At 40.1% G+C, this 72,089-nt stretch overlaps 2 protein-coding genes across 10 annotated transcripts; one reads left to right on the top strand and one right to left on the bottom strand.

Annotated features, from left to right (window-relative positions):
* Positions 1 to 13,195: 13,195 nt before the first annotated feature.
* Positions 13,196 to 25,600, bottom strand: LOC138962681 (peroxiredoxin-1-like). Its single transcript, XM_070334599.1, has 6 exons — positions 25,383 to 25,600; positions 18,639 to 18,756; positions 17,044 to 17,160; positions 16,057 to 16,179; positions 15,075 to 15,240; positions 13,196 to 13,985 (listed from the first exon to the last, which is right to left on the bottom strand). The coding sequence occupies exons 1-6, from the start codon at positions 25,552 to 25,554 to the stop codon at positions 13,911 to 13,913; spliced, it is 771 nt and encodes a 256-aa protein (XP_070190700.1). The 5' UTR covers positions 25,555 to 25,600; the 3' UTR covers positions 13,196 to 13,910.
* A 369-nt stretch (positions 25,601 to 25,969) lies between these two features.
* LOC138962673 (coiled-coil domain-containing protein 181-like) lies at positions 25,970 to 66,832 on the top strand. 9 transcript variants are annotated; one of them, XM_070334587.1, is made up of 10 exons: positions 25,970 to 26,100; positions 45,686 to 45,876; positions 46,322 to 46,589; positions 49,672 to 50,314; positions 54,889 to 55,063; positions 55,751 to 55,765; positions 56,175 to 56,189; positions 59,268 to 59,333; positions 62,086 to 62,237; positions 63,407 to 66,832. In XM_070334587.1, the coding sequence occupies exons 2-10, from the start codon at positions 45,694 to 45,696 to the stop codon at positions 63,576 to 63,578; spliced, it is 1,689 nt and encodes a 562-aa protein (XP_070190688.1). In that variant the 5' UTR covers positions 25,970 to 26,100; positions 45,686 to 45,693; the 3' UTR covers positions 63,579 to 66,832. The 9 variants fall into 9 exon arrangements, with proteins under 9 accessions (XP_070190688.1, XP_070190684.1, XP_070190686.1 ...); XM_070334583.1 differs by lacking the exon at positions 25,970 to 26,100 and adding an exon at positions 40,781 to 41,003; XM_070334590.1 differs by lacking the exon at positions 25,970 to 26,100 and adding an exon at positions 40,809 to 41,003 and having other exon boundaries at positions 46,322 to 46,508.
* Positions 66,833 to 72,089: the final 5,257 nt, after the last annotated feature.

The raw sequence follows: 72,089 nt of genomic DNA, 5'->3' as shown, positions 1-72,089 counted from the left end.
GACACCCCATCCTAAGTTTCCCTTCACCTACCCGTGAAGTATGCTTTAGGGCTTGACTAGACAACCCGATTGCGCTCACTACACGGTATAAAGAGAGCGCCGTTCAACCCGGCCTTTTTTTTCTCTCTGTATAAAGCTGGATCAACTTTTTTAACCTTTGGTTTTATAAAGTGGATCTGAAATTTGTATCTCTTTAAAAAGCATTCTTTTTCGAAATAAACGTTTTCTTTTAAACAAAAAACAAACCCTACCCCAAAAACGCTTTTGAAGACAATATATACAGAAACGAAGAAACGAACCGAAATCTTTTAATAAACTTTTATCACCACACTTACCCGCTCCGACATCCTCCCTCCCTCGCTCCTTCCCTCCCTCTCCCCCCCTAACACATTACCTATATTCATGTCCCTAATAGATATTAGTATCTGTGAGGACGTAAAGGACCCCCATAGTAGTAGACCGGCCGATTCCTCGGCTGACGTCACGCGTCCAAGGGAAGTAATTTTCGAGCGGGCTGCATTGACTCAGTCAAGAATGCAAACTTTCTTGTAACTTTTAAGTATAGTTTCAGTTACATGAGAACTCATTCCGATGAACAGATTTTGAGAGCCACAACCCAACAGCTGCCCTTTAAAGGTCCTTGTCTACATTTTTATACCGAAATCGCCATTTGACCATTAAAATGCAGAGTCTATTATCTACAATTATCAACAATACACCCCCTTTCGATCAGGAAAGACGAAGCCAGTGTAGCCGTTTGAAAATTCATTGTAGTATTCCAGCGTAGTACTCATAGTAGGATATCCTTATCCCCGAGTACGCTAGTACTTGGGCTCAGCAGACTTTAATTGTGTGTCTGTCTGTCTGTCTGTCTGTCTGTCTGGACTTAACAGCTTATTGCTGGGAAACTACTGGGCGCAGTTCGTTCAAAAGTTGATACACTAACTTGATAATAGGTCCGATTGATCGTATTAAAACTTCATAATGTTACCTGGGACCTAAATGCGAAATAAACCACAAAAACGACTTGGCGTAGGACGAATTCAAACGGAGCAACAGCCAGCCAGGCAGCCTCATAGAACAGCCAGCCAGCGCTCAATAGCCTTAATTTCACTGACAGAAGTGTCAGAGTTGGTGGCTTGGTGGTAAGCACGTCCGCCTATGGCCAGAGTGATCCGGGTTCGATTACCGGCATGGGCGCTCTGTTTTTATATTTAGTCAAGTTTTGACAAAATATTTTAACATCGAGGGGGAATCGAAACGAGGGTCGTGGTGTATGTGCGTGTGTGCGTGCGTGTGTGCGTGCGTGTGTGTGTGTGTGTGTGTAGAGCGATTCAGACTAAACTACTGGACCGATCTTTATGAAATTTGACATGAGAGTTCCTGGGTATGAAATCCCCGAACGTTTTTTTCATTTTTTTGATAAATGTCTTTGATGACGTCATATCCGGCTTTTCGTGAAAGTTGAGGCGGCACTGTCACGCCCTCATTTTTCAACCAAATTGGTTGAAATTTTGGTCAAGTAATCTTCGACGAAGCCCGGACTTCGGTATTGCATTTCAGCTTGGTGGCTTAAAAATTAATTAATGACTTTGGTCATTAAAAATCTGAAAATTGTAAAAAAAAAATAAAAATTTATAAAACGATCCAAATTTACGTTTATCTTATTCTCCATCATTTGCTGATTCCAAAAACATATAAATATGTTATATTCGGATTAAAAACAAGCTCTGAAAATTAAATATATAAAAATTGTTATCAAATTTTTTTCCGAAATCAATTTAAAAACACTTTCATCTTATTCCTTGTCGGTTCCTGATTCCAAAAATATATAGATATGATATGTTTGGATTAAAAACACGCTCAGAAAGTTAAAACGAAGAGAGGTACAGAAAAGCGTGCTATTCTTCTCAGCGCAACGAATACCCCGCTCTTCTTGTCAATTCCACGGGCACTGCCTTTGCCACGGGCGGTGGAGTGACGATGCTACGAGTATACGGTCTTGCTGCGTTGCGTTGCGTTCAGTTTCATTCTGTGAGTTCGACAGCTACTTGACTAAATATTGTATTTTCGCCTTACGCGACTTGTTATATTTAGTCAAGTTTTGACTAAATATATTAACATCGAGGGGGAATCGAAACGAGGGTCGTGGTGTATGTGCGTGTGTGCGTGTGTGTGTGTGTGTGTGTGTGTGTGTGTAGAGCGATTCAGACTAAACTACTGGACCGATCTTTATGAAATTTGACATGAGAGTTCCTGGGTATGAAATCCCCGAACGTTTTTTTCATTTTTTTGATAAATGTCTTTGATGACGTCATATCCGGCTTTTCGTGAAAGTTGAGGCGGCACTGTCACGCCCTCATTTTTTAATCAAATTGGTTGAAATTTTGGTCAAGTAATCTTCGACGAAGCCCGGACTTCGGTATTGCATTTCAGCTTGGTGGCTTAAAAATTAATTAATGACTTTGGTCATTAAAAATCTGAAAATTGTAAAAAAAAATAAAAATTTATAAAACGATCCAAATTTACGTTCATCTTATTCTCCATCATTTGCTGATTCCAAAAACATATAAATATGTTATATTCGGATTAAAAACAAGCTCTGAAAATTAAATATATAAAAATTATTATCAAAATTAAATTGTCCAAATCAATTTAAAAACACTTTCATCTTATTCCTTGTCGGTTCCTGATTCCAAAAACATATAGATATGATATGTTTGGATTAAAAACACGCTCAGAAAGTTAAAACAAAGAGAGGTACAGAAAAGCGTGCTATCCTTCTTAGCGCAACTACTACCCCGCTCTTCTTGTCAATTTCACTGCCTATGCCGTGAGCGGTGGACTATAGTGGGGCTCGTATGTTGCAGACGCACTCATAAATCATTCACATCTTGCAACAAACATCATACTTTGTGATATTGTTCCTTATAATTATTTAAGGGATTTCAGATACAGAGCCACTTCAGAAATCGTTTTTTTTGTCTTTGATAGGGAATAAAAGGCTGCATTTACAGCAGACGAAATTCGTACCAAAAGCGCTCAGCAGTAAATATTCCCAACTCAGCAAATGTAAAATTCAATGGTTTACCATGCACCAGAAGTTGTCTGCTGATAACACATGCATGACATAAATACTCTTATGGGTATTTTTGTGTTCTGGTATTTAATTTGATCGTTTTTAGAATTTTATATATCCGCAGCATGAAAATTCAAGATGGCGGCCTCCGCAACATTGCGTGTTTTGATTTGAGCGAAAACAACGTTTCTGAAGGTAAGTTTTCAAGAATACGCATCCATTCACCAATGTCACATCATTTTACTGTTTAATTCTCCCCTGGGGTCTGTTATTCATCGGGTGAAGCGCTGAAATGCAGAGACTTTGTTTAATCTTGCAATAGCTCATCAGCTGGATTGTGATGCTGATAGATCTAGATCTATCTGTTGATTACAAGTAAGGAAATCATGATCGCCACGCTGGTGATTTTAAACAGATTAAACGAACTTTGAATAAAAGGCGAGGAGAAAGAGATTGTTCATGGTATGATAAATGATTAGTCCTGCCTACGTTAAGGACTTCCATAAGGTGGGGAGGGGTAGAGTCAAAAACTGAGTGAGGGTAGGCCAGATAGTAGGATGACCAGCTGGAGATAAAAACACTCCACTCCCCATGTCTTTACAGTGTTGTGATCAAACTTTCAAAGACGGTAGGTAACAGACAAAAGCATACAGTGTATGCTAATCAAATGAGATAAGTGGTTTTGAAAAATGAAGAGGTACCGCTCTTTGAGTTTTACAATTTTGGTTTGTTGCTTGTTTCTCATCCTTTTGCTTATTTTAAGTTGACCGTGCATTGGTGTGAATTTTATTTTTACAGGATATATACAAGTTACACCACATGCCGGTTCCTGGGAACAAGCGTTCTGCATTTATTCCGGTGCCACAGAAGGGAGCCGATTTCACTAGTAGTAGTACTACTGTATCAAGGTTTGTTACCTAATACATCTTAACAGTAAGATATTTTTATTTTTATTAATTGGAACATGTTTGCACATCATTTGTAAGCGACCTCTGTGAATTTGATGGGTTTAACGTACGAACCCTCACTATGGTCAACATTCTGTTAGCGACTGTTTGAAGCGAATAAATGTAGCGGTCAGAAAGATTCCAGAATCAGTTGGGTCACTGGAAACTGTGTTTGTTTGTTTTTTAACCTGAAACAGTAAGAATTATACGAATTCATGAAATACAATTTTCTTTCATTTTGGTCTGTTGTGTGAAGACTTGCTAACCCGGCTTTGACCGACTCTCTGAGATAGTAAACATTATTCAAATACATTCAAATAAAAATGTCACTTTTCATCTTTTGTGTGAAGGGTACCCCAGGCTGATTTCCTGCACCATGGATGTAGAGGAGGCCAGACAGTCTGCTTCTCATTCCAGCTGTGTTGCGTTTTTTTCTGCTCGTGAAGTGTATCGCCACATTGCCAAAGCCATTGGCCAAGAGAAGTCACCCTGTCTGCCCATTTTGCATAGCCTTACAGGCTGTCACACTATGTCGTTCTTCAATGGTATTGGGGAATCAGAAGGCTTGGGAAGTATGGCAAGCATTTGAAGACGTCACTCAAACTTTCTTCAGGTTGTCTGCTCCTCTTTGTAAGCTGAGTACCACTGACAGGGCAGCACAAGAGCTTTTTGGTGTACATTTGTAGGACAAAACCAGCAACGTACTGGGTGTAAACAGTGCTAGACGGTACCTCTTCAGTAAAAAGAGCTGCCAAATTGACCATAATCCCCTTACAAGTGAGGTGCTGCTGCAGGACATGAGATTGAGAAGAGCCATCTACCTATTAGACTTCCAAACTCTGTGGGCTGGCAGTTCAAGGCTGGAAAGTGGGAGTCATTCTGGACGAGCTTTCAAGAGGTATCCAGCGTGTGCCGAGAACTCATGAGGTGTGCCTGCAAGAAGAGCTGTACAACAAAACGCTGCAAACGCTGCTAAGAAGGACTGCAGAGCACAGCTCTCTGCAAATGTGCTTGCATGCCTGTGAAAACTGTCAGCATCTAAACTGTGCAAAAATATTATTGCACCCATTTTCATACTCCAACTCAAACTTTTATTCCTGTGTCATTTTATTCAAACTGTCTATGCCATTAAAGGCTCGCATCTTCGCTATCTGGCACATTTTTTTTTAACATCATCATTTACGCCGTCAAAATAAGGATACCCTTGACGTGACAAAGAGATGTGACAAAAACTTCGGGTACCTTTTAAAAAGCCGACGACAATTCCTGAGGCACAACTGGGTCACTGTTGTATACGAAGAGAAAGTCAACTTGATTATCCATCCAGAACAGGTTGTTTTATTTCGCCATCTTGCATATTTCTAGTGTTGTGCCATTGTACCTACTGATGTATGTGTCGATCTCACGGATGAGATGTTTATGTGTCAAATTTGAGGGATACCCAAGTCAACTAAAATCCATGTATTTTAGCAATGACCAAGTGGGTTGCGTTGAAACTTTCAGGAATGTGTGTCTACGCACGAGGCGTAGTTCAACCGTTTGAGTACACTTTCAAATCTTCACGAAATAATATTTTAAAAACTGCCACAGGTTTGTTGACTTACATCCCACATATTTTTGACTTCGCATGTATATATGACAGATGGTTGTTTCAAGTACTGCCAAAGTTTCTTTTGAGTATAGACACTTGCCGGAATGTGCTAGTTGTGTAAACACATGAGAACAAACAACGTTTTCGAAATACAGCGATTATGAATTTTAGTCGACTTTTTAGTTGATACATTACATTTTTATCAGTTTTATTTTGGGGGTACCCTTATTTGGGCGGCGGTCAAATAACCCATGTAAAGGCCACCTTTTATCTTAAAAGTGTTCCAGTTAGCCAAGTTGAGTGCCCTCAATAGCATACATTGAATATAACAGCACAGGAATGAATGTTTTCGTTTTGGTATGAAAATTGGTGCAATATATTTATTTTTGCACAGTTTAGGTAATCCACAAATTCTTCAACCCTGCCACCCACACCGTCCAATCATTCTCTGCACCAACAATACATGTATTGTTTGTTTAAAAATGTGTTTGTGTTAGTTTCTATTGCAAGAGAATGTCTTGTAGCATCAAAAATGCCTAAATACCCTTTTATTGGCGGCCATTTTGAAAATTGTAAAAAAACTACTGATTTCTTAATTTTTTCACGGTGGCTCTGTATCAGGTTTTGTTAAGCAAAAGCAAATGTCCATTTACGCCAAATTTGCTGTTAATCACATGAAGTGAAATATGCCTAACATACCCAACCGTTTACACTGGCGGCCATTTTGAAAAATTGTTTAAAAACTACCCATTTTTTTATTTTTCGCGATGGCTCTGTATCAGGTTTTGTTAAGCACATAAAACTCTTCATATTTGCTTAATTTGGTGTTTGTTGCATGATTTGAATGATTTTGCAACATAGGAGCCCCACTATACGAGTATACGGTCTTGCTGCGTTGCATTGCGTTCAGTTTCATTCTGTGAGTTCGACAGCTACTTGACTAAATGTTGTATTTTCGCCTTACGCGACTTGTTTGATAAATGTCTTTGATGACGTCATATCCGGCTTTTCGTGAAAGTTGAGGCGGCACTGTCACGCTCTCATTTTTCAACCAAATTGGTTGAAATTTTGGTCAAGTAATCTTCGACGAAGCCCGGACTTCGGTATTGCATTTCAGCTTGGTGGCTTAAAAATTAATTAATGACTTTGGTCATTAAAAATCTGAAAATTGTAAAAAAAAAAATTAAAAAAAATTATAAAATTTACGTTTATCTTATTCTTCATCATTTTCGGATTCTAAAAACATATAAATATGTTATATTTGGATTAAAAACAAGCTCTGAAAATTAAAAAAAAATTAAATTAGTATCAAAATTAAATTTTGAAATCAATTTAAAAACACTTTCATCTTATTCCTTGTCGGTTCCTGATTCCAAAAACATATAGATATGATATGTTTGGATTAAAAACACGCTCAGAAATTGTTTACCTGTACCAACAGGTGTAGAACTCCCTGTTTCTTTGATATTGTCAATGTTTCGGCTCGTGTTGATCCTGGGATCAACTGAATTTCTTGTGTCTACTTAGATCGGAGTACAACATTCGGATTAAGCAAAGCAAAGCCCACGACCAGCTGAGTGTCTCGCGACTGGGGTGGGCTGTGATTGACCGTTGACCTCACCCCGGCATTGAAACAACAGAAGTGGAGGGGGTTATGACAAAGCAACTCTCCCGCTGAGAGGGACAGTTAGACACCGACACTTGGGTACCTTTTTGTATCAGTGAACGAGCGCGGGCGGCCTCTACTGGAAGCGCTCTGGAGATAATGATAGGGTTTACTCGGTCGAGTCTTCATATCGAACCATTATTCTTGCGTGCTCCGCCGCTGTGTTATGCAATATGTCTAGGTTTCACAAGAATTCCTTGTTTTGGTCACCGACACACTGAACATTTCTGTACGCGAAGAACTGTCACCATTGCATTTATTTTGCTCTTTTTCTCATTTTGTTCATGTTGTTTGAACACCGTGTTAACTATTTACAGGAACTTCGTAACTTGTTACTAAAACTAAAAGTTCCGCAGCAGAATCGTCACTGCATATGACATTTTGTTATTTCTTGCAATGTTTATAATTGTTACTCGTTCTTCTCACTCTCTTCGTGTTGTTTTTACACTTTGCAAATAGTTGTGTTTGTGTGTGCTGTAAGTTCCTCACGAAACACATTTTCCGCCACTCTGCATTTGACATAATTTTAAAAATGTCGGGTCTTCTTTGTTTGAATTCTTCGCACTCTGTTCATATACCTGTTACTCTGTATGTCTTCTTTGCAATAAAATGGGTATCTTTTACTCAAAGTTTCTCAACAGGGAGATCTTGCAGTGCATGTAACATTTCGTACTTTCGTACAGTATTCTTTGTTAGCTCATTTGTGATCTTTTGCTCAAAGTTCTTCAACAGGGAGATCCAGCCCCATTGCATTTGACAATTTTCAATCTTTATTCGTCTGTTTATTTTTTGTTCGACTAATAACTTCATTGTTCTTCATTGCAAAACGTTGGGTGATATTTTACTGCCTGCAGTGATGACCATATCACCAAGAAAATTACATGGTAATTTGCATCAAGATTGCAGTATATTTCAGCCGGCCAATGATTGACAGTGCACTGCATCAGATCTGCTCTCATTGCTTTACTTATCATTGCAAGGCTCAGAACAATTCATGGGAGCAGTGAGCTGTTTTATGCTATGACATAACTGAACCCAAGTGACCTGGATACCATTTTATTTTAAGGAACATCGCTTTGATGGTTTTATGTTATGTGCAGATTGCTCATTGTCATAATACATTAGTTGGGTGGCTGCTTCATCCGAGTCACCTTGTGTTACATGTTACTGTGATTATGTGTGGATTGGTGCTTCCTCCTTTTAGTCACTTTTCTTCCATGATACCGTGATTATAGCTGCATTGCTGCTCCCACCTTTGATTCCCGTTTCAGTCGTTCATTTTTCTGTATATGAGTGGATTGGGGTAATTCAAATGACATAGTATACATTAATCAACATTAGACAATCAATGCCTTCAATACAGCAATTGCAGGCAGGATCAGGACATTTCCCATGGATGAATGCGTTCATATCATTGATTAAATTTGCGCATATTGCGCAAGTGAAACTTTACAACGAAGGGGTTATTTTTTCAGTCATTTGAATTTAACAAATATTTTGATAGCTATTGTGCATGAACTTTAGTTCGTCCACGACCATTCTACAAAGTTTCGAGTCTATAGGTAAAATGGTCGGACATTTACCTTTATCAAATTACACCTCCGAAATTGTCAATGGCGCGGAAGCTTTCCTGAATAGGCATGGCCTTGACTAACCCAGCTCAGTGCTTTCTTCAGGTCACCAATGATCTAGGGGATGAGGCGTGTGTTTGTGCATACTCTAAAAATACGACTATGGCTGCACCATTGGAACCCCTTTCATGACCGTGCCTAAACATGGCAAAATACGGTATAAAGGAGTTAGTTTGATTTTACGTTGGAACGTTCTTTTATGCGGAGTTCCATTCTACGTTTTCAAAGTCGCACACACAACTAATCCCCCCCCCCCCCCCCATGTTCTACAACATGTTTTGGCCCTGTTGATCTCTGATCAACCCTTTTTTCTTGTATCATTTTACATTGCATTCTAAGAAAGAGCAGAATTCTCACTATATGCGCGCGGTACATTTCTAGAATCGCGTAGCGCAAAGTTGGAATTCCTACAATGTCAGACCAAAGCCAAGGTGGCACAAAAACGCTGCTTGCTGAAAGTGACGATTGTATTCTAGTGTTTGACTGAAATGTTTAAAACCAGAACGTATGACGTAATACCAGTGGCAGCAGAAACAGCTTCGGAGGACATGAGACGGGACATGCTTTACCTACGGAGAGGGCAGCAGGTGAACAGGGTCCGCCTCAAGGAAGAAATTGAGCAACTAAACACAGACTTGCATGACTATGTGCGTCTAATACGAACATTCCTCGAGACTGGAGAAAGACCGTGAATGTCTCTGCCTTTGTGTTGATATAAACAGCATCTTTATTTGCGATCGATCACCTTGACATTGGTCTCAGACTAAAGACACTGTCAACTTGGATGTGACAAAGTGGATACAAATGACGGGTTCGGTTTTGCACCCTGTGTATTTTTTGTACCGTTCCTTCGTTGCGCGTGATGTGTAATATCCCCATTGCAAGGGGCCGATGGCCTATAGCAATTAAACCGTTCAAGGTTATATCGCGACGGGGAAAAAAAGGGGGGGGGAGAGATGGGATAGAGCCACTTGTTAATTGTTTCTTGTTCACAAAGGCACTAATCAAAAATTTGCTCCAGGGGCTTGCAACGTAGTACAATATATTACCTTACTGGGAGAATGCAAGTTTCCAGTACAAAGGACTTAAAGGGCAGCTGTCGGGTTGCCTGGTCTCAAAAATGCGCGGAGTCGCGTGCAAAAACGCGTTTAAGAGTTTTCCGAGTTGATTCAACTAAAGACTGTTGATTTGGTCCAGAAGAAGACACTTTCATCATTAGTTTGAAACCATTAAAATGCGTGAAACTTTCTGCTAGTTCTCACAATCCGCAAAAAAACGAAGCAGTTGGCAGGCCGAAACGACTCAAAATCCGCGACCGACAACTCTGTCAGCACAAGAAAGACGCCGCAGCGTTAGCCTTGCTGTGACGTCACTCGAGGAAGCCGATAAGGCCGCTGTGAAGTTTACAATACAATGTAGACTACAGCTGGACATCTGTAATGCTGTACGCGTGATTGATTCTTGCACAAAGTAAAGTATTAGGATGGTAATATCTTCTCAAGACCCACGTTCACATTTTCTCTTCTTTGATCTGACCGACTGCAACCTTTACAAGTCATTTCTAAAGTGGTTCACATGCTGTTGCTACTCCTCCAGTCCACCCGGTTAAACCACAGACCCTCGTGTCCCTTGTCAGCAGACACTGTACACTTATGAAGAAGGTCCGCTTGAGGTGTCACACCAATTACCGTGTACGTGTGAGGTACTGAATTCAAGACAAAAGCCAACTCTGTCGGTGGGAAAATCTAGGAAAGAGATGATGATAATACATCTTCAGTTACTCACTCAAGTAGATAGACGAGATAAGATAAAGATAAAGGGAAGAGAGACGGAGACAAAGATGAAACAGTGGAATGCAAACTTTCTTTCTCCCAAGCGCAAGACAAATTCTTCTTTGAAAATTGAAGCCAATAAAATTTGAGTTGAGTTGAGTTGAGTTGAGTAGTGTGGAAAATGGGGGAGGGGGGTTCGGCCGCAAAAAATCAAAGATGAATTTGTCAAACTGTGTTTGTGATGGTTATCGTGTGTGTGTGTGTGTGTGTGATAACACGTATGTGTGTGTGTGTGTGTCTGTATATGTGTGATAACACGTTTGTGTCTGTGTGTGTCTGTGTGTGAGTGTGTTTGTGTGTGTGTGTGTGTTTGTGTTCCTCGACGCGTGACAATATCTGCCAATAAGTTGAACAAAAACAGGGTTCAAGTGGAACAAAAGCAGGAGGGGGACAGAAGACATGTTATGAACTCCGTTTTTTACTGCGAAATTTTGGCCTGGGAGAAGTCACCCCATCTTAAGTGTCTCTTCACCTACCCGTGAAGTATGCTTGAGGGCTTGACTAGACAACCCGATTGCGCCCATTACACGGCATAAAGAGAGCACCGCTCAACCCGGCCGATTCCGCGGCTGACGTCACGCATCCAAGGGAAGTAATTTTCGAGCGGGCTGCATTGACTCGGCCAAGAATGCAAACTTTCTTCGATTAAAGACATTGTAGCATGTCTAAAGTCTTCGGACTTGTGTTATCAAGCTGTCAAAATCACCAAGTAACTTTTAAGTATAGTTTCAGTTACATGATAACTCATTCTAAGGAACAGATTTTGAGAGCCACAACCCGACAGCTGCCCTTTAACATTTCTTACATACTGCTTGACTAAAATCTTTACAAACATTGACTATATTCTATACAAGAAACACTGAACAAGGGTAAAAAGAGAAACAGAATCCGTTAGTCGCCTCTTACGACATGCTGGGGAGCATCGGGTAAATTCTTCCCCCTAACCCGCGGGGGGTATCGACTCCCTAAGCTGCTGGTTTTATTATGAAAGTCATGCAAGTTAGTTGTAAGACAGCGCTAACAAAATGATATAACTTAATTTAATAAGAGCTGAGACACATAATTGCAGATAAGGGAGTGGATAACTGTATTTTTGTTGGGTTGGTGCATGCTCACTCCTGACAAAAGAAGACATTCACACACACACACACACACACACCACACACACACACTCACACCCTTCTTCAGGCAGTATTGAAAAAAAAAGACATTTGATATATGTTTATTTTTTTCTTTTACTCAATAACACTTTCCTTTGCACAATCCATGTCCGTAACCATCCCCCCCCTTAAAAAGCAACAACAACAACAAATCTCATAAACAGTGTCTTTACAATTCTGAAATCTTTCAGAAACAGAAAATAACCCCAGAATTGTAACCAATAAGACCCTTGTTTCCTTCTAACTAACTGCAACTGAAATAACCATTTAAAAATTAACATGAAACAATGATCTAAGTTCTCCAACCAAGTAACTGAACTCTATGATGTTGACAAATGAAAGAGTGACTGAACACTAACACTGAGAAAAAGTGACTTCAACACTCAAACACTGAGAAATAGAGTGTGATGAACACTCAAACACTAAGAAAAAGAGTAATGAACACCCAAACACTAAGAAATAGAACAGTAACAAAACACACTGTAAATCCATGGTGTTAGCTTGATGAAAAAAAAAAAAGTTGACTCCATCGATTGTGCAGATAATCAGACATTTGCACCAACTTTCCAGCTACATATTTGAACCAAACACAACAAACAGGCAGCAATTTAGCAAAACAATTTCACAACACTCAGGCAGCAAAATAGTCTTTCATACACATCACTTCGACCACCACCAAGACTTAGTGCATACATTTACTCTGGGTAGATATATGTATTTGCGTAGGAAAAGGGGGTCTGGAACATTATTACTCAAAGGAGAAGCACAAAATAACGCCCCCCCCCCCCCCCCCCCCTTCCATAAATAAAAGAAAAAAAGGAAAAGACAATCAAACTGGAAAACTTGTTACGGGTACTTCCAAAAACAACTGAAACAATACGGTGAATGGTGTACAGAATGAATGCAAAAGGAAGAAAAATCAATAGACATAAATGAATAACCAACCTTTCAACAGCTAAACAAAAGGATTGTCTTTTGGCATCTGAGAAAAAGAAAGCAAGCAAAACAACAAGAAACAAAGCTGGGGAAAAGACTGATGTTTGTTACTTTGGAGGCCTCCCATGGCAAGGTTAAAAAAGAAAGAAAAAAGAATCCAAATGACGTCAAAAAAAAAAAAAAAAAAAAAATACAGTAAAACAAATTTTCTGTAACTGTTGAGACTCTGACAAAAAAAATGTTTTACAATTTTTTTGGTATCAGTTATGGTTTGAAAGCAGTTGCTCACACAACATCAAAACCCTGTGTTCCCTTTCATTAGTATTTTTTATTTTCATTAGTATTTTTTACCCCCCCCCCCCCCCCCCCCCTCAGTAACCTCAACAATGACCTTAATGCCATTTTTCAGTCAGCTTTACCTTACAGAGAAATGAAATGGCACCTGTGAATTAATAGTTTTAACCAAAGAGGAGAGCATAACCCATAAGAGTGAGAAACAGAACAACAAAAACCAGTAATTAAAAACACATGTAAAGACAGAGAGAACAAAATAAGAATAAATGTTCACCTAACTCAAATCGTACTGCTGTGACCCAAAAAATCTTATTCATAACAAATAACTCGAGCACAGCAAAATTAGACAGTGCATTACCAGGCTATTTATTACCTGAACCAGCTGTAGATTATTCACAACACAAACACAGCAGAAGTTATTCATGGGACTAATGATTCACACACTGTTTCAAAAACACAAAAACAAAGCATCTGCCATACAATGTAAAATACATTAATGCTAACATCCCATGTATTGATGCTTTTAATGTTTTGCTTTGTTTTTTTATAAAAATTTTTTTAAAGAAAATATTGTGTCCGATTCAGCTTCAGAATAACATTCTGTTTTTCTATGCATGTATGACCATCATGAAACTAGACTGAAAAAGAAAACTTGCGTCCATTTAAAAAATGCTGAAAATCTGCAAACACAATAAATGACAGGCCATATCTCGCTCAAAGCTAGCAAAGGAAACGTATAAAAATAATGACAAGAATGACTGATGACTGTGGATTTTACAGTTCCTCCTTGTTCTCGGGCTCCTTTTGTTTCTTGAAGTATTGTTTCGACTGTTTAGGATCAGGAATGATCTGCAAAGGAAAAAACAACACATACCATGAGTTACGTTTGTGTATCTCTGCAAACTAAGCTCACCATTCTACTGACCTCACAGATCCGTTTTCCTTTTTCTGTTTCAAATTTTAACTGCGACTTTCTTCAGTGCACTCGGAACAAACTGCTTATGACAACATCACTGAGTTATATCAAACACCTATTATCAACAACAAAACAAAAACAAACACACACACAAAAACAAGAAACACCTGAAGAAATACCACCTGTTTTATTCCTTTGCAAATTTATAAAAAACCTTACAAGATTGTGTTTGTTTGTAAATTGGTTCTTCTTTGAAAAAAAATTACATTCTGTTTGCACAGGGAAACAAGAAGTGCACAAACACAGTGGCAGGGTTTCATTTACTAGTGCGTCCTGCGCCATTGGCGCATTAAATCTGAAAATGTCCCATCACAATTCCCTTCAGTGCGTCAAAGGGCGCATTGAGATTACATACCAGTGCGCCACCAAATGTACACTTTACATCGGATTACACACACACACACACACATATATATAACACGATATAGCGGCTTATTCTCAGATGGCACCATATTGCACCATTTTGCATCTTTGGTCAAAACGCGTTCAGGCCTCTTTTGCGCTTCTTCCCTTCAACTATGTCCCATCGGAATTTGATTGAGGGGGACAAATGTCCCATTGCCTTTTTCTCCCAGGCTAAAACGTAAAACACTCAGTCCTGCACACATACTGTCTGTTCCATGTGGGAAATGAACGTGCTAACTCAGGTAAAGCAGAGATAACTCACTCAGTGTTAATACCGTTCTTGTAGTGTGTACCCCTCTTTGGCATTTTATTACTTTAATACTTTTTTCCCATCAATTTCAGCACCTCCCTTTAGTTCCAGAAAACTCTAAACCCCCAGAAATCTAAAACTTATTCCAAGCTTGTACTGAGAACAATACTAGAAATCCAAAATTTATTCCAAGCTTACATTGAGAACAATATTATTCTATCATTACTCACCCACACAACATTCTCATCACACACTCTAGCATGCCATGGCTCACTCTTAAGAAAGCATCATGGCAAAATAGTATTACCGTATCACTGCCAGGCTTCCATCCAACTGGGCAGACTTCACCGTGAGAATCTGTGTACTGGAAGGCCTGAACCAATCGCAACGTCTCCTCCACAGAGCGTCCCACAGGCAAGTCGTTCATGGTGATCTGCCGCAAGATTCCCTTGGGGTCAATGATGAACAAGCCTCTGCAAAAACAAGGAGATAGGGGTTTTGGATTATTTTGAATAAAAGATGTGTGCATCAGAGGTTATGATTTTGTAAGAAGGACTGTAGTTTGAAACCAGATATGCATAGTTTTGACTAACCCGAGATGTGTAAACCATTGCACTTTACCTATCTGTCTGGTAGTTTCGCTCAATCTGATACGACCCTCTTCCCCCCTTATGGCAGAATTTCCAGATTTTTTGTTCACCACATCTTCTTCTTCTTCTTCTGCGTTCGTGGGGTGAAACTCCCAAGTACACTCGTGTTTTTTGCACGAGTGGAATTTTACGTGTATGACCGTTTTTTACCCCGCCATTTAGGCAGCCATACGCCGTTTTCGGAGGAAGCATGCTGGGTATTTTCGTGTTTCTATAACCCATCGAACTCTGACATGGATAACAGGATCTTTTTCGTGCGCACTTGGTCTTGTGCTTACGTGTACACACGGGGGTGTTCGGACACCGAGGAGAGTCTGCACACAAAGTTGACTCTGAGAAATAAATCTCTCGCCGAACGTGGGGACGAACGAACTCACGCTGACAGCGGCCAACTGGATACAAATCCAGCGCGCTACCGACTGAGCTACATCCCCGCCCTGATCACCACATCTGAAAATGTACCTCCATTTTCAAGACTCCCTTCTTTTATCAGATTTTTGGAGGTCCCAAAAGGGGGTTCCACTGTATATCTCATGGTTTTTAACGACTTCTTCCATCCATCATTAGACCAATGTTTTTTGGACGATGCACTAAAAATTACACAGATGCTCAACAACACACAACGGAGATCATATCTACCTGAGACTGTGACCGAGGTCCTGCAGGTAAACACCGTAGGCCTTGGCGATGTCATGGGTGATGTCTGACAGCAGGGGGATCTTCAGCGGTCCCAGACCTCCCTGATTGCGAGGAGTGTTGATCCTAATTTGTCACAGAAAACACAAACATGTATATATACACATACATGCCATGAAATTATCGACTCTTTCCCCTGTGTTTGTAAGTTGATCCTAATTTGTCACAGAAAACACACATATTCATGCCATGAAAAGATCGACTCTTTCCCCTGTGTTTGTAAGTTGATCTTAATTTGTCACAGAAAACACACATATATATATTCATGCCATGAAAAGATTGACTTTTTCCATTGTCCTTGTTTTATCCTGTTTTCCTGATTGTTAGTTTAGTTTGTTGTTGTTGTTCTTTATTTTTCTGACCTAAACGCAGTTAAAAAGAAAAGCATCAGTGCTGCTCTCACAGCCTTTGAAAAAAAAAAAGATTACTTAGGATAAGCAATCACAAAAATACAAACATATTAACGCAAAATTGAATACTGCACTTGACACAATTGTCATAACCGGGACAAAAGTTTGTATGAGTATGAGTCTTTTGAATGCCAGACAAAGCGTCATCTCCACTGGAGACAGACTAATTACACAAGCATCACACCCATTTGACGCCACAAGGCCACCATTTTCTTCAGGGATGGCCAAATCGTCCGCCCGATTGCCATGGGTGAGTCAACAATCTGCCGGGCTAGTAGAAACCGCCTGGCTGGCCAGTGAACATTCTGTTCAAATGCAACACTTCTGGTTGTGCTATCTAGTTTCAAAACGTTATAAACACTGCAGATGCAGCAACTGTGGTGTGTACTGGGCCAGTGAAATTTCTGACGTGCTAATGACTTTTTGTAAGTTACTCGCCCAGCTGGCGAGTTTAAATTTTGAGATTTGACCATCCCTGTTCTCCATATTTTTCCTCATTCTAGTGGACATTACAACTCACCAAGCAAGATGGGTGAACTGGGAATCCACGGAGCAGGCCACAACCTCAGTGTTGATCTTCTTGAATTTGTCTGCACTGTCGCTGAAGGCTACAATCTCTGTGGGACATACAAATGTGCTGCAACCAGAGCACAAGAATGGATTAGATACACTGTGTTCTAGTGACTCCTGCCCCATAACCAAGTTTGCTGACGACACTGGACTGACCGGACTGCTGACTGTTGACGACGACTCTGACTACAGGCAGGAGGTAGATAGGTTTGTGGGGTGGTGTGAAAACAACTATTTAGAGCTTAATGTGGGGAAGACAAAGGAAATGATAATGGACAACAGGAGGGGGGAACATGTACACAGGGAGATAGTGATCAAGGGGGAGGTCGTAGAGAAGGTAGAGCAGTATAAGTATTTGGGGGTGATTATAGACAATAAGTTGACATGGAAACCAAACTCTGATGCCCTTGTGAAGAAACTCCACTCTCGCCTGTACTTTTTGAGAAAACTCAGGTCTTTTAACATCAGACAAGAAATCCTTCAGATGTTTTACACTTCAACGTGCAATAGTGTGTTGTACTTTGGCTCCGTGTGTTGGGGTGGCAACATCAACAAGCAAGACAGGGATAGATTAGATAAATTCATCAGGAAAGCAAGTGGGGTGGTTGGGAGGAAGCAGGACAATTTCACATCAACACATGAACGACGACTGACTGACAAGGTACAGAAGATTTTGGCTGACGACTCGCACCCACTCAGACCGGAATTTGACAGTAGACGGACAGACAGGAGCAACAGATTCAGACAACCAACCGCAAGATCCACACGCTACAGAAATTCGTTCATTCCATCTGCAATTCAGATCTTCAATTCTCAGGTGGGGCGGTAGATGCTGGTGTTGTCGCTCTGATGCACGGGGTCAGTGTTCTGTATTGTTTCAGTATTGTTGATTTTGTTTTGCATTCTACTCTCTTAATCTTAGACAATATGTGATAACCGGCAAGGTGCTGACTTTCTTTTGTGCATTGTTGATGGTGAATGCATGTTAATTTATTTTTAATATACTTTCTTATGTGATAACCAATGTGCTATATTTTCTCAGGACAAAGAACAAATGTTTATTTTGAATGTTTTATGTATGTTATTATTACGGACACAAACACTCAGCAATGTAATTTCTCTTTTAGAGATTAATAAAGTTATTGTATTGTATTGTATTGTAAAAGTGATAAAAATGTCCACATTGGAACAAGAATTGTTCTGACACATCCTTGTCGAGAATTAACCAACAGATAAACCTGACAGTGGAAGTGACACATTACAAAAAAGTATGGAAGGATACTGCTATTTATACTAAACAGCGCAAAGTCAACATAGTGTGTAAAATGGACTTATATTCATTTCAACTAAGGTAATCCAACAAACACTTTTCATGCAAGCTGTGAAAAAAACACCTAACTGCCACACTTAAGTGAAGGGATAATACAATACTTTTAATCAGGTTACTGTAGGCATTAAAGTCTCCAATTTTCTCTTGTCTTTTTTTGCTATACATGTATCCCTTAAAAAAAATCCTGCATCAAATACAATGAAATGCCCACTCACAAATCCAAGGGGTAGAAGAAGAAAACAAGGTATTTGCCGCGGTAGTCTGACAGCTTGATGTCTTTGAATTCACCATTCACCACAGCAGTGCCGTTCCAGTCTGGGGCTGGCTTGGAAACTGTAAGAAATCAATGGCATAGCTTGAGTAACTGAAAGCAGAAAGTGTATTTATTGATCAGCTTTGCACTTTCTACTTTTGGCGCACTTACTTTGACTTAACAAGTAACAGTGTTTTAATTTCATATATTACAATCTGGAGCAGGTTTAGAGATTAAATATCAACCAATAACAACATTAAAAAAAGTAATAATAATCTTATTTCATGGTGATAACTTGACTGCCATGTTATTTAACACGAAAGCTGGTCTTTAAAAAACCTGTAATGTGTAAACCATTTATCCAAGTCACCTGTTTGCTGCCAGGAAATATCAATTTGTATCCAAAGCTTGACCTGTTATTGCAGTATTTACCTAAAATTGACAACCTACAGTGTGCCTTTGATATGTAGTTAAATATATACTATATACTGTGTGTTTGTGTGGTATTATATATTTAACTATATACCACACAAACACACATTGTTTGTTTGTTGTTTTTGGCTCACGTAAGTGTAGCCTATGCGATGATAAACTTTGTCTGTCTGTGTGTGTGTGTGTGTGTGTGTGCGTGCGTGCGTGTGTGTGTGTGTGTGTGTGTGATAGAAACTTTAACATTTCAGAGTCTATGGATAAAGCTCGCATAAGAAGATTACGTCTCGGTCAAAAGTGTTTGACGTGTGTGATAGAAACTATTTGAAGACGTCACATTATGACGTAAGAGGGTTAGACGTCACGCAAAGGAATTACTGAAAGTCTCGATCATTGTTATTGTGAGCGGGCCGAGACTAGTTGGCAGATCCAGGGTCTCGCTTTCTTGCACAGTTTCACCTATGCTTACTGTGTGTGTGTGTGTGTGTGTGTATGTGTGACGGAGTGATTGAGTTTGTGTTACTGTTTGTCGATTTCTTACGTGAGCCTTGAAGGCTTCGCCTCTTGTTCTTTTTCTGTTGTTATTTTGGTCTTCAAGGGGAACACATTTCCATATCATCAGTTGTGAAAACACAACGACAACATCAAATTAACTTAGATGCTATCTTGCAAGAGAAGAGATCCCAACAGAAAGGGATAATTACAAGCCCCATTGACTGTGTATCCTGCAGCATATTGTCATTATTGATTTCCTCACTGTGCCATGCAGAGATAAGGCCAACAAAAAAAAATTGTCTGTTTCTGGTCACCCGACCGACCCTAAATTTCGGCGCCGACCCTAAACTTTTTTTTTCCAAACTCCAAAATTTTGGTTTTTTTGGTGGTGGTAAAGGACAGGGTGAGAAAATGAACAACAAAAACGTGTGAAAACGAAAGTCCGCTGACAATTTGTAAATGTGTTGAGTGTCTTGTCTCTATGTATAGTGAATCCAGTCTCTTTGCGCGATTTTTAAAGTTAGTTTTATTGGTCTACATTTGGGGTTAAAAAATAAAAAAATAAAAAAAAATAAAAAAAAAATCCCGACCTACCGACCCTATTTTTTTTAGCCATGTTACCAGAAACAGACAATTTTTTTTTTTTGGCCTAAGCCTCAGACATGACACACAACGATACGCACAACATCCGTGTGAACAGATGGTGCAGGGAAATTAAATGATGTGTGTAACAAACGTTACACGGGATACTTTTGTTGAAGAATACAGTTACAGCTGGCAAGCTGTTGGTGAGTCTGGTGATACAAGGGAGACAATCTAATGACGTGTGTGTGTGATCGAATGTGCCCTTGTGTAAATTGTTCGTGTGTGTGTGTGTTGAACAAAACAGCACTATCAGCCTCTGATATATATATAACATTTTTTCTTCTTCCAGTTACAGTGGAACCCCCCCTTTTACGACCTTCAAAATTCTAATAAAATCGGCCTGGTCTTAAAACTAAACCGAGGGAGTCTTAAAACGGGGGTAATTTAACAGAGGTTATGAACAGAAAACGTGAAAAAACAAAGTCTTAAAGCTAAAAGGGAGGAAGTCTTAAATTGGGGGTCTTAAAAAGGGGGTTCCACTGCAGTAGCCAAAGTCCTAAGGTATTATTATTGCCACTTAGAGGTGAAGCGAGGTCAAAAAAGCACCAACAACAAACAAAAAGCGAGTTGCTTATTTTAAGGTATCATTTTAGGTATCATTTAGAATGGCAAGTCCTTCAATTTGTCAGATTTTAAAATGGCGCTCTGGCTCATTTGAAAAAGATTGTCATGTTGTGTTGAACAGCCAATTTTGAGCAAATCCAAAAACAAAGAGACTGCCAACGTTCCAAAATTCAGAAGATAATTTCATGAAGATAAGTTTCACTTTCAATCAATCAATCAATATGAGGCTTATATCGCGCGTATTCCGTGAGTACAGTTCTAAGCGCAGGGATATTTTAATTTTTTTTTTTTTAAATTTTATGCAATTTATATCGCGCACATATTCAAGGCGCAGGAATTTATGTATGCCGTGTGAGATGGAATTTTTTTACACAATACATCACGCATTCACATCGGCCAGCAGATCGCAGCCATTTCGGCGCATATCCTACTTTTCACGGCCTATTATTCCAAGTCACACGGGTATTTCAGGGTGAAATTTCATGAAGATAATTTCAGGATGAATTTCATGAAGATAATTTCTGGATAAAAGTCGCTTGTTCATTTCAATGCTTGTTGTTCTCTCAGGTGCCAGGAGAACGGCGTACACCTCTCCCTCTGACCGGCACGGTTGGCCTAGTGGTAAGGCGTCCGCCCCGTGATCGGGAGGTCGTGGGTTCGAACCCCGGCCGGGTCATACTTAAAGACTTTAAAATTGGCAATCTAGTGGCTGCTCCGCCTGGCGTCTAGCATTATGGGGTTAGTGCTAGGACTGGTTGGTCCGGTGTCAGAATAATGTGACTGGGTGAGACATGAAGCCTGTGCTGCGACTAATCTGTCTTGTGTGTGGCGCACGTTATATGTCAAAGCAGCACCGCCCTGATATGGCCCTTCGTGGTCGGCTGGGGGTTAAGCAAACAAACAAACAAAAACCTCTCCCTCTGACCCTCGAACACGGGGAGCTGGCCGGCTGCACCAGGAGTACGCCCTCCACCCAGCCCTTTCAAACTCATTTTCCCCCCGCACAATCTCCGAATGGAATAAGTTGCCAACACTGGTATCGTCGGCCCCCTCCCTGGAGTCGTTTCGCTCCTGTCTTGGCGGCAGTCTCCTGCAGTCGGGCATGAGAGCCCCTTGAACGCACTCTCCCCTGTACATAGTTTTAAACCTCCCCACCTTTTTAATCTCCCTGTTTGCCGGAGCTAGCCACTCTCGGTAACAGTGACTCGACCGCAGGACTCTGAGACGTTCGCAAGAACCCAGTCCTCTACGAAAGAAGAAGAAAAGAAAGGTTCCGTTAAACTCTCGCTTACTCTATTACACATGCCGTATGCATAATGAGCGATTAGTTCCCTTTGGTTATTGTATAAGTTTTATTTTTAATCATCAAATATGCACTAATCATTGGCATTGCCTCACTTGGGTCTTCCCAGCAGCAATTTTATCAGCTAAGTTCATTATCTGTATCATAAGTGATTGTCTATCCACTTAAAATGACACCAGGTCAAAATACAGTGAATGTAATGTACGTTTTGTTCTGTCATGAAATTTGGAGTTGCCTGCACTGTTGCCGCTTAGGATAATTCCTTCTTCGACGCATGTAAACAAAATGCATTCCAAGCGTTCATACAGTTCATTCCGTGACTCCAAAGGGTTCTAAAATGACGTGTTATGCTTAGAAGTGCAGGTTCTACAGGCTCTGAATTCTGAGCTATGAATTTAACACACTAAAGTTCAAGATTACCCATGCAAGCGAACTTGCAGTTACACACATTTACTGCCACTCTCAGAGACATGTACAGGGGCGGAGCAGTTAAGCCCAAAGGGAGGGGTTACAGCCTGGAATCCAGGGGCAATCAATCAATCAATCAATGAGTCTTATATCGCGCATATTCCGTGGGTACAGTTCTAGGCGCTCTGCAGTGATGCCGTGTGAGATGAAATTTTATACGGCCAGTAGATTGCAGCCATTTCGGCGCATATTTACCTTTCACGGCCTATTATTCCAAGTCACACGGGTATAGGTAGACAATTATTAACTGTGCCTAAGGCCAAGAAAAAAAAATTGTCTGTTTCTGGTCACCCGACCGACCCTAAATTTCGGCGCCGACCCTAAACTTTTTTTTCCAAACTCAAAATTTTTTTGATTTTTTTTGGTGGTAAAGGACAGGGTGAGAAAATGAACAACAAAAACGTGTGAAAACGAAAGTCCGCTGACGATTTGTAAATGTGTTGAGTGTCTTGTCTCTATGTATAGTGAATCCAGTCTCTTTGCGCGATTTTTAAAGTTAGTTTTATTGGTCTACATTTGGGGTAAAAAATAAAAATAAAAAAAAATAAAAATAAAAATCCCGACCTACCGACCCTATTTTTTTTAGCCATGTTACCAGAAACAGACAATTTTTGGGGGGGCCTAAGCAATTTTGCCAGGAAAGACCCTTTTGTCAATCGTGGGATCTTTAACGTGCACACCCAATGTAGTGTACACGGGGGGAGGTTCGGACACCGAAGAGAGTCTGCACACAAAGTTGACTCTGTGAAATAAATTTCCGCCGAACCTGGGATCGAACTCACGCTGACAGCGGCCAATTGAATACAAATCCAGCGCGCTACCAACTGAGCTATATCCCCGCAATGCCTTGTTGGGAGGTCTGGGGGGGCTGAAGCTGAAGAATTTTAGCTATTTTATAAACAATATGTGGCTTATCCTTGACCTTGATTTTAAACAACATCAACTACTGGTGTCAGCAGCCACTCATTATTTTTTTAAAGTTTAATTTAAAGTTAGTATTAAACAAGAAGAGCAAACGCTCGATCGAGTCACTTTCGCAGTTCTGAATATTATATGAGGCATCAGATGGACAGGAAGAAATTGCTATTCACAACACAATACAGATGTAAATAATTTGATGTAAAGAATAATCCTATAAAGTTTGAATCAAATCCGATGAATAGTTTCAGAGATATGATATTTCAATTTTTTTCCTTCAAGACATACCTGTGACCTTGAAAAAGGTCAAAGGTCACCAAAGCAGACGTCAAAGTGTAGAGGTCACTGGGAGTCACGTTCACATAAAATTTGAGCCCGGTCACTTTTATAGTTTCCGAGAAAAGCCCAACGTTAAGTTGTGTGTTGCCGAACAGAAAAGGCTAGTTATCTCCCTTGTTTTTCTGATAACGTTCGTAAAAGGCTACAGATGTAAATACTTTGATGTAAAGAATAATCCTACAAAGTTTCAATCACATCCGATGAACTTTGTCAAAGATATAAAATGTCTAATTTTTCCTTTGACGCTGACCTGTGACCTTGAAAAAGGTCAAAGGTCAACGAAACCATCGTTAAAGTGTAGAGGTCATTGGAGGTCATGACTAAACAAAATATGAGCCGGATCGCTTTGATAGTTTCCGAGAAAAGTCCAACGTTAAGGTGGTGTCTACGGACGGCCGGCCGGCCGGCCGGACGGCCGGCCGGCCGGACGGCCGGCCGGACGGCCGGCCGGACAGACTAACACTGACCGATTACATAGAGTCACTTTTTCTCAAGTGACTCAAAAATGGCAATTTATCTTCACTGATAGATCTGCTCCCGACATCATATAGTATGGTTAGAAGGAAGACATGTTGCATAGGATTGGCAGTTAAAACTGTACAAAAATGATACTGATTAAACAATTACCTATTCCCCCGGCTTTACAGCCAGAAACAAGAACAAAATTCACAGACAGAATTTTTATTTCATTTTATTTATTTTTTTACAGCCGAAGGAGGGGAGGGGTTCCGGTACCCCTGAAACCACCCCCCTAATCCGCCTCTGATGTATATGTGAGTTTTACACTTGCATGACACAAATTCACTGTGGGGTAGATTAATGAAGAATATAACTTATAAGATATAAATACATATATATACACTTGCAAGTTTTTAAATTATACTTGTATCACTATCAGTGTGAACACAGAGAGACATCATTCCAACACATGCAACAAGGACTGGGTGGCTGAGTGGTAAACGCACTTGCCTCGGAAGCGAGAGGTTGCGAGTTCGACCCTGGGTCAGGGCGTTAGCAATTTTCTCCCCCCTTTCCTAACCTAGGTGGTGGGTTCAAGTGCTAGTCTTTCGGATGAGACGAAAAACCGAGGTCCCTTCGTGTACACTACATTGGGGTGTGCACGTTAAAGATCCCACGATTGACAAAAGGGTCTTTCCTGGCAAAATTGTATAGGCATAGATACAAATGTCCACCAAATACCCGTGTGACTTGGAATAATAGGCCGTGAAAAGTAAATATTCGCCTTAATTGGCTTGAGATTTACTGGCCGATGTGAATGCGTGATATATTGAGTAAAAAATTCCATCTCACAGGGCAGAAATTAATATGTAAAGCGCTTAGAGAACGTCAAGCGCTATATAAATCGCCCCATAGGCATACATACATACATCTGAAAATAACCGTTCTCCGCTAAAACAAAATGGCACAAATATCTGCCAGACTGAAATAACGTCAGAAACTTGTTCCAATTCCTCATAAGTAAATAATTCAAATTTGGTCAACAACACTGCTGCATGTTTGTGCACAGAAATTGTGCATACTCACTGACAGCTTGGCTCCACTGAATGGTGTGCCCAGTTGTCCTTCGGGTTTCCTGGGGATAAACGTGTCCCCCGCCGTACGACTGGCATGCTTCTTCACCAGCTAGGCCAGGCGAGAACAAAAACAAGACACAAAACCCGGCAGAAACAGCAAGGTACGCCATGCTAGCAGACATCGTCTTCTAACACGTTGATGTTGTGCTGTGGAAAAACTATGGGTCTTGCAATAGCACATCTTTTGATGACGTCATCAACAATTTATTTGATTTCTTCCAATAACTACATTCATTTTCAAATATATTTGTTTCATAAATAATAGATTACCATGAATATTATAGCAAGCCCAACACGTGATTTTGTTATTTTTCTTGTCATACACACGGATCAAGTGATCGGTGCAGATAAAATGACGCCATTGGTTTTTGGTGTTGTAACTAAATTACGCAAATGGAGGTTTCGTATAAAACGTGTGGCTGTCAACTTAGTAAACCTTCTTCATGAAAAATAAGAAAAAAAATAAAAAATTTGAAGTTATCATAACCTTATGAGTCTCGAGAAACTATCATCACAACAGACATAAAGGGAATAAATGCGAAAATAAACAGCGTCGCCCACAACAACGCTGGACAACACACTTGAGAAATGGCTGACGTTCTGCTGCTGAACACAACTTGAAATCGACTCGTTTTAACCATGGTTTTATGACAAAAGGCTCAATCCTGGTAAGCAAAGTTGACATATTTTATATCCTTCTTTTTTTATGCATATGTGCGCTGTGGCTTCTTCACAGGAGCTGCAAAAAATCCTCTTTTTGCGAAGGAAGTGTAAGCAGATCTATCATTTTATGGGAACACTTGACGTGCGTGCTTTTGATTTGCGTGGTTGCTGGGGTCAAAGACTAACCATGTCACACAGAACTGTGTCTGTCTGTGTTTTGGTAAGTGCTTGGCTCGTGCAAGCTCGGGGTTTACAGGCATTCAGTATTTCAAACACAGCAAGTTTGAGGTGAATGTTGTGAACTGTACTCATTTAGTCATTGCACCCCCAGAAAAGGGGCCTGACTTGTAAAGTTCTACTTCTACTCTCGGGAAAAGGGAGCCTTTTCAGACATCTTGAATGACTGCCATCAATTGTTTTTGGGTAATCTTGAACTTTAGCGTGTTAAATTCATAGCTCAGAATCCAGTGACATTCTTGACTTATTTTTGACACAAGTCCATGTAAGCAAGCCAAAGAACATTTGTCGTGAAATTAATTGACGGATTGAACTCCAAACTTAAGCATAATTAATTCATTTGGTTGTTCAATCGACGAAAATGCACCGAAAATGGCGTACGTTGTCAAACATGGGACATCATTTACACGAAAGAGTTGTCTCCCTTGTTCGCTCACACGGATAATTCCTTCTTTGACCCATGTAAATGAAATGCATTCGTACAGTTCATCAGAGTTCATTCCGTAACTTCAAAGGGATCTAAAATGACTTGTTATGATTACAAGTGCAGGTTCTACAAATTTGGAGACTTAAATGCCTCTGAATTATGAGCTATGAATTTAACACGCTAAAGTTCAAGATTACCTGTTTTTGGTAATGTCAAGCACCCTCGCTGAGTTGTATGTTTGCTTCTTGCCAAGTTTATTCTATGTGATACAGGCGAACTCTTAAGACGAATCACTGGGGATCGGAAAAAAAGTTCGTCTTAACCAAAATTCGTATTAAGAAAATTGATTGATTTTATTTTATTATATTTTTTTTTAAGTCTTGTACATTTTATAGTGTTTCAATTTGTTTCTTTCGCAACTTTCATGCTGCTTCACGTTTAGACAATAAAGTGACATATTCAGTTACATGTTCATGTGTGTCTCATGTTGAGTGATGATTGTTGAGTTTGAGTGAGAGTGAGCACACAGATGTTTCATCCAGTTGTTACGTTTTTGGTCACACACACGCACACACTGACACTGTCCACATTCGCGGTGTTCCTATCATTTGTCCGGAATCACTTACCTTGGCGACGGGTAGCAAACCTTGGCCAATTTAGTTTTTTTGTTGTTGTTGCAACATGATGTTCAAATCCAAATCGAAAGCACTGACTGACTGATAAACTATCGCGAACCGGCGAACGCAAACGTTGAGAGTGTGGTTTCCCTTGTCCAAGGGAAACCACTCTGGCATCTATATTTTTTGGCAATGGCTTCCGTTCTAAACATTGATGTTTCGTTTTTGGTATTCGCGAAGGAAATAAACGTCAGTCAGTCATTCATGTTCAGTGTCTGAGCTATCAATCACTTTGATTCTAAATTTGAAATTGTTTTGTGAGTACAGTGTAATCAGTTTAACTTTATTCAGTGATCGGTTGAGCAATGGTTCAAGCAGTCGACGCAAGGGAAGACTTTGACACATGTATTCAAACTTCTCAAATTCCCATGATATGTCGATCTCGGGACGAGTTTAAAGATTTCGTCATAAGCGTGAGTAAATTACAGACATTATGCATGCTTGGGAATCCAAAAAGTGCTCGTTATAAGCATAAATTCGTTATAAAGAATTCGTTTTAAGCATTTTTTTTAAGCATGAAGAAAGAGGTATTCAGTTGGGAACTTAAAACTAATACGTTATAAGTCAAAATTCGTAACTAGCGTGTTCGTTTTAAGTGGGTTCGACTGTATATATGTCAGTGTTACAGTTACGTACAGCACTCAATCTGGCATAGTATTAAGTATAATAGTATTAATTCCTCATAAAATCGCAGCTCCGAAAGCCAAGCGTAGACCTGCCTGGTCCATTCTTGACAAGGAAATATATAGGTCACTTACCTCATTCATAGACTGAATGATTGTTCACTTTAAATTTTGACTGATCATGTATGTACATGCCTGCATGATTATATAAACATTGTAATGCCTGAATATTTGCCCAAGTTTTGCTGTGGCAAATACAAATGTGCGTTTAATATTGTTGCATAAACAGAATTGAACTGTTGAAGAAGAGTGCTGGATAGATCCACAATTTATATATATAATATATACAAGATAAATTGATGAGGCATCAACTTTCCTGCCATTCCCGGTGTCCATGATCGAGCTGTTCTTTACCAAAGCAATGTTACATGTTGATCTTGCCCCATCAGTGCATTTCGTCTGCTAGCTAGCTTGCAATACTTGGGGTAGCAGTTAATTCTGTTTTAGATGGAACCATGTTACATGAACGTGAAAAAACAATCATAAAAAGCCTAAAAGTAAACTATAATTCACTATCATTTTTAATATTGCTCTTACTTGAATAAACTTAGTACTGGTGTCTCTTTTGCATTGTTTTATGTTTATCTTTGTGTCATATTCTTCTTCTTCTTCTTCTTTCAATCTTTGATCATGGGCTTAACTCCCACGTTCACTCATGTTTTTAGCACGAGTAGATTTTTATGTGTATAACCATTTTTACCCCGCCATTCAGGCAGCATACGCCGATTTCGGGGGAGGCATGCTGGGTATTTTCGTGTTTTTATAACCCACCGAACTCTGACATGGATTACAGGATCTTTTCCGTGCGCACTTGGTCTTGTGCTTGCGTGTACACACAAAGGGGGTTAAGTCACTAGCAGGTCTGCACATAAGTTGACCTGGGAGATCGGAAAAATCTCCACTCTTAACCCATCAGGCGGCAGCGACGGGGATTCGAACTCACGACCTCCCGATTAGAAGGCTGACGTCTTACCACAGCGCCCCTCTTTGCAGTCATATTAATTACGCAGTAGGTGTGTGTGTGTGTGTGTGCGTGCCCGTGTGCGTGCGCATGTTTCTGTACTGGTGAAAATTTGAAACTTTTAGACTAAGTGCGAGTGACTATTTCAGTTCTAAAAAAACCCACATTGAACAGGTTAACTGGCATCGAAGGCAAATGTTTATTTAGGTAAGTCAATTGATACATAACGGCAGGAGATGTTGACCTGTGCTTTTTACGCCCATCATTTGTATCAGAATTGAGGACTGCTGGTTTATACGTACATATAAGAATTGTAAATAAATGTATTTTTGAGTCACTTGAGAAAAAGTGACTCTATGTAATCGGTCAGTGTTAGTCTGTCCGGCCGGCCGGCCGGCCGTCCGGCCGGCCGTCCGTAGACACCACCTTAACGTTGGACTTTTCTCGGAAACTATCAAAGCGATCGGGCTCATATTTTGTTTAGTCGTGACCTCCAATGACCTCTACACTTTAACGATGGTTTCGTTGACCTTTGACCTTTTTCAAGGTCACAGGTCAGCGTCAAAGGAAAAATTAGACATTTTATATCTTTGACAAAGTTCATCAGATGTGATTGAAACTTTGTAGGATTATTCTTTACATCAAAGTATTTACATCTGTAGCCTTTTACGAACGTTATCAGAAAAACAAGGGAGATAACTAGCCTTTTCTGTTCGGCAACACACAACTTAACGTTGGGCTTTTCTCGGAAACTATAAAAGTGACCGGGCTCAAATTTTATGTGAACGTGACTCCCAGTGACCTCTACACTTTGACGTTTGCTTTGGTGACCTTTGACCTTTTTCAAGGTCACAGGTATGTCTTGAAGGAAAAAAATTGAAATATCATATCTCTGAAACTATTCATCGGATTTGATTCAAACTTTATAGGATTATTCTTTACATCAAATTATTTACATCTGTATTGTGTTGTGAATAGCAATTTCTTCCTGTCCATCTGATGCCTCATATAATATTCAGAACTGCGAAAGTGACTCGATCGAGCGTTTGCTCTTCTTGTTATATTGTTAGGTTTGGCTGGTATTTTCCAGCAGTATATGCTATCTGACATAAAGAAAAAAAAAATGCTGCAAACACAAACCAGCAATCTGTTTGTCAGACTGATATATATTTCACTTGACAAAATTGATTACAATTATTTAGTTATGAATTAAGCGTGATTTATTTTTGGTTAATTAGAAGTGTTGTGTCTCATTATAACATATATCTTTTTTGTCGTGTTTATTGCAATTTTTTTATTTTTTATTCATGTAACCCTAGGGGGTTTTTGAAATAAATATTGACTTAACTTGACTTGAAAGAAATGTATGGAATAGGATTAGTCCATTCATATGCTTAATTTGGCCACAAGGTTGGAGTGACAGGTAGGAGTCAAGCTTTGTGATAGGTAACACTGATTGAACAGTGTCATGACTGCGTAATCACGAAACATTTATTTCCGGAATAGCTAATTTGTCCACAAATATGTTTGTCTGCCAAAAAATACCCCACTTATTTGAAGCATATATACATGATCTCTTCAGAAGATACTTGTTGCAGTAGTATTTGAGAGCTTTTAAAGTTGGATATCTAGTGCATGGGAATAGAAATGACACAAAAAATGCAAGCTAAATGTTAATTAATACAGGTGGTTTGTTTGACAAAGGTGCATGTGCCAGAGGTGCTTTTAAGTATATTTTTGTAGTTCTATTTTTATCTTTTTCTAAAAATGAGTAAATACCTGCAATAAAAAAAAGTAGTCTGTGATGTACATATGCATAAGTTACAGCTCCGTCCATCCATGGCATCTTGTGATATTTTGTCCAGACTGGGCCAATGAATGTGATGACGTCACTCGAGGCTCTGCCGAGAGTGACGTCATTATATTCTTTCACCCCGTCGAGACAAAATATCACGCGATACCATGAATGGAAGGAGCTGTAAAGTATATATGGCATGACCAAAGTAAAGAGAATTTGATGGGATGTGGAAACAAATCATTGGAAATTCACCATGGGCAATCAACCCAAGCCTAGAAGTTGTAGAACTATATTTTGTTTCAGTCTTGGCAAGGCCAGTTTTGTCCAGTTCCGGAAAAGACATCATGAATTCATTCACCCTGCCGAGACGAAAAAACAATTCCATGGATGAAAACGTATAAGCTTATATCCCGTGACGCATCAAATCTAAATTTTGTTTTGAAATGTCTTCACAACGTACAGATAACTTATAACAACATAATCGCCTTCACAAGACAGGAAAAACGCACACTTTGTTTTTCGTCTGCTACAAATCTAGTCTTGTTGGTTGACGGAGAGAATAAAGCTTCAATCGTACCTTCATCAACAGGAATAAATGCTCAATCCGCTGTCAGTTCGCAACTGAACCTTGGTTTTTTTCTTAAACTTTTTGGTTAACATTGAAACGGCAATCCAAAAGAGTGTTTCAGCTGTTTCAAGGCAGGCTCAGCTGTGAAATAATCAGTCTTGTGTCTCGGTCATGTAGGTACAGAGTTTGCTTCTGCAATCATTGTGTTTGTGTTGATGACGGCTTCATAAGACAAATCGGCGAATCTATCGTGAGGAAGACGTTTATGTACAACTACAAATCACCGAACCCAACCCATTTTTTGTGTGCATTTTTCTGAAGAATAAACTGCATGTGGTTAATTTCATCCGTTTAATGCTTGTCGAAACGAGCCATAAGGCTTTAGAATAAAAGATTTCACGCATTGCTTGGCCATCTGATCACAGATGAGGTCGCAGTTTGTAGGTTAAATCTATGAATCGGCCAGAGATAGATCTGCATTCCTGGTACGACCTTCCAGATTATCAACAGCGGGTTCATGGTCGGAATCAAGAGGTCAAATTTGCGTGGCTCCCAATCATTTCATAAAAGATTTCCATTTTCTTGTTTCTGCGGCTGCGCAAGTTATTTTGCCTAGGTCATGGCCGAACTTTAGGCCTACGGAGAAATATCGCTGGATATTTTCTCCCTAGATTAACAGAGACAAAGAAGGGAAGTCATGCTGTATATATATATACTAGATGAATACCCGCTTCGCCGGGTACGGCTGCGCCGGGAAGAAGTCGAGCCGAATACCCGGCTGCGCCGGGGACCCGGCTATGCCGGGTGTACGCCGGCTTTGCCGGCGCACCGCACGGAGGAAGGGAGACAAACGCGGCTGAAAACACTGGAGAAGATAAGGAAGAGTTACTGGGAATGGATCCAGAGAAAAACCAAAATCGGTTCAGCGCTGCGCGCTGAGAGCACGTGTTGAAATATCTCATCGATGAGGTTGTGTCCGGGGTGTAGCTGAATACGGTCTCCAAATTTGAAAAAGATCCACCGAGAACTTTGGCTTGGCATCGCGAACACACACACACACAGACAGACACAAGCCGTATATGTATATAGATATATATAGGCACATGCAGAGCATTACCACACATCGATTGCAATTTTCACTTCACAGTGTGCATATTCAGTTTGCTTTTCCATTTTGTTTCAAGGGAGGTGGGTGGCGGGTATAATTGGGGAAATAGTCTGTACAGTCGTAGTGTGTGACTGTATTCATGTTACCGTGATTAAAAATGGACTTTGCTAGCAGAAGACAAGTCTTAAATCCTCTGAGACATGCATGTTTATCAAACACCTTCCTGCAATAAAAGTCTGAATTAGGGGCTTGAAGCTCTTACAGGTACACATGCTCCAAAGTTCAATCCACAAATAATGTGTTGACTTTTTGTCTTTGTTTAGTGTATAGACAAAGGTACATGTACGTGTTTTTGGGTAACATCAAAGACAGCAGCAAGTGTTTTATAGGTTGAAATAAATCTTCAGATTTTATCTGTAAATTTATTCAATTTAATAAATAATAATAATAATAATGGTGATTTCTATAGCGCTTTCGAACACACAAAGCGCTTTACAAAAGCAATAACAACATCATTACCAGAATGACGCCATTGACGGAATAGAACACAATCATAAACACTTTACAACAAAACCAAAAACAAAACATAAATGTTACAAAAATCCAGAGGCTCTTACAGGAACGAACTCTCAGTATACACAACAATTATAATGCACAATTTAAAGATAACACGGACAACACTTTAGGTCAGTGTTTTTGGAAGTATAGGTGTGCTTGTTATTACATACATGAACCTATGTTTTATGTTTTATGTGTGTTGTCCTTTTGTCCAATTGTTGTTATTATGAGTTATTTCTAATATGCTGACTGTAAGCAAATGATAACAAGGCATGTCGAGAAAAAAGATATCAAGCATGAGCCTTTTAGGCGAATGCTGATATCGTTTGTGAGACATGACTGTTGTCATTTGCTAACAGTCCGCATATTAGAAATAACGGTTTTATTACCGTTTAATTCGACCAAAACAAATTTCGAAGCGACCCAGCGAATTAGACAGAACAGCCGCAATGGGAACTTGAGCGCTCCTACCTGATTATGTCTGTCAGTGTCAGTCAAAGAATTCTCGTGACCTGGGTCAGCCAATCAGAGTAATACTCCTGACGTGATGAATATTCACAGATCAAATGCGTTTGACACACAACAATCTCACAAGATAAACCATGTTTAACATGCGTTTCGGTTGCTTCGCTTTTTCTTGTTGAATAGAGGGCGACAGATTTAGAACCGACTCAAGACGGATGGGAAATGACATAAAGATACATTTGACGTAACGCGAGTGACGCAATTTCACTTGATTTTCCGAACTTAGGTAATTTAGATTTCAAGTGAGCGGGTCGGCATTTCACACTCAGAGGATGGGCGGTACCATGCTGTTCCATAAAGCACCCACTGACAAAACTCGCTTATCGGTTGTTTTTTTAGATAAAGAGAGTATTATCTGACAGGATTTGAAGTGTCATTCTTTAGAATAAATCACGCTGATATTGTTCATTTACATTTTTACTTTGTTTTGTCAATTTTTAGCTTGATATAGAAAAAGGGTCCCTGCCTGAACGTTATAACATTTAACGGGTCACCTAGAATCGGTCCTGATTGGTCAAAAAGCCATATGGAGCACTGAATTGGTAATAATATGAGTTATTTCTAATATGCTGACTGGGGAACATGTCAATACGTCCCAATACCATTACGTCCCAGTACCATTACGTCCCAGTACCATTACGTCCCAGTACCATTGCGTCCCAGTACCATTGCGTCCCAATACCATTGGGTCCCAGTACCATTGCGTCCCAGTACCATTACGTCCCAATACAATTACGTGCCATTGCGTCCCCGTACCATTAGGTCCCAATACTAGTGAATTTAATTTCTAAGATGTCACTGTAGCAGTGTAGCGACACGTTTTGTAATAAAAGTGCGTTTTGTAATAAATTTATTACAAATCGTGTTCGGATTACACATCTATCTATATATATATACGACTAGTGTCTGTCTGTCTGTCTGTCTGTTCGCGATGCATGGCCAAAGTTCTCGGTGGATCTTTTTCAAATTTGGACACCGTATTCAGCTACACCCCGAACACAACCTCATCGATGAGATATTTCAACACGTGCTCTCAGCGCGCAGCGCTGTGCGCACTGAACCGATTTTTGTTGTTGTTGTTGTCTGGATCCACTACCAGTAACTCTTCCTTATCTTCTCCAGTGTTTTCAGCCGCAATTATCTCCCTTCCTCCGTGTGGCGTCAATCCATATTTCCGTTACTACGTTACTATTTTTAGAAGGTCACTGCACGTTACTATTTTTAGAAGGTCTCCAGTGTTTTGCGCGTTTATCTTCTTTCCTTCGTGCGCCGGCGAAGCCGGCGTGTCCCAGGCGCATCCTGGTATTCGACTCTACTTCTTCCCGGCGAAGCCGATACCCGGCGAAGCGGGTAATCATCTAGTATAATATAAGGTAAGATACTCCGTACTTATAAAATCCACTGTTCATTTTCATCCTTTCGCTGACCTACTCTGTCGTACAATATCCATGCCACACACACACACACACACACACACACACAGACACAGACACAGACACACACACGCACACACACACACACACATTATGTTACACTCACCCAGCCAATGACTGTTTGGAATCATTTTGCGATCTTTTCTCTTGCAAATGAAAAGCAGCGGTGGAACATTTTATTTTCATCACAATGTTATAAATGGTGTAGCTATATTTTTGTGTACACAAAACTCAACTAGATAGATTTGAAAATTAAAGGCCAACAGATATGGACCTATTCCACACACACACACACACACACACACACTGCCCACCGCAGCGTTCAAGCATTGCTCAAGTAACAATTGTGTTGGGACGTAATGGTACGGGGACGTAATGGGATTCCTTTATGGGACGTATCGAGATGCAATTTTCTTGGGACCTATCGACACGCAATTTTGTTGGGACGCAATGGTACGGGACGCAATGGCACTGGGACCCAATGGTATTGGGACCCAATGGGATTGCTTAATGGGACGCAATGAGACGGCATTTTTTTGGGACGCAATGGTACCGGGACACAATGGTACTGGGACGTATTGGCATGACCCCGCTGACTGTTAGCAAATGATAACAGACATGTCGAGAAAAAAGATATCAAGCATGAGCCTTTTAGGCGAATGCTGATATCGTTTGTGGGACTTTTTTTTCAAATGAGCGGGTCGGCATTGCACACTCAGAGGATGGGCGGTGGCTTGCTGTTCCGTAAAGCACCCACCGACAAAACTCGCTTTTCGGTATTTTTTTAGATAAAGAGAGTATTATCTGACAGCATTTGAAGTGTCATTCTTTAGAATAAATCACGCTGATATTGTTGATTTAAACTTTTTACTTTGTCTTGTTAATTATGAGCTTGATAAACAAAAAGGGTCCCTGCCTGAACGTTATAACATTTAGATGGTCACCTAGAATCCGTCCTGATTGGTCAAAAAGCAAGGGGCACTGAATTTGTAATAAAATCGTTTACAGGCAGGCAGGGTGTGCCGAAGAAAATTGTCCATTTTTATGTAACATTTTATTGTTATTGTTCAACACCAAAGCTGTTAAGCAAAAAAGGAGAAGACATTGGGTTTTTGATTTTATCTAAAGTTCATGTGCATTCAAATGGAAAGAGCTCGAACAGCTGAGGGTGTGGGTGAATGCAGGAGGGAAGAGGAGAGGGGCGTTTTTATGGGTGACATTAAAGCCATATGTACTCGATGACTATACACGCTAATTGCTTTACCAACAGCTGGAGACATGCTAAATTAAGTTCCCTGCAAAATATTGTGGTCTAGGACCCCTTCAATGTTGAGATATGTTAATATTCATTTTGATCTGGATCGTCCTATTTATAGATTTGCCAACAGAGGTAGCGTTGACGCAAGGGAAATAACTCCGCGTCTTTGTTTACATCCAAAGTTTTTGAGACTCTAAAACAAGCTGTAATGCATGTATATGGTCCGCGCATGGCGACATATCGTCATTACATGGTCTTATGGTGCGTTTGACATCGATTATGGGCAAACTACACTTTGTAAACACGGGAGCGCGTACATATGCCTTTAAATACTTCATACTTCTGGCACATTCTGCTGCCCTACTTTCTCTTCCAAGCAGAAAACAAAGTATTGATCGTGCTGTGTTTTTTCTCCTCCCCTCAGTGGAAACCTGCAGCCATGCCTGGCTCTGGTTGTTTTGGTTACTGTCAACAATGTAATGCGTCCATTTCACATGAAGTTTTAACGTATCGAAAAAATTGATAGAAAAGTTCAGATCAATATTTTATCTCTAGACAGACTGTTTTCTTAATTGAAGTTTCAGGTTTTTTGACTCACATGCGAAGCAAAAGTGAGTCTATGTACTCACCCGAGTCGTCCGTCCGTCCGTCCGTCCGTCCGTCCGTCCGTCCGTCCGTCCGGACGTCCGTCCGTCCGGAAAACTTTAACGTTGGATATTTCTTGGACACTATTCAGTCTATCAGTACCAAATTTGGCAAGATGGTGTATGATGACAAGGCCCCAAAAAACATACATAGCATCTTGACCTTGCTTCAAGGTCAAGGTCGCAGGGGCCATAAATGTTGCCTAAAAAACAGCTATTTTTCCCATTTTTCCCATTTTCTCTGAAGTTTTTGAGATTGAATACCTCACCTATATATGATATATAGGGCAAAGTAAGCCCCATCTTTTGATACCAGTTTGGTTTACCTTGCTTCAAGGTCAAGGTCACAGGAGCTCTTCAAAGTTGGATTGTATACATATTTTGAAGTGACCTTGACCCTGAACTAAGGAAGATAACTGTTTCAAACTTAAAAATTATGTGGGGCACATGTTATGCTTTCATCATGAGACACATTTGGTCACATATGATCAAGGTCACTTTGACCCTTATAAAATGTGACCAAAATAAGGTAGTGAACCACTAAAAGTGACCATATCTCATGGTAGAAAGAGCCAATAAGCACCATTGTACTTCCTATGTCTTGAATTAACAGCTTTGTGTTGCATGACCTTGGATGACCTTGACTTTGGGTCAAAGTCACATGTATTTTGGTAGGAAAAATGTGTAAAGCATGTGAGTCGTATGGGCTTTGCCCTTCTTGTATTCATTGATTTGGGCTTAATTTGGTTTGATGGAAAAGACCATACTTTGGGCGTTTCTACATTGTTTTTGTGTTTTTTTTGTAAACAGACTGAGAATAAATTGATGCCTTTTGATAATTTAGTCACACGCAGAGCTCACTCTCTTGCTCTCAGCTGATCTCCCTCTCTCTCTGTCAAAACCAGCTTACAAATAAAATAAAGATTTATTGTATCTCATTTCTCTGTAAACCTATACATGTGCTCTGTGCACACACACTCATGCACACACACACACACACACACACACACACACACACTGCACATACACACACACACACACACCTTTGTATTGATAGACACATGTGTTTATGAATTGATCTTAGCCATCTTAGGACTGAAGTGCATGCCTGGTCAGTTACCACTGTTGCCATGAGGATGGCAGGATCAGGTTAGAACTCCTGAGATGACAGGCAGCTGTAGAAGGGGTGCGTGTGTGAGTGTGGGGGGGGGGGGGGGGAGGTGAATGGGCAGGGGGTGGTGTTGTGAAGGAGGATGCTTGTTAGCATAGCTGCCAGGGTGGTGTATCCTTGGCGGATTATGACATTATTCAGTTATTCTGCAGAAAAACCAAAATGCTGGAGAAAATTTAAACTGTCTTTTCTGCAGCATTTCTGCGTAATGTCATCTTTCGCGAGAGCAACGTTTTTTTTCTGCAGCAAACCATTTTACTGCAGTAAATTTGAAAACAAGAATGCTGCAGTAAAACGGTGATGTTGTTTTACTGCAGAAAAACGGTTTACACTTTTTCTTCAGCATTTTGGCATTATTCAGTTATTCTGCAGAAAAACAGAAATGCTGGAGAAAAACTGTCTTTTCTGCAGCATTTCTGCATAATGTCATCTTTCGCCGAAGCAACGGGTTTTTCTGGAGCAAAACATTTTACTGCAGTAAAATTGAAATCAAGAATGCTGCAGTAAAACGGTGCTGTTGTTTTACTGCAGAAAACCTGTTTACACTTTTTCTGCAGAATTTTGTACTGGCTCATTATAATGTTGGAGCACGCGAGCCCCCCTCTGTCGAGAGATGGACTCATCCAGAATTAACAATAGTTACAAACTATTATACTATCCCAGGGGGCGACAAATACAAACGCTACTTTACAAGGTCGTTCGTTTTTCTCAAGAAAAACTGTGACAGACTATTCTGCAGTAAAACAACATCACCGTTTTACTGCAGCATTCTTGATTTCAATTTTACTGCAGTAAAACTGTTTTACTGCAGAAAAAAACCGTTGCTCTCGCGAAAGATGACATTATGCAGACATGCTCCAGCATTTCTGTTTTTCTCCAGAATAACTGAATAATGTCATAATCCGCCAAGAGCCAGTACAAAATGCTGCAGAAAAAGTGTAAACAGGTTTTCTGCAGTAAAACAACAGCACCGTTTTACTGCAGCATTCTTGATTTCAATTTTACTGCAGTAAAATGTTTTGCTCCAGAAAAAACCCATTGCTTCGGCGAAAGATGACATTATGCAGAAATGCTGCAGAAAAGACAGTTTTTCTCCAGCATTTCTGTTTTTCTGCAGAATAACTGAATAATGCCAAAATGCTGAAGAAAAAGTGTAAACAGTTTTTCTCCAGTAAAACAACATCTCCGTTTTACTGCAGCATTCTTGATTTCAATTTTACTGCAGAAAAACTGTTTTACTGCAGAAAAAAACCGTTGCTCTCGCGAAAGATGACATTATGCAGAAATGCTGGAGAAAAGAATGGTTTTTCTCCAGCATTTCTGTTTTTCTGCAGAATTACTGAATAAAGTCATCATCCGCCAAGGATTGTGGTGTGAGACAGATGTCTTTTCCATGGCGAGAGGCTTGCTGAGACTAAGGTTTTCTGCATGACTGCTAGGTGTAGAGTGATTTGTTCTGTTTATGATCATGCTGCTGGAACCTCTGAGACAGGTGTTTTTCGTGATGCGAAGTCTGTTTGTATTGTGCGAAGTCTGTTTGTATTGTGCTGTTGCACGTGGTTAATAGATTTTATTTTTGAAGCTTTTCTTCTCTCTTTTCTTTTGGGTGGAATTTTGTCGTTGTTGATTCAATTCCAAAGGCTGGTTTGGTTGTGCAGAAAGTTTTGTGAATAAGTGAATCAGAAGAAAAATTGGAAAGGACGGATAAGCCTGTATAAGCTGCTTAGTGACCTGACAATCTTTACTAATTGATTGATTAATTAATCACCAAATCTGCCGATATTACAATTCTTTGTTACCGATAACCTAAGACTGTTTTTACTGAATTTTCTGCATGCAGAAACTTGACTTTGTGAGCCTTTTAGAGCCCTTTTTTCTCTCCTCTTTTTATATTTTTATTTTTTTAATTTTTTTACAGCAGTTACAGTCATCAAAAAGGCAGCTATAGTGAAAAGAACGAGTATTGTGTATGCTGTCAGCGTTCTCAAGATGTTAGACTTACAACAGAATGGTGGGGAATAATATTACCTCACCCCGAAGAGGATCATTGATTTTTCTGTCAGGGTTAACTCCCTAACCTCTAGCTGTTCTGAGCACAGTGCCGACAATTGTCTCTCTTGCTGTCACTGTCAGCTATGCACTATATAGGGCATAACTGTCATTCTGCTATTGCAGTCCACTTTGGTGACAGGCACTCCCGTCTCTTGTGAATTGTTTACAACCTTTGCAAGAAAGACTGTGACAATAGTTATATGCACAGTTCACTTTTAGGGTATTTACAAGGTGAAAAACATTTGAGCATTGTGCTTGCAAATGTTTTGACTGGATGATTGCATGGTAACTCTCACTCCCCTGTTAACAGCAAACTTTTGTGTCAGATGCTCCATCTCTCGTGAATAATGCATGACCTTTCCTAGAAAGACGGTGACAGTACAGTTCTGCGCACTAGTCCACTCTTCGGGACTATATTTACAAGGTGGAAAACATTTACCTGATGCACTAGCAGATACTAGGTGATTGGTAACTGTCACTCCACTGTTAACTGCCAACTTTTGTGTCAGGTGCTCTAGCTATCTCTCGTGGATTATTTATGACCTTTCAGAAAAAGACGTTATCCAAATGGATCTGTGCAGTTGACTCTAACAGGGAAAACATGTGTACTTGCGCCAGGAGATCTATTAATTGCTGTTTGATCGCTTAAGCGCTGTTGATTGAAAACTTTCAAGTGCGGTTGCTAGGGCAGAAAACAAAACAAAACAGGCAGGGAAAACTGTGAAGGTGTGCGTCCCTTACAATATGGTGGATACAGCACGTGGGAGGGAGTCTGATGCTTTGAAGTCTCTGGCATGGTCCCGCTTTGGTGAGATTGACACAGCTGACAGCACTGAATGTTTGTTTTTGTTTTTGTGTAATGTATTAATTGGTTAGTGGTCTATGGTTTTTTTCTTTTTTGGGGGTGTTTTTTTTAAACTGATATTGATTGCCGAAATATGAAAACCTATAGCATGCTGAGAACTCTAGAGTTGATGCCACCAAATATTTGATTGAACTTGGTTAATCTGTAAATATCTTGGTTTTCCTGAAAACTGAAATATTCAACGCTATGTGATATCAGGTGGTATAGTCGTCATGGACTGGGTGATGCTAAGTCTGTGTGTTTGTCGATTGGTTGTTGCTCTTGTTGGTTTATGATTGTATTTTCGTTCAGTAATGAATAGTATATATGAAGCAACAAAGGATAATAAATCCAAAACAGAGAGAGCCACTATTTCAAAATTTAAACAGCTATTCAGTCTAAGTTATCTTCAAAATTTAAACAGCTATTCAGTCTAAGTTCTTCCAAATTTAAACAGCTATTCAGTCTAAGTTCTTCAAAATTTAAACAGCTATTCAGTCTAAGTTCTTCAAAATTTAAACAGCTATTCAGTCTAAGTTCTTCAAAATTTAAACAGCTATTCAGTTTAAGTTCTTCAAAATTTAAACAGCTATTCAGTCTAAGTTCTTCAAAATTTTAACAGCTATTCAGTCTAAGTTCTTCAAAATTTAAACAGCTATTCAGTCTAAGTTATCTTCAAAATCGTACGACGCAAAGCACATATACAGTACTCCTTTAATAAAGTATCAATTCGATTCTATAAGCTGTTCTGGAAAAAAAGCTTATTGCCAGACTGCTTCTTTTATAGTGCGCTGAACAAGTTTTTACTGTGAGATGTATAACTTCAGTCAGTTTCAGACTGCAGAACATAATTATGGGTAGTTTTGAGCTAGTTAGGACAGTGAAATCATGTGTTGTCAAACCTCAAAACAGTACAAAGTTTGGTGCTGGCAGAAAACAGAAAATGTATGTTTGTTTTTTGTTTGTTTGTTTTTTCGTTACAATGCCGACAAAAACTGGTTTGCTGGGTGAACTTATTTACATTCATATATAGGGTTCCACCATTTCTCACAGCTTCTCTTCATATCTTGATGGTACTTGGTCGATAATTTCAATACACAGACAGAAAATGTCAGTTCAGGCACCCAGGATTGTCAAAAAAATCAATGTTCTACAACGGTAAATTGATTTGCCTGAAGAGTGAATGGAGACCTGAGCTAAAAGCTTTGAAGGTTTATAGTCGCCTTCCTTGTAAAAAGGTAATGCACCTTTCTGTGTGAAAGGAGAAGATATCAGCGCTTCTTTGTGAAAGAAGCCTGAAGTATAGGTGAAGTCTTTCAAGGTTGATTTATTGCCTGTTGTAAAATGGAAATGTAAACAACTTGGTTGTGTTTGGTGTGCAAGGTCATTGAAAGCAGTAATGCGCTTTTGAGCAGTTATCACAAAATAGGCCTATAGTCTGTTGGAATTTGTGTGTATAGTCCTGTGAGTATGGTATAGAGAGTGTGTGTGTGCACATGGTTGTTAGTTAAGGACTATTTCAAAATATTGTATTGAATGTAAATGTTCTCACTTATACACTTTTAATCATGTCGGTATCAGCTTATAGAAGTACCGGCACGGTTGGCCTGGTGGTAAGGCGTCCGCCCCGTGATCGGGAGGTCGTGGGTTCGAACCCCGGCCGGGTCATACCTAAGACTTTAAAATTGGCAATCTAATGGCTGCTCCGCCTGGCGTCTGGCATTATGGGGTTAGTGCTAGGACTGGTAAGTGGTTGGTCCGGTGTCAGAATAACGTGACTGGGTGAGACATGAAGCCTGTGCTGCGACTTCTGTCTTGTGTGTGGCGCACGTTATATGTCAAAGCAGCACCGCCCTGATATGGCCCTTCGTGGTCGGCTGGGCGTTAAGCAAACAAACAAACAAGAGGCGAAGCCATCAAGGCTCACGTAATAAATCGACAAACAGTAACACAAACTCAATCACACACACACACACACACACACACACACACTCACACTCACACACACACACACACACACACACACACACACACACACACACACACACACAGAGAGAAAGAGCATAGGTAAAACTGTGCAAGAAAGCGAGACACTAGATCTAGATCTGTCTGTCTGCATGTAGCCTACTTACAGGGACACGACTGCCAACTAGTCTCGGCCCGCTCAAAATAATAATGACCGAGACTTTCAGTACTTCCTTCACGTGACGTCTAACCCTCTTACGTCATAATGTGACGTCAATGTAATGTGACGTCTTCAAATGTTAGAGTTTCTACCACAGACATACACACGCACGCACATACGCATGCACGCACGCACGCACGCACGCACAGACAGACAAAGTTACGATCGCATAGGCTACACTTACGTGAGCCAAAAAGCTTTGAAGTACTTTTTTTTGCTGTTCCAATAATTGAAATTTCAGTATTTTGCCTTGAAGCTTTTTTGTGGTTCTTTTATTAGACAGTCTGTTTGTCGGTGTGTCTGCATGTCTGTCTGTCAGTCTGCCTGAGCATCTCTGTGCAAGTGCGTTTGTGGTCATGCGATTTTCTTTCATCAGTTCAGAGTATTACAAAAGCGAAGCTTCCAGAAAACCAAACAATGAGTCATTAAAAAGTTAATCGCTGGAACCCAATCATGTTCTAACGTTCCATGCATATTTTTTCCCCACTGGCTGTTAAATCACTTTAGTTTTTTCTGAAACTACGCAAACATGAATTCTTTATGTGCATTGTCCATTAGGAATATTGCTCCAGGCGTGCAGTGTTGCGTGCAGCGATGGGAACTGCGGTAATGCTGTCAGAGGGAGTTTGTGCAGTGGAACCCCTTTTTAAGACCCTCAACTTAAGACCCCTCCCCTGTTAAAACCTTAATGCTTTTTCAGACTTTACGTTCTTCAGCTCTGTAAATTAACCCCCATTTTAAGACTCGTTCCTTTTTAAAACCTGAATTTCTCAAAATGTTAAAGGTCTTAAAAGGGGGGGGGGGTGGGGCTCCATTGTACAAGGCCTGTCCTCTGTCAGATCAATAAAGAGATGCCAGCTTTATCAGGAGGGCGCAGAAGGCTGGTTCAGTGGCGTTAAGTGGTTTACCAAGTTTCTCTGTGGGTCTTTAGGTCACTATTTTGGTGTCTGTCGCTCTTCTGACTAATTCTGTACTCAGTGGTTATTGATCCTGTCCAGGAAACTATTTGTGAAAGGGGTCAAGAATTCATTCTGTGAGGAAAGTGAAATGGCAAGTATAATGACTGCTTAATTACTCAAGTTAAAAGGAAGATTTAGCTTGGGCTTTATTTTCTGTTTTTCTTCCTGATCCAGAGCATAAGAAGTCTGCTATTAAAATAATTCTTCTGTTTAATGCATGGTTGTTTAATCTTGCTTGTTTAAATAAAAACAAAAGTTAAAAAAAGATCGTCTTATTTCGCAAAAACATCTGTTTTCATATTTAGGCAACTTTGTGTACCGAGAACTATACTGCAAATTTATTTATTTATTTATTAAGGAGATTTCAATAGCGCATAACTAAAAGCACTATGGGCTTAAAATGAATAACAGTTCAGTTATTTTAGTCACATGTGCGTACGATATGTGTACCGAGAACCAGGTTACACTGCAAACAGTGAAGTTATTTAATCACTTACCCCCTGCGGGTTAGGGGGAGTCCCATATTGGTTGGGACGATACAGAATTTACCCGATGCTCCCCAGCATGTCGTAAGAGGCGACTAACGGATTCTGTTTCTCCTTTTACCCTTGTTAAGTGTTTTTGGCTCACGTAAGTGTAGCCTATGCGATGCTAACTTTTGTCTGTCTGTGCGTATGTATGTATGTGGTAGAAACTCTAACATTTGAAGACGTCACATTACATTGACGTCACATTATGACGAAAGAGGGTTTGACGTCACGCGAAGGAAGTACTGAAAGTCTCGGTCATTGTTTTTTTGAGCGGGGCGAGACTAGTTGGCAGTCGTGTCCCTGTAAGTAGGCTACATGCAGACATACAGATCTAGATCTAGTGTCTCGCTTTCTTGCACAGTTTCACCTATGCTCTTTATGTGTGTGTGTGTGTGTGTGTGTGTGTGTGTGTGTGTGTGTGTGTGTGTGTGTGTGTGTGTGTGACGGAGTGATTGAGTTTGTGTTACTGTTTGTCGATTTCTTACGTGAGCCTTGAAGGCTTCGCCTCTTGTTTGTATAGAATATAGTCAATTTTTGTAAAGATTTTAGTCAAGCAGTATGTAAGAAATGTTAAGTCCTTTGTACTGGAAACTTGCATTCTCCCAGTAAGGTAATATATTGTACTACGTTGCAAGCCCGTGGAGCAAATTTTTGATTAGTGCTTTTGTGAACAAGAAACAATTGACAAGTGGCTCTATCCCATCTCGATCCCCCCTTCCCTCGTCGCGATATAACCTTCGTGGTTGAAAACGACGTTAAAACCAAATAAAGAAAGAAAGAAAGAAATTTAATCACTTTTTGTTTTTACAAATAGGTGCAGCTTTATCTTTTAGTTTCTTTGTCTGTGCTGTATTTGTGTTGGTGAGTACCGATTTTTTTTGTTTTTCAACTTTGTTTTCACCCACCGTCATCTTGTTTAGGTTTTAGTTTCTGTCAAATATGTTTATGTTTCCGGGTCATTTTTTGTTTCAGGTATAAAAATGGACTTGTCAGAGAGCAGCGAGAAACAAGCATCTGACCAACAGCAGAAGTCGAATGGAACTCCAGCCAAGTCTGATTTGGACTACGCGTATGAAGATGATTTTGAGGAGCTGGACTCCTTTATCAAGGAGAAATCAGGGGATTCTTCTGGGTCAAAATCTGCAACTGTAAACTCTCCGTCAGTGAGTACTGTTACATGAATTTATTGCAGAGCAAGTCCACAAACCGCAATCAGTTTTTTGCACAAGCTCCAGAGCACGTTATTAGAATCTGAATGGCAGGACTTAACACTCTCCCATTGCTCAGTAGTCTAGACTATCAGCCAAATAAATTTTTATTAAATTGTTTCATTGTTTAGCCATGTTTACACCCATGCGATTCAGCACTCTATTTGTTAGAAATCTGCTGGTAATCAATATTCGTATAAATGGAGATTGTTGATGGAAGTTTTGTTACTCTGTATGTGTGTAACTATATACGTGGGTGTATGCATGTGTGTGTGTGTGTGTGTGTGTGTGTTTGTTTGGAGATTGTTTAGTGGGTCAATTTCTCAGAATAAATTCACCAAGGGAAAGGGAGATGTTCAGCCTTATGTTCTAATATTACATAGCAACATCTTCTTTTTAGGACAACTCTAGCAAAAAGGATGTGTTTCACAACTCCGACTCCCAGCAGGAGAAGGGGCAACAGGAGTCATCAGACGAGACGCCCTCGAAGAAGGAAAGTTTGAGCGAAGACTCGCAGGAGCAATCTGCTTCCCTGTCGCAGTCCCATGACGACGCACAGTCTGATGACTCGGAGCCTGAACCTGAAGGTGACGTGTTGTTCACAGAGGATCAGCAGCGTGCCATGTTGGAACTTATGGCACAGAAACTGGACAGCGGCGATTACTCAGGTACCGTCAAGCCTGAACGCACTCCGGGGACATGCATGCTTTCACTGCCGTGGCTGGCCAATTTCCCAGCGAAAATTGGGTTTTATTGATCGGCTGCATGCATGCGACTGAGTTTTGTTTGTGTGTGTGTGTGTATGTGCGTGTGTGGGTGTGTGTGCTTGCATGCGTGAGTGTGTGCAGGTGTGCGTGCATATGGTTTGTTTTACAGCCGATGCAGGAAAGCATGCATGTCCTTTGTGCTCATCCAGATCTGAGGCCACTTTTCTGTGAAATACTGCAAGCAAAAGAAACACTATCACTGAAAGATATGAAACTGGAACAGAAACAGTGGACAAATTGTTGCAATGAAAAAACAAATCAAAGGGGGATCTGATGCGTGATCTTTTTGTTACTAGCTGTCCTTTGGGGTAACAGGGTTTTGATGGTTTGGTGTTGCAGTATTTCACATACACAGCATGGTTGGAGTGAACAGGCCTTACATTGCGTAGAATTGATAATTTCACCTGCCAAATTTGGTCACCTTGAAAGTTGTTCTCAGTTTATATTTTCGTCTTGTCCTCAGTTGAAAAAAAATCACAACACCAAAATAATACCTTTCCTTTCTAGAGGTGTTTTTTTTCACAAATGTTTACCTTTGTACAGCTCAATGCATTCAACAGTGCATTGAATGTGCAGTGTCTATTTAAGTGTCTATGGACAGTTTGATTTCAAAACATGTTTGTTTGAAATTCATTATTGAAAACAAAAGTTTCATTTGAATGGACATCATAATTACAGGAATCTGTTCACTTTTGCTGTGTGGCCTCGGAATGCAGTGAAACTTCTCTAAGATTTCTATATTAGTTTTTGAAAGTTTTCTATTCTCTTCAGCTGAATTATGTGGTTCTTATGAGTTCCTGTTTGCTTTGAACTTGTGGCTAAATTGCATCACAAGCTTTTCGTCTTTCTCGCCTAACTTACGCTGAAGGGGTCTACGTCGACCAAAAGAGTGGGATTCCCTGTAGGTGGAGTTCCTGGAGGGGGATCCCACAGGGTGGAGTTTTTCAATAAAACTTGCAAACCATACTCGAATTTCTAAGAAATATCAAAAAAGATTGAAAAACATAAAATTCTACCGATGTCGCCAAGCATCACGTGACTTTCAGCGATATCAGCGACACGCTACAGGAACTAAATCCCGTGGTATTCCCTGTATACAGGGAATTCCCCTCCAGAAACTCCACCTACAGGGAACCCCACTCTTTTGGTCGACATAGACCCCATCAGCCTAACTTGCAATTAAATTGAACCAAGAAAAGATGCATATTTATGCATGGACAACATAAGAGAATTTTCACTGTGGTTCAGGTTTGATTGTACTTGCTAATTTAGGGTTAATGATTTGTTTAATTAAGATAAATTTTTACTATACTTTTAACGTGTATATATATCATTGCGTTTTCCCCCCCCACTAGTTATGTAAATTCCTTGTCTTTTTGTCCTGCACACACATACAGTTTGAAGGAGATGCTGTGAACTTTTGAGCTTTCTCTATTAAAAAAGTTAGAGAACTGTGTATGTCTCTCATAAATGTTCTGTTTTTACATTTAGTCAAGTTTTGACTAAATGTTTTAACATAGAGGGGGAATCGAGACGAGGGTCGTGGTGTATGTGTGTCTGTGTGTGTGTCTGTGTGTGTGTGTGTGTGTAGAGCGATTCAGAGTAAACTACTGGACCGATCTTTATGAAATTTTACATGAGAGTTCCTGGGTATGATATCCCCAGACTTTTTTTTCATTTTTTGGATAAATGTCTTTGATGACGTCATATCCGGCTTTTTGTAAAAGTTGAGGCGGCACTGTCACACACTCATTATTCAATAAAACTTTGGCCAAGCAATCTTCGACAAAGGCCGGACTTTGGTATTGCATTTCAGCTTGGAGGCTTAAAAATTAATTCATGACTTTGGTCATTAAAAATCTGAAAATTGTAATTAAAATTATTTTTGTATAAAACGATTCAAAATTACGTTCATCTTATTCTTCATCATTTTCTGATTCCAAAAACATATAAATATGTTATATTCGGATTAAAAACAAGCTCTGAAAATTAAAAATTATGATTAAAATAAAATTTCCGAAATCAATTTAAAAACAATTTCATATTATTCCTTGTTGGTTCCTGATTCCAAAAACATATAGATATGATATGTTTGGATTAAAAACACGCTCACAAAGTTAAAACGAAGAGAGGTACAGAAAAGCGTGCTATGCAGCACAGCGCAACCACTACCGTGCTAAACAGGCTCGTCACTTTCACTGCCTTTTGCACGAGCGGCGGACTACGGTCATTGTGAAAAAATGCAGTGCGTTCAGTTTCATTCTGTGAGTTCCACAGCTTGACTAAATGTAGTAATTTTGCCTTACGTGACTTGTTATTGATCTCTCATCCCCCTATCACAAGCCCGCCCCCCCCCTCCCCCCCCCCCCCCCCCCCCCCATTCCAGAAACAAATGATATTTTTCTGTTGTTTTCCGTGTGTTAATATATATATATATATATATATAGACTATCAAAGATGTAATTGTCAAAGTTAAGTCAGCCTTTTCTACACTGGTGAAAAATTGAGATATGGTACCAAATAGCATGTGTAACCAGGGGTTTACAGTATTGTACCGGTAGATGTCCACTTATGCAGTTCTTAGTCCAAGCCAGCTACAAAATGTGATCCTGCCTTGTACGTAACAGCATCGTCCATGTTCCAGTGTGGGGTTTGCAGTATGGTAGATGTCCACTTATGCAGTTTTTAGTCCAAGCCAGCCAAAAACTTTGATTCGCAGCCTTGTACGTAAGCGCAGCGTTGGATGTCTTCATGCCGCACTCTGCTTTTAGTGTGGGGTTTACAGTATTGTAGATGTCAACTTATGCAGTTCTTAGTCCAAGCCAGCTAGAAAATGTGATCCTGCCTTGTACGTAAGTGCAGCGTCCATGTTCCAGTGTGGGGTTTGCAGTATGGTAGATGTCCACTTGTGCAGTTTTTAGTCCAAGCCAGCCTTGTACGTAAGCGCAGCGTTGGATGTCTTCATGCCGCACTCTGCTTTCAGATGACCCCCCGGAGTACAACGTCAAGGAGAGGTTGAAGGAGCTGAACGCCGAACTTGCCATGGAACCTGACCCGGACAACCGAGCACATCGCGTGGGCTTCAAGGCGGAGCTGGTCGACCTGGTGGCGCCCCCTCCCGATGTCAGTGACGATGAGGACTCGCCCAGAAAGACTCTGACTGACGGTGGGGACAAAAACAAAGAGCAGGGGGAGAAGGAGGAGAAAAAGAAACAGTTTGTGGTGGAGAGGGATGGTAAGTTTGATGTGGTGGCGGACAACGAGCTGACGGCAACAGAGCGTGCCATGTTTAACATCCCTGGCGAGGAGGAGGACTCTAAGGGAAACTCTAGCACTCAAAACAATCAGACCAGGGCGAAAAGCACTCGCAGAGACAATCAGACCGACGTCAACAACTCCAATGCATCTCGGACGGAGAACCAGCACCCAGCTCCGCCCTCCAAGCCCCGTCCCAACACTGCCAACGGGTACTCTCGCCGCACCGTCCGTCCCTCCCAGTCCCCCCGCCCACAGACAGCGTCTTCCAACCGCTATTCCAGCCACAACAGCTCTCTGCAGGATTTCAACTACACCTCAGAGTATGCCATGTCGCCCAACGAAAAGGAGAGAGCATACGAGAGAGCTAGGTGAGAGTTGATTACTAAAGAGAGGGATACAGCTATTGTTTGGTTAACTGAAAATGAGATTCAACATTTCTCCTTATGCCGTAGCTGTGAAACTGGAAAAGATGACCTAAGTGAACTTGACTTGGTTGAACTGAAAGTTTTGTGTGTTGGTTAACCTTTGCCGTGCTTCCTGGGTTCACCTGTACCCAGAGACACACTAAAATCATTGTAACTCTGGAACCATTAAAGGTATCGTTTTGAAATTTTAAGTATCTCTCACACACCTAATTTGCTCTCTGTCTGCAAATTTTTAGTGTGTACATGACAAAACATTAAAATTAATTGATTATGATAATTTACATAAACACTACCGATGGCGCGGGTTCACACAAACCCATACTTTTAAAGAGTAGTAGTGATTGTAACTATCCCTCTGCCGACGGCGCGGGTTCTGCTACACCCATAATTACCAAAGCGGCGGAACAGTGTCTGTCTGCCTGTTTGTCTCCAAGAGACTGTCTGTCTCTCTGTCTGTCTGTCCGTATCTCTCTGTCTGTATGTCTGTTGTCAGTTGCTCTGTCTGTCTGTCTGTCTATCCGTCTATCTGTCTATCCGTCTATCTGACTGTCTGTCTATCTGACTGTCTGTCTCTGTCTCTCTCTCTGTCTCTCTCTCTCTCTGTCTCTCTCTCTCTGTATCTCTCTCTCTGTCTCTCTCTCTCTCTCTGTCTCTCTCTCTCTATCTCTCTCTCTTAGTCTCTCTCTCTGTCTCTCTCTCTTAGTCTCTCTCTCTCTTTCTTAGTCTCTCTCTCTCTTTCTTAGTCTCTCTCTCTCTCTTTCTTAGTCTCTCTCTCTCTCTTTCTTAGTCTCTCTCTCTCTTTCTTAGTCTCTCTCTCTCTTTCTTAGTCTCTCTCTCTCTTTCTTAGTCTCTCTCTCTTTCTTAGTCTCTCTCTCTCTTTCTTAGTCTCTCTCTCTCTCTCTCTCTCTCTTTCTTAGTTTCTCTTTCTTAGTCTCTCTCTCTCTCTCTTTCTTAGTCTCTCTCTCTCTCTTTCTTAGTCTATCTCTCTCTCTCTCTTTCTTAGTCTCTCTCTCTCTCTCTTTCTTAGTCTCTCTCTCTCTTTTTCTTAGTCTCTTTCTCTCTCTCTTTCTTAGTCTCTCTCTTTCTTAGTCTCTCTCTCTCTCTTTCTTAGTCTCTCTCTCTCTCTCTCTTTCTTAGTCTCTCTCTCTCTCTTTCTTAGTCTCTCTCTCTCTTTCTTAATCTCTCTCTCTCTCTTTCTTAGTCTCTCTCTCTCTCTCTCTTTGTTAGTCTCTCTCTCTCTTTGTTAGTCTCTCTCTCTCTCTTTGTTAGTCTCTCTGTTTCTTTGTCTCTCTCTCTCTCTCTCTCTTTCTTAGTCTCTCTCTCTCTCTTTCTTAGTCTCTCTCTCTCTCTCTTTCTTAGTCTCTCTCTCTCTCTTTCCTAGTCTCTCTCTCTCTCTTTCTTAGTCTCTCTCTCTCTCTTTCTTAGTCTCTCTCTCTCTTTCTTAGTCTCTCTCTCTCTCTTTTTCTTAGTCTCTCTCTCTCTCTTTCTTAGTCTCTCTCTCTTTCTTAGTCTCTCTCTCTTTCTCTCTCTCTTTCTTAGTCTCTCTCTCTCTTTCTTAGTCTCTCTCTCTCTCTCTTTCTTAGTCTCTCTCTCTCTCTCTTTCTTAGTCTCTCTCTCTTTCTTAGTCTCTCTCTCTCTCTCTCTCTTTCTTAGTCTCTCTCTCTCTCTCTCTTTCTTAGTCTCTCTCTCTCTTTCTTAGTCTCTCTCTCTCTCTTTCTTAGTCTCTCTCTCTCTCTTTCTTAGTCTCTGTCTCTCTCTCTCTCTCTGTCTGTCTCTCTCTTTCTTAATCTCTCTCTCTCTCTTTCTTTGTCTCTCTCTCTCTCTCTCTTAGTCTCTCTCTCTCTCTTTCTTAGTCTCTCTCTCTCTTTCTTAGTCTCTCTCTCTTTCTTAGTCTCTCTCTCTCTCTTTCTTAGTCTCTCTCTCTCTCTCTCTCTTAGTCTCTCTCTCTCTTTCTTTGTCTTTCTCTCTCTCTCTTTCTTAGTCTCTCTCTCTCTTTCTTAGTCTCTCTCTCTCTTTCTTAGTCTCTCTCTCTCTTTCTTAGTCTCTCTCTCTCTTTCTTAGTCTCTCTCTCTCTCTCTTTTTCTTTGTCTCTCTGTCTCTATTTCTTAGTCTCTCTCTCTCTTTCTTAGTCTCTCTCTATCTTTGTCTCTCTCTCTCTCTCTCTTTCTTAGTCTCTCTCTCTCTCTTTCTTAGTCTCCCTCTCTCTCTTTCTTAGTCTCTCTCTTTCTTTGTCTCTCTCTCTCTCTTTCTTAGTCTCTCTCTCTCTTTCTTAGTCTCTCTCTCTCTTTCTTAGTCTCTCTCTCTCTCTTTTTCTTAGTCTCTCTCTCTTTCTTAGTCTCTCTCTCTTTCTTAGTCTCTCTCTCTTTCTCTCTCTCTTTCTTAGACTCTCTCTCTCTTTCTTAGTCTCTCTCTCTCTCTCTTTCTTAGTCTCTCTCTCTCTCTCTCTCTCTCTTTCTTAGTCTCTCTCTCTCTCTCTCTCTTTCTTAGTCTCTCTCTCTCTCTCTCTTTCTTAGTCTCTCTCTCTCTTTCTTAGTCTCTCTCTCTCTCTTTCTTAGTCTCTCTCTCTCTCTTTCTTAGTCTCTCTCTCTCTCTCTTTCTTAGTCTCTCTCTCTCTTTCTTAGTCTCTCTCTCTCTCTTTCTTTGTCTCTCTCTCTCTCTCTCTTAGTCTCTCTCTCTCTTTCTTAGTCTCTCTCTCTCTTTCTTAGTCTCTCTCTCTTTCTTAGTCTCTCTCTCTCTCTCTTTCTTAGTCTCTCTCTCTCTCTCTGTCTTAGTCTCTCTCTCTTTCTTAGTCTCTCTCTCTCTCTCTTTCTTAGTCTCTCTCTCTCTCTCTCTCTCTTAGTCTCTCTCTCTCTTTCTTTGTCTCTCTCTCTCTCTCTGTCTTAGTCTCTCTCTCTCTTTTTTAGTCTCTCTCTCTCTTTCTTAGTCTCTCTCTCTCTTTCTTAGTCTCTCTCTCTCTTTCTTAGTCTCTCTCTCTCTTTCTTAGTCTCTCTCTCTCTCTTTCTTAGTCTCTCTCTCTCTCTTTCTTAGTCTCTCTCTCTTTCTTAGTCTCTCTCTCTCTTTCTCTCTCTCTTTCTTAGTCTCTCTCTCTTTCTTAGTCTCTCTCTCTCTCTTTCTTAGTCTCTCTCTCTCTCTCTTTCTTAGTCTCTCTCTCTCTCTCTTTCTTAGTCTCTCAGTCTCTCCCTCCCCCTCTCCCTCCCCCTCTCCCTCCCCCTCCCCCTCTCCCTCCCCTGCAAGAAGTCGGTGAAGGGAGAAACTCGATGCACCCACTGAAGTAGCGCTGTGGGTTTCCTTGAGCCCACCCCGTCGTTAGAGAAATAAACGGTAAAAACCCTCTTTCAAATGTATGGGTTCAGACAAACCCGCATCGTCGTTAGAGAAATAAACGGTAAAAACCCTCTTTCAAATGTATGGGTTCAGACAAACCCGCATCGTCGGGAGTGTGTAGTCAAAAGCGGCATCCGGCAAAGGTTAATGTGTTAATGTTTGTTCATGAGTGTGTGTGTTTAGAGTACATCACTGTAATAGAGCTCAGGCATGTGCCCCTAATGCTTTTCATAATGACGCATTGGCGAAGGTAAATGCCACATGAAAGACAGATACAGTGGAGTCCGGGTACAACGAATCTCAAGGAAGATACATTTTAGTTCGTTATATCAGTAATTCGCTGTAGAGTTTTCAATCCTAAATGGCCTCAAGACAAGTTTTCCCAATCACCTTCAAATGATCATCCCATCGATCTTTCCTTGGAGAGTACAATCTCTGCATGTTTTCAACAGCTTCATAATATAATCCATAGAGAGAGGCAAACTAACAGCGGGAGGTGCATGAAAAGTGTCAGTTTTCACGATAAAACTTTGACTCGCTCATTCACGGGACATAACTGCACTCCGGACTGTCCACAGTGTTGAGCAATTTAGGAGACTTCACTGCCTGAGGAGAGTATTGATTCAAACGAACGCGTGGTTCTATATCGCGTCACTCGGTCACGGATCGGAGAAAACAAAAAAACAGTTCCAGATTTCGAAACCATGTTCGTCAGCCATTGTTTTTAGCAAGACAGACCACATGTGCACGAGCTTTGCTGACGTACATCGCAAAATGTCATGACGTCACCACAACTTTCTGTTTTGGTTCGATCTGGTCCGTGCACCTCCCGCGGTTAGTTTGTTCAGAGTTTGCTCATCACGCGATGTGCACTTGTGTTTGTGTATTTTTGTGTATTTTTGTCTTTGTAGACAATTATTGACATCAGTTCGTTGTAGCCTTGTGACTTTTAGAGACAAAACGGCTCTGGGGCGATGAAAACGTGTTTGTTAAAAGAGGGGTTCGTTATGCAAATGAGTTCAAAAGGTTCGATGTAGCCGGAAAGTAACAAGTAAGAAATAGAAGGCTGTCTGCCGGGAAATCAATGGCAGTTAGTTAAAAGAGGGATTTCGTTATACCCAGATGGGGGGGGGGGGGGAGGGGTCCACTGTAGTCCATTTTTATCCTAACTGTTGACACTGCTGTCTGTGAAGGCTGCGAGACCAGCAGAGGAAGGAAGAGGAAGACCGTCGCAAGCAGGAGGAAGAGTACCGGCGCCAGGAGGCCAAGGATTGCTTCCAGGCATGGCTCAACCGCAAGCGTGACACAAATCACAAGAAGAAACAAGAAGACGAAGAGAGGAAGAAACGTGACAGCACAGATGATAGGGTGAGTTGTGGGAATATTTTTACCCCCTTCTCTTTTTTACATTTCTTTTTTGTTTCTTTCCTTCCAGTTTTTTTTTTCTTTTTTTCGCCATGGGTTCTTCTTGCAACCTGAGCACAGTCATTTCCCCTTACGCTTCAGTCAGCAGTTTGCCAACGTAGACCTGCTAGATATTAACTTTTGTGTTTAGTCTCTTGGCCATTCTCTTCCTTTCGACAAAGATTGGTGACCATCTTTCCCTGATTATTCCAGTGCTTTCACCAAAATGTTGACATACGTACATTCCTTAAGTTCATGTGATTTAAATTTGAAGCCCAGAGTGAATTAATACATGAAAAAAGGGAGTCACATTGACGATCTTTTACTGTGTGTGAGGGGATATGGGGGGAGGGGAGGGGTAGTCACGAGTGTCATGGAAGCGTTCATTTTTCATTTATAAAATATTCACATTTCACAGCTCGCTCTCTCTCTCTCTCTCTCTCCACCACCTCACACACAAAAACAAATATCACGCAGTGAATAAAATCTTAGCCTTTGTGCAGGAGAGAAAAAGCTGGGAGCCACACTGCCTACATTTCCATCAAAAAGATACCAGAAAAAATGTTGCATTGTTAGCCCTTACTGTTGTTATAGCTTGAAATGATATTTAGGCTGAAACATTTTAACTTGTGAATTTCCTCCATTTTACAGTCTTGGGATTCAGAGGTGATTATACAATTTTCATTAATTTTTTCCCCTTGTTTACAATATTATTTCATTTTCCTGATGCCTTCTATAAAAAAAAATCTGAGCATGCACTTGTGTCAAGGACTACTAGTCCTTGACTTGTGTGTAAGCTGCATTGCATAGGAGTGCACTTAGCATGAATTCTCTCCCTTGGACTTACAGGCCAAAGTGCACACAGACTCAAACACATGCAAGCATGACGCAGTGCATGGAATACCTAAACAGTCACATCAACACACATACGTGCATATTTCCTCTTACTGTTCCCTTTCCCCTTTCAACCCGTCATTCTGCCATACTTGCTATAAAAAATTTTTAAAAATTAAAAATTAAAATGATGATTGGATCATGACTCGCTCATTCAAGTTTCATCCTGTCTTCTTTACAGTCGGAAGATTCAGAGGTGATTATTTGTTCCCTTTTTCCATTCTCTCCTGCAGTTTGGGTTTTTGGGATTCCTGACTTGCTTTGAATCCAGCACCGTTTCTTCTGACTCGATTAATGCAGAATGTTTAGTGGTCTCGTGCTGACACCTATACGTGTCGGTAATAAGCTTTAGATGGATTTCGATAACAGAATAGATTGCTAACATGCAGTCCTGATTATATGACCTGGTCAACAAAGTGGATTTCTAACTAGAGTAGTACAGTGGAACCCCCCTTTTAAGACCCCCCCAATTTAAGACCCTTCTTTTTAAGACCCTTCTTTCTCAGATGTTTTGCTCATAGCCTCTGTAAATTTAGCACCTCTTTCAGACCTGATTTTGTCATACTTTTGAAGGTCGTTAATAGGGGGGTTCCGCTGTACCGTTAGGCTGACCTGAGCTGCTAGAGTAATTAGGATGCTGTTAACCAAGCTTTTTCAGTCTTTGTCAGTTTCAGTCCTGCTGAAGAGTAATGTTCCTTTTTGGTTCATTGCATTGTCATGCTTATTTGTTTGTTTGTTTAGTTCATTTTTTCTGATTGTTTCTGATGTTTTGAAAAGTGTTACTTTGTTTTTGAAAGAAAAGAACGCACCAGATTAATTATAAAGACAAAAACAAAATAAAAACACAACAGTTGGCAGACTTCATTCATTCAATAAAAGACAATTTTGTCTAGTTGCTAGAATCCATTTTGACTTAATGAATGCCACATGCTAGGAAACAGAGCATCGCATACTGTCATACATCTTCAGTTCAACTATTTTTATATTTGTGATTTGTGTGTGTGTGTGTGTGTGTGTGTGTGTGTGTGTGTGTGTGTGTGTGTGTGTGTGTGTGTGTGTGTGTGTGTGACTGTTTCGATCAAGATAAGAACTCCACAAAGACAATCATTTATTACAGAATTTAGGAGCATCTTTATAAACAGGGTTTGAGGGGTCACGTACTGTAATCAGGGTAGGGGGTTAAGGGGTGGGGTGGATACAGCAAGACAAATTGATCTCAATGCATGTACATGTACCAGTTGACTCACTGCCAAACCTCCAGCCCACCACACTGCGCAATTCCACTGTGTTCTTTCTTTCTTTCTTTATTTGGTGTTTAACGTCGTTTTCAACCACGAAGGTTATATCGCGACGGTTCCACTGTGTGTGCATTCCCAGAATACTATATAACATGTGCAAGCACTCAAACTGTAACGCAAAACCAACTGTCCTGATTAACAGCTCTGATCTAACAATAAGTAATCACATTACTGATGCATCTTGTGTTCTTTTGTTTGCATGAATTAACTTTTTTTTTTAACACTTTTGATATTTTTCAATATATAGTGCAGCATGTTGAACAACAACACTTGAAGTGATAGCAGATATATTTGGCAAGAGCGTATCAGGCCATCTGTCTAACTTTTTTCTAAGAAAAAAAAGCTCTAATGATGTGAGACTACAAGAATGGGGAGGAGGGGGGGGGAGGGGGGGGGGGGGGGGCATCTTGTCCATGTTTTACAGTTTCGTGCCATGATACTTCTGAGAGCAGTTAATCCATCAAAACTGTGTGATCAAATTGCATGTACATTGGTTTCAAGGATCCTAGAGTCGCTTAAAATTTCTTCCCAGCCAGTTCTTTCTGAATCAAGTGGCAGTGTGTATTATGCACAGAGATGCATGGGTATGGTTCTATAAACAATCTGATGTTTGTACCAACTGAACTACGGACAGAAAAGATATCCCCTAACTGTACGGACTTTTAAAAATGATTAATCATCATACATGAGTAATCTGGTTAAGGTCTTGGAAAGTAATATTTTATATTGATGTAAGGGATGAATGCCTTAAAGGCACAGTGCAGCTCACAGCCTTCGTTTTGCGTTTTTGGTGCAGCTGAGCGCATTTACAGTTCAAAAATCCTCCTATGGTAGTAAAACAAACCCAAAACTACCCAACGACGACATCTGTGAAGCTCGACAGTTTCTTGTTCACGCGAGTGCATAAATTAACCTAGTTATTATGTGGTGTTTGTTCGGAGTTCGATTCAACTGAGTGATTCCGGCCTCCATTTTGTTTTACACAAACTCATGATGATGTCTGACATTGTTTGCTTAGTGACGTGTCTTTTTGTGCATGATGTGGTGATCTACCTGATCTAAATTTAGATCCAAAAATAGGTCAAGACCAGCCGGGTCCGAGTACAAAATTAATTCTTAAAAAAATCGCAGTTCTTGACTCTTTGGGTGCAAGTCAATGAAACTTGGTAGTTCTTCTAACGGATAGCTGCCTGAGGTATGACTAAAAGCCCCAGGGGCTCCGTGCACCTGGATTTGACAAGTTCAGTACCTTTAATGCAGATATCACCAGCAGTTTGAGAACCTGCCCGAGGAAACTGTAATAGACGATGTTTGGATATTAACTCTGCCAGGGTTTTTATCGGCCGTGAAAGAGGTGGCGCGCCCTTTCCATACAGCGAGGCAAACACGCATCACTGATATTATTAAGTGGAGGCGCAAATGATCACGGTTTGACAGTGAATAATGCACTCTCGTGTGCATGTTATGCTGAGTGTTGTGTCTTGCACCTTTTTGCTGAAAATATGATCATGAGAGCTTACTTTTGACTGCTGCCATTATTACTTTTTTTTCCCTTATCATATGTATTAAACAATGGCGACTGCATGTGAGAGGGAACAATAAAGAGACCAAAAAGCAATGTACTCACGTTAAAATTCGTTCCGTGTTCGTCATTTTAACGTGAGTACATTGCTTTTTGGTCTCTTTATTCTTATCATATGTGTTTAACTCGCTGTTTTGAAGGCACACAACTCTTCCACACGCAATATGAATAAAAACTCAACAAAGTTATTTCTAAAATTTGTTTTTTTAGTTACATTGTACATGTACTAGAAACTCACGCTTCATCTCCAAAGCTGATTGCTGCTGTTTATTCCATGGTCTTTTATTCTGCTATCACTGAACTCTGTAAAATGACTTCACCTGTTAACTTCTGTGTGAGACACTCACGTCTTGATTTCTCTGTGTGTGCGTGCGTGTGGACTCACATAAAGCAGACAGAAAGCGAAGCCAACCTTAGCTTCCCTTTATTGGAGCCTTTTGAGCCTATCGTCCGACTGAAGGTATTTTAGTCGCTCTGATGATTGTTACTGGACTTTGCCATTGCTTGGCCTGTTTTGCCTTAACCTGCCAGTCTCTCACTTTCTCCCCAGACTTCCTGGTATATTTTTGTTTGGTTTTGTCGGGTATCCAAGAACAAACAACCATCATGTTTTAACTCAATTTTATCTTTTTCTTTGAACGTAACTTTGATTTTGCGTACATTTCCTCTTTGACTAGAAATCTTTTTATATTATTTGTCAATGAAAATGTCACTTCTTGTTCGATGAAACACAATAGAATGTTTTCTTTTTTTCCCCGGGTGTTACTTCTGACTTAAACTGAAAACTTTTTTTGAAGAACCTCTTCAATTAGTTGTGCAAGGTTTTCCCTGGTGTTATTTTTCTGATAAAAAAAAGTTTTTCTTTCAAACTTCATGAAATAGATGTGTGATTTCCTGTGAATTAGTATGTCTTCAAGTTCTTTTTGTAGAAAAGGATCGCCCATATTTCCCCTTGTTTGTTTTTAAATGTTTAGAGGGGGGAATATTTTGTTCGTCTGTATTTCTTTACCCTTATTATTCACATGGATAGGTGTTTTTTTCTTAATTTTATCTAATTATTATTATTTGCTTTGAGGCTTTTGCTTTGCCACTTGTGTACTGCATGGATTTGGTTTTTTAATTAAAGCTTTGTTTTGGTTTCTAACAAGCACATGTGTGATGTGAAATAGAATAGTTGACTGTTGCTGTGTTCTAGTCATCATGTACACTTTTCGGTAATATTTCAAATGAAAACTTTGATATTACACATTTCTATTAAATCTATTTTCTTTTTGTTTAGTTCTTTCAGAGAGCTTTTTTTTCTTAATGTGTCTTTAAAAAGTAGTCTTTATTTATATTAAAGCATTTGCATGCAGTATTTTATTGACATTGTTGATGTAATGCATTTTACAGTTTTGTAAAAAAAAATTGTTTTTGAATCAAAGTGCTTGCTTGACAGAAATAATGTACATGTATTGATGTAATGAGATATTTTACTCTGGTTTCTTTAAAACTGAAAATCATGTTTACTTGCTTCTCCTGACATGTAGTCTGCAACAACAACAAATGTGTTCATATAGAGCTTCCTTTGAGATAAACACGATTTGTTTAATCATCTGGTGGGGAAAGGCCCTGTGCATTAACTCAGTTTTAAACAACAATCTGATGCTTCTTAAAAGACACAGTGCAGTCACAAAATGGACATTGTATGCATTGACATTATTTGCATGCACTTTGTATTGAACAGTGTGAGGTGTCAGCACTGGTACATGTACATGTATATATATAGGACCGCATAAAGAATTTGAATAGATAAAGCTAATTTCAGGTGTGCACCTCTGCCTAATTCTCGTTCAGGCCGACGTCATGAAGCTTGTTAGTTGTTAACATCCAAGTTTCAGCTCGGTGTTTGAATGGTTGAAGGTGCGATTTAATTTTGGTCACCAATTATGCAGGTATCTGTTGTTGAAGTTGTTGAGTGTGGAGAAGTGTTAAAGGGAGCAGAAATTGTTTTGGGGTTTGGTAGACAGTCTTAAACTCTGTGTGTGTGTGTGTTTTGTGTGTGTGTGTTTTGTGTGTTTTGTGTGTGTGTGTTTTGTGTGTGTGTGTTTGTGTGTGTGTGTTTTGTGTGTGTGTGAGTGTGTGTGTGTGTGTGTGTGTGTGCATGCGCGCGCGCAAGTATGCGTGTGTGTTCTTGAGGATGTGTGTGCATATGTGGGCGTGTCACATGATTTCCATTTCATACGCGAGGGAGGACTGTGCAAATGTTCAGAATAACTGGTGATCACCTTTGTGAACCTGACATACAGAAAAATAAGTCTTTACAATCTTTCTGGTGTTCTGTGAATTAGGTTTCCAGTATTTTAATAGTCAGAGGTCTTTTGCAATGAAAGTGCACCTTGTAAGGTCTAAAAACGTCTTCTATTGTTTGCTTATCTCCCTTGATGCACAGATTCAGGAAACAAAATTCTTTAACATGGGGGCATTATAATTCGAAATGCCATGTGTTTTATTAGATGACACAAACTAAATTTAGATTCAACTAAATTTAAAGTTAAATGACACAACAAAGGTTTACCAATCTTACCATTACTCTCACTTATCTCCCTTGATGCACAAATTCAGGAAACAAAATTCCTTAACTTAGGGAGTGGAGAGTCACAGAGGCATTAGAATAAGAAATGGGTTGACCCCTGCCATGTTTTAAACATTTTTATTTACATCACACAGCAAAGACATCTGGAGTTTTTGTCACTGCTGTCCCACACATAGGAAATTTAGATGATACAACCAAAAGGTCTACAAACCATAAATTACCATCACTGTCACTTATCTCCCTTGATGCACAAATTCAGAAAACAAAATTCCTTAACTTTGAAGTTATGGTCACAGAGGCATTAGAATTAGAAATGGGTTGACCCCTGCCATGTTTTTTTTAAATTTAACAGCAAACATATCTGGAGTTGTTATCACTGCTGTCCCACTGATAAGAAATTTAGATGATACAACTCAAAAGGTTTACTAACCTTAAATTACCGTCGCTGTCACTTATGTATTCTTTTTTATTGCTGATAACTGCCCATGCCTTTCTGTATATTATCTGTGTGCTTGGCTGTACCTTTTTCAGGAGGATACCAGCATTTTAATAATTATTACAGCTGTTCAAAGGCAGCTGCATGAAGTCTTATAGCTGGGACAACTTGTGCTCAGTATTTTGTTTGAATGTGTTGCAGTCCAAAGAGAATGAAGAAGCTTACAAGGGCTGGTTGAAAGAGAAACAGGGCCAACTGAAGAGGGAAAAACTGCTGAAAAAACGTGAAGAGCAAGAAATCAAGGACGGGTACTACGTGCGGAGCAGAGAAGAGTGTGATATGGCGTACAAAGAGTAAGTTAACGGCTCAGTGCCTAATTAAATAACTGAAAATTATATAGATCACCATTAGTGATTCTTAAAGGAATATGTACGCGCTCCCGTGTTTACAAAGTGTAGTTTGCCCATAATCGATGTCAAACGCACCATAAGACCATATAATGACGATATGTCACCATGCGCGGACCATAATACATGCATTACAGCTTGTTCTAGCCTCTGAAAAAGTGAGGATGTCAACAAAGCCGCGGTGTTAGCTCCCTTGCATCAACGTTACATGTGTTGCCAAATCTATAAATAGGACAATCCAGATCAAAATGAAAATTAACATATCTCAACATTGAAGGGGTCCTAGACCACAATATTTTGCAGGGAACTTAATTTAGCATGTCTCCAGCTGTTGGTAAAGCAATTAGCGTGTATAGTCATCGAGTACATATGCCTTTAAGTTTGGTGATTGGTTACTGTACACACCAGCTGTCAATTCCATTCAAACTCAAACAATGAAAAGAAGGGAAAGGGTAGAACAAAGTGCCTGCAGGTTTAAACTGTTGTAATCTTATCATGAGGACCAGTTTCTGTTTGCGGCATGTGTTTGTTTGTTCCAGTGTTAAGAAGACTTCTCATCTTTAATGTTGCTATTTAGGCAGTCTCTGAGTGTCTGTTTAAAAGGACACTGATTTTTACCACCTCTCTGTTTTCACTGATGTGATATATCCTTTGGTTAATCCGGTGTCATGGTGTCTTCTTCTTCTTCGTTCATGGGCTGAAACTCCCACGTTCACTCATGTTTTTAGCACAAGTGGATTTTTACGTGTATGACCGTTTTTACATCGCCATTCAGGCAGCCATACGCCGCTTTCGGGGGTGTCATGGTGTGAGTTTTCTCTCAGTTACTCGTGAACTATGATTTACAATTTACAAACAAAATATGCATGATACTGTTTCAGAATTTGCAGCAGTTGCATTGGTGTGAAGCAAAAGAAGTGTCTCAGCTAATCTGTATAGAGAAAACGAAAGATTTGGAACCCCTTGGTATTCTTAGACAGCATTATGTAAATATCCTTGAAGAGAAAAATCAAGAATGTATACCTCCCCCCACCCACACAAAAAGGAACAACTTTTTCTCATTTAATGGCCTACAAAAAAAGTAAACATTTTTCAAAGCAAGCGTTCTGTTGCAGGTGGTTAAAACAGAAGTACGCAGAACTCAAGCGGCAGAAGATAGCAGAGAAGCAGCGAGTCAGATCTTTCCGGTCACAATTCAGGAGGACTCGCAAACAACAGATGATGGTTCGAGCGGTGCGGCAGTCTCAGGCTTTCAGATATGTGGATTATTACGGCTACAGATTCTAACTGTCTTGTCCCTTTTTTTTTTTTTTAATTTGTTGTTGGTTTGTTTGTGATTCGAGAGCAATTGTGTTTGTTTTGACGGGATGAATGGCATGTGAAATTTCGTGTCACGTTAGCTGTCGGAGATGCATGAGATTTACATTCCAGAAATATATGGTGTAATAAATGTGATATCAAAGAAAATGTTTTTGTCGCGTACATTTGTTACAATTATTCTTGCCTGTTTCCTGCTGCTGGCTTGGGTTATCATTGAGAGAGACCAGCTCACAATCTCAGCTGGATTTTGACATGCCTTCTTGGGTTACTCATCTTTGTTTTTTTCTCTCATATTTTTCTAAGAAGCTATTTCTGGACTTTTCTGGAAGAATGGGGTGCCACACTTTTTGTTTTGCAGGGGTCAAAATGTTCAACTCAATCAAACATAAGATTCATTGTCATTTCTGTTGACTAGTCTTGGAAAGTTAAAACTGGTTTTATATACTTGATAATGTGTTTGTTGAGGGTAAGGAAATGATGAAAGATTAGGGGCAAGGATGTGAATATTGCTGACTGGTTATTGGTACTGTCTTCACACACACAAATTTTTTTTATCAGTGTCCGTCATCTTGTTATGTTTGGAAGAGATTGAACATTAAAAATCAAAGAAATATGTTTTTTCTCCTTACTGTAATGATTGTGTAACTTGTACATGTATTTGAGTGATTGTGAAGATCTTACAGTATGTCAGTTATCTTGTAAGTGTAGGGTCCATAAACCTGTTCAGCTAGCATGGAAGTTTCCCACCTGAAGAAAGTGATGCGTTTCGATGATCCAAATGTTACTGAATCATATTTCGTTCTTGTTTCACAGGGCTTTGGGTCTTAACAGTGTGGGGGTATTTGCATATCCGTGTAAATTTAACCATTCACACATACATAAGTCTGTGCATGAGGATGATTGTCTTAAAGGTGAATGAAAAAAAAATGTATAACATATTGCAGGCCATTTAACTTTACTGCATATTTTCCATTTTTCTGTTGACCGATCTGTGTATTCACAAGAAGAACATGCATGTTGTTGAAACTAACTGTTGATCATGAGTTTTGGACAGAGTGTTTGAAATTAAAACAGATTTTCTGTAATAATTATGTTTCATTCTTTAAGTTCTAAACTGATTCACTGTGTCATGATCCAAAATATTTTTAATGGGAAGGAAAAAGTGTGCCAAACTATTGTAACATTAATGCTTTTGTATGATTAATTGTACTGGAATAAATTCCATTTCAATAATTATTTGAAGACCTCCCGCGGGCTTGGGGGAGTCCCATATTGGTTGGGACGAGAAAGAATTTACCCGATGCTCCCCAGCATGTTGTAAGAGGCGACTAACGGATTCTGTTTCTCCTTTTACCCTTGTTAAGTGTTTCTTATATAGAATATAGTCAATGTTTGTAAAGATTTTAGTCAAGCAGTATGTAAGAAATGTTAAGTCCTTTGTACTAGAAACTTGCATTCTCCCAGTAAGGTAATATATTGTACTACGTTGCAAGCCCCTGGAGCAAATTTTTGATTAGTGCTTTTGTGAACAAGAAACAATTGACAAGTGGCTCTATCCCATCACGTACCCCCCTTCCCTCCGTCGCGATATAACCTTGAACGGTTGAAAATGACGTTAAACACCAAATAAAGAAAGAAAGAAAGAAATAATTATTTGAAGATAACAGCCCTTTATATAGTCCTTGGAATGAACAGCTGTTTCAGTTCACTGTTCTATTTTTTTCAGTCATCCATGACTTTCATTTGAGTCTAAATTGTAAGAACTGAAAAATTGAACATTATCACAATACAATACAGTACTTTGTTTTATTTCTTTTTGTTGTTTGTTTTCAGTTTTTATTGTTAATATAATTTTGGTTTTTTTATTCACATGGTATAACTATTTTGGCAGATTGGTGGGAGGTTTGATAACTTGCTCTCAGCACCCTTTTTACACATCTTGCTTTCAAGGTTAATGAAAACACAAAATTATCAAACGGAGACACAATCTCTTACCAATCTTACAGACCTAAATAACCTTAAGAATTTGTGGCTGCCATATTGTATGCATGATTTTTCATTATACATGTATACATAATGAACTATGACCGATTTTTCTTACTTTATTCTGCATCTCTTCTTATGTCATTTATCATGTAATCATTGTATTGTTGACAATTTTACTCAATTGCATGTACTTGGGGAAGGTAGCTAAAAATGGTGTCAGGCATCTGCAGTCTTGTTTGGCCAATGTAATCGCATCATTTTAGGAACTGGTTACTTTCCAGTTACAATTATCAATATTTTCCAAGCTATGGGTGTTTTTAAAGGGTCATATTTCATTACAGAAAAAATCTGGTGGTGACTTTTGTTGCATGAATTTAGTGTCAAAATTTGCTGCTGATGCATTCTCAGAGGCTCCTATGCATTAATGTACATTACATTAAAGTAAGACTTTTTTCCCCAGTGTCAATCATAGCGGTGTGGGGTTGGGGGATGGGGGGCTGTTACAGTTATTGTTTTGCCTGTATTGTTTCCATGACTACTAGTATATGTTACAATAAAGTCTGTGATATGTATTTTTTTTCAAATTCTCAAACATATTCCATTTCTGAGACTATTGCCTGAAACATTGAGTACAACAGAATTCTTCTTTAATTACAGACAGCCAAAACTTGCATGAAGCAAACACATTGTGATGTTTAAGGACATGAAGATGTGTAGTGATAAAAATAAAAGAAATCATGAGTAAGCTTTCAGAACACTCAAAAAGGCAACTGAAAGTTCCAGAGATTTTGTTGGTACAGGGGTACCTGTGATGTGAGGCACCTCGTCCTCCATTGAGAGGACACCTTCCACAAGAGGACACCTTCTGTTGCCCCTTTGCCTTTTGTTTAGAAGCACCCTGTTATGAAACTATACATACACTTCCAGTGTAGGGCCACTTTTGACTATACCGGCACGGTGGCCTAGTGGTAAGGCGTCGGCCCTGTGATCGGGAGGTCGTGGGTTCGAACCCCGGCCGGGTCATACCCAAGACTTTAAAATTGGCAATCTAGTGGGTGCTCCGCCTGGCGTCTGGCATTATGGGGTTAGTGCTGGGACTGGTTGGTCCGGTGTCAGAATAATGTGACTGGGTGAGACACGAAGCCTGTGCTGCGACTTCTGTCTTGTGTGTGGCGCACGTTATATGTCAAAGCAGCACCGCCCTGATATGGCCCTTCAAACAAACAAACAAACAACAAGTCGCGTAAGGCGAAAATACAACATTTAGTCAAGTAGCTGTCGAACTCACAGAATGAAACTGAACGCAATGCCATTTTTCAGCAAGAGCATCGTCAGTCCACCGCTCATGGCAAAGGCAGTGAAATTGACAAGAAGAACTGTACCTCTCTTTGTTTTAACTTTCTGAGCGTGTTTTTAATCGAAACATATCATATCTATATGTTTTTGGAATCAGGAACCGACAAGGAATAAGATGAAAGTGTTTTTAAATTGATTTCGACAATTTAATTTTGATAATAATTGTTATATATTTAATTTTCAGAGCTTGTTTTTAATCCGAATATAACATATTTATATGTTTTTGGAATCAGCAAATGATGGAGAATAAGATAAACGTAAATTTGGATCGTTTTATAAATTTTTTTTTTGTTTTTACAATTTTCAGATTTTTAATGACCAAAGTCATTAATTAATTTTTAAGCCACCAAGCTGAAATGCAATACCGAACCCCGGGCTTCGTCGAAGAGTACTTGACCAAAATTTCAACCAATTTGGTTGAAAAATGAGGGCGTGACAGTGCCGCCTCAACTTTCACGAAAAGCCGGATATGACGTCATCAAAGACATTTATCAAAAAAATGAAAAAAACGTTCGGGGATTTCATACCCAGGAACTCTCATGTCAAATTTCATAAAGATCGGTCCAGTAGTTTAGTCTGAATCGCTCTACACACACACACACACACACACACACGCACAGACACACATACACCACGACCCTCGTTTCGATTCCCCCTCGATGTTAAAATATTTAGTCAAAACTTGACTAAATATAAAAACCACTTTTGACTATTCCCATGAGTGTCTTTTTATCGCAGGTACCACTGTATCTTTAAGAAGTTGTAAACTGTCATATTCATGGTTGTCTTCATTGCAGCAAAGGGTTATCTGAAATGTATGCTCTGTTTGTGGATTAAAAAAAAGAGAGGAATGGTTTATGTGGCAAAAACAACGAAATAAACAAATATCGTGACTTGTTTGTTTTACTTGTCTCTCTCTCTCTCTCTCTCTCTGTCTCTCTCTCTCTCTCTCTCTCTCTCTCTCTCTCTCTCTCTCTCTCTGTCTGGGCATCTGCACCTGAGGTGTGTATGGACTCTTTCTCTCTCTGGAATTGTGTGGTGTGTTTATGTAACGAAGAGGAGAGGACAAATAAAGCAAGATACACTGAATCCATCAAATTAGTGTCTACGGGCAAACTAAGACCTATGAAGGAGATGATTTGTCTACTACAGTGGTCGCCGCTTAATAAAGCCACTTCTGGACCGACGAAAAATGGCTTTAATAAGCGGCGGATTTATTAACCGGCGGTCCAGGAATACGTCATTTTCGAAAGAAAAAAAAATCTTCTCTTTTGTTTACGTCACTCAGTCACTTTCTTTCGTCATTTACACTGGTTTGAATCTAAACAAAACTTCACGAAGGATGTTGAACTTTTGTTTTAAATATGTACATGTACGTGTACTTTGATCACTTCGGTACATCAATAATTTCACTGTCACCGTCACGAATCATTACTCGGCAGAGAAGAACGATTTTATGAGAGTTTGTTTGTTGGTCGTCTTCCACAAGATAATGTGAGTTTTAGTCACAAACTACGTGATTTCTCTGAGAAAACTGGCTTTAATAAGCGGCGGGTTGGTTTTATTAACCGGCTTTTTCTAATACATAAGATATAGTGATAAATCCGGACCGTCTGAAATCGGCTTTTATAAGCGGCTGGCTCTATTAACCGCGGTTTTATTAAGCGGCGTCCACTGTATACTATAAACTCCACAAGCCTTTGCTCGCTGTGCTCTTTCAAAGATCGGGTATTCGGACCTTGTGTTCTTAAACCCTTTTCCTATTGGCTAAGCCTGAATTAGACGTAGCCTCGATAGTATACACGTTTTCAGCTCATTTTGTGGGGATGATCGTTCAAATCTTCTGATTTCCATACGGTAAATTAGGCCTCTTCAAATTGTTATGTTGATGGATCTCTCTCTCTCTCTCTCTCTCTCTCTCTCTCTCTCTCTCTCTCTCTCTCTCTCTCTCTCTCTCTCTCTCTCTGTCTCACACAAACACACACACACACACACGCACGCACACACACATTGAGTCACACATACGCACACACACACATACATCACACACACACACACACACACAAACACATACACCATGCACATACACGCACACACACAGGCACTGTGACAGTACACACACACACACACGCCGTGTCGCAGGCAGTCTTCCTTGATTCCTGTCAATAGGTGTACTCACAAGTGGATGAAATACCACAAGTCCCCACCCCTGTTCATTGGCTCTATCGACGCCATTTTTTAACCGCTTGCTTCCCTTTATCAGCCTAGGCGCAGTCCTAGCACGCGCCATCGCAGCCTTCGCACGTGCCAGTAGGAGGAGGGGCTTAGCTAGCCGTTTGTGCAGTAACCATGTCGGTATCAATTAAGCTCCACCGCCGCTTCGGTCCCAGTGTGTTATTTTGACCTGCCATGCTGCGGTCAAGAACTTTCCCACCGTCGGTAGCAGACTATCAAGTTTCCAAACGCTGACAACTCCGAAGACTCTGGACTCTGTGGAGAGAATTTCTCTCTGTGTTTGCAGAGGTTTGATGTACAGATTTCCCTGTGTCACTGCTCAAACCAGGCCCGTTTTTTTTTAAACTTCGAGCACAGAAAGACTGATCAAAGTTTACTCAGCTGAAAGGTTGAAAGATACATATCTGACCAAGTGCAGGCTTTCTGAACTTTTTGAATCATTATGACTTATGCTCAGCAATAACAGACACACACACACACACACACACACACACACACACACACACACACACACATATATATATATATACACTGGCACACATATACACACACACGTGACACACACACACACACACACACACACACACACACCACAATCAGAAACACGGATACACGGAAACGGCGGGCGATTTTCTCTCATTATTCAAACTCACACACACACACACACACACACACACACACACTCACATCTTACTAAATCTACTTCAATTGAATTAGTTGACCTAAGTAACAGTTCAACACACACATAATGATTTTATTTACATTATTTTTGCATTCTCCGACAAATATGTCTGTGCTCAATATTGAAGTAATTATGCTCTATTATCTCGACTCGGTTACTTTGGAAGATATTGCTCCCGTTCAAAATCCTAAACATTCCTTCACATGGAGTCATACATTGATAGGGTAGGCGATCGTGGCTTTTGCAGAGCTACAATTGAAAAACTCTTATAAAACACAGTTACCATTTTACCGAAGTTTGCAAGAAATGTGTAACTTCACAACACTTATGAAAACTTCATTAAGTGCATTCACGACTCAAACACGACTCCAGAATTGTTTTCAATTACATCGGCAAAACAAAACAAGAAAAAAATCCCCAGCAAGCAAATTAAAACAAACCAAACCAAAACTGACATCGAAAAATGTGTTCACAGTGCTAGGAAAATGTGTTGACAGTTTTAAACTAGAAGTGAAGGAAAAAAAAAAGAGAGAGAGAGAGACATAGAGAGAGAGACAGACAGACAGACATACATACATACATACATACATACAGAGACAAAGAGAGAGAAAGAGACAGAGAGACAGAGAAAAAGAGAGACAGAAAGAGAGACACACAGAGACAGAGAGACACAGAGACAGAGAGAGAGAGACAGACAGACAGGAAGAGAGACAGAGAGAGAGAGAAAGAGAGAGACAGAGAGAGAGAGAAAGAGAGAGAGAAAGAGAGAGAGAGAGAAAGAGAGAGAGAAAGAGAGGGAGGGGGGGAGACAGACAGAGCAAAACAAACGATTTCGTTCTGGCATCATTGTAAACTGAGTTCAATTATTTTTTTAAGAAAGAGGGAAACCCCTGCAGCTGCAGAGAGAGAGAGAGAGAGAGAGATAGAGAGAGATAGAGAGACAGAGAGAGAGAGAGAGAGAGAGAGAGAGACAATGACAATGACAATGACAAATTCTTGTCAAAAGAGAGAGAGAAAGAGAGAGAGAGAGAGAACGAGGGACAGAGAGAGGCAGAAAGAGACAAAGAGAGAGACATACACACACACAGACACAGAGAGAGAGAGAGAGAGACAGAGAGAGAGGGACAGAGAGGCAGAGAGACGGAGAGAGAGGCAGAGAGAGAAAGAGACAGAGAGGGAGATAGAGAGAGAGAGACAGAAAGAGAGACAGAGAGAGAGAGAAACAGAGGGAGAGAGAGAAAGAGAGAGAGAGAAACAGAGGGAGAGAGAGAGAAAGAGAGAGGGGGTGCAGGAACTATAACCCGCTTTTTCCGACACTAGTCTGATTGTCTACCCGCACTTAGAAACAGGAAGCATGCATGTATCCCCTGCACTGGGAGGGGGTGGGGGAGCTTTATTGCTTAGGTGAGCTTTGTAGGAAGCTACCTGTACCCCCCAGTGTAGGATCGGCTTCTAAACACTACTTCTTGGATTTAGTTTTGTCGTGTGTGAAAATGTTTACCAACGAAAGCAAAATAACTGAGCAGTCTATAATTATTTCTTTCAAACAGAGCTCATTCCTTTCAAACTCTCATTGTTTTCAATTATAACTTCGAAATTGTGATCGAAATTCGGCTTTTCGTTCATGCTGCCGCTGATTTCGTGTGTGTATCTGCATGTATCGCATTTACTGAAAAGTTGCTGAGATGTATGAATTCTCATTTACACCCAGTGTGTAAGGAAAACATTGAATACATTGACCTTTTTCACGACAGACAGATAACTACAGCCTTTACTTGTATGTAGATTGATGTTTTTCCTTTTTATATTCCTTTTAAAATTGATAAATATTTTTAAACCTTTCTCGGAACAGCTTTCGCAATTCATGTCCACCCACAGGCGCCGGACTATTCTGAATAACAGCGACTGCTCAAAGAACAACACCTTAAAAAAAAAACATGGCTTTAATTTAAATGTAGCAGCATTAACACTAAATGTTTGTTATAATGCAGTAAAACTATTACATATCTGATTATTCTTGTTCACCTATTTCGTCTCCTCTACCCCCGTGTATTGTATGTGCCTCTTGTTTTATCAGTTATGGACTGGGCAGAGCTGTGCCTTCGGCTCTCAGTGTCAAATTTCCAAACGCCGAGGGAGGTGTTTAACTGACCGTATCAAGCACGCGCGCTTATCGTGCATTCCGAACGCGTGTTCTGGAGTGACTGACAGGGGCTCAA

This window comes from Littorina saxatilis, linkage group LG3 (assembly GCF_037325665.1).
Source record: "Littorina saxatilis isolate snail1 linkage group LG3, US_GU_Lsax_2.0, whole genome shotgun sequence".
Lineage (NCBI taxonomy): Eukaryota > Metazoa > Mollusca > Gastropoda > Littorinimorpha > Littorinidae > Littorina > Littorina saxatilis.
The sequence above is the reverse complement of the archived record's forward strand: the minus strand, read 5'-3'. Positions and strand labels throughout refer to the sequence as shown.

Bases quoted from the DNA above. Each gene is read 5' to 3' on its own strand.
- LOC138962681 (XM_070334599.1), bottom strand. From the start codon at position 25,554: ATGTCTGCTAGCATGGCGTACCTTGCTGTTTCTGCCGGGTTTTGTGTC. The intron at 17,161-18,638 runs GTGAGTGGGCAT...CTCTGGTTGCAG, and splicing joins TTCTTCTACCCCTTGGATTT to CACATTTGTATGTCCCACAG. The intron at 16,180-17,043 runs GTGAGTTGTAAT...GTGACAAATTAG, and splicing joins CAGTTCACCCATCTTGCTTG to GATCAACACTCCTCGCAATC.
- LOC138962673 (XM_070334583.1), top strand. From the start codon at position 40,940: ATGGTGGATACAGCACGTGGGAGGGAGTCTGATGCTTTGAAGTCTCTG. The intron at 46,590-49,671 runs GTACCGTCAAGC...CTCTGCTTTCAG, and splicing joins GGACAGCGGCGATTACTCAG to ATGACCCCCCGGAGTACAAC. The intron at 50,315-54,888 runs GTGAGAGTTGAT...CTGTCTGTGAAG, and splicing joins AGAGCATACGAGAGAGCTAG to GCTGCGAGACCAGCAGAGGA.